Below are 72,089 nucleotides of genomic sequence, written 5' to 3'. Positions count from 1 at the left end.
ACCTAAGCCCTGGCGCCTCCCTCTCCCTCCCGTGACACATCTCCCTCCTCCCGCAGCGCTTGGCGAAGCCCTGTTGGAATCCCGCTACTTCCACCACCACGCCGTCGTGCTGCTGGATCTCCATCAACCTCTCCTCCCCCCTTGCTGGATCAAGAAGGAGGAGACGTCGCTGCTCCGTACGTGTGTTGAACGCGGAGGTGCCGTCCGTTCGGCGCTAGGATCATCGGTGATTTGGATCACGACAAGTACGACTCCATCAACCCCGTTCTCTTGAACGCTTCCGCTCGCGATCTACAAGGGTATGTAGATGCACTCCTTCCCTCTCGTTGCTAGTAAACTCCATAGATTGATCTTGGTGATGCGTAGAAAATTTTGAATTTCTGCTACGTTACCCGACAGTGGCATCATGAGCTAGGTCTATGCGTAGTTTCTATGCACGAGTAGAACACAAAGTAGTTGTGGGCGTCGATTTTGTCAATTTACTTGCCGTTACTAGTCTTATCTTGATTCGGCGGCATCGTGGGATGAAGCGGCCCGGACCGACCTTACACGTACTCTTACGTGAGACAGGCTCCACCGACTGACATGCACTAGTTGCATAAGGTGGCTAGCGGGTGTCTCTCTCTCCCACTTTAGTCGGATCGGATTCGATGAAAAGGGTCCTTATGAAGGGTAAATAGAAATTGGCATATCACGTTGTGGCTTTTGCGTAGGTAAGAAACGTTCTTGCTAGAATCCCATAGTAGCCACGTAAAACATGCAACAACAATTAGAGGACGTCTAACTTGTTTTTGCAGGGTATGCTATGTGATGTGATATGGCCAAAAGGATGTGATGAATGATATATGTGATGTATGAGATTGATCATATTCTTGTAATAGGAATCACGACTTGCATGTCGATGAGTATGACAACCGGCAGGAGCCATAGGAGTTGTCTTAATTTTTTGTATGACCTGCGTGTCAATGAAAAACGCCGTGTAATTACTTTACTTTATTGCTAACCGTTAGCCATAGTAGTAGAAGTAATGGTTGGCGAGACAACTTCATGAAGACACGATGATGGAGATCATGGTGTCATGCCGGTGACGAAGGTGATCATGCCGCGCCTCGAAGATGGAGATCAAAAGGCGCAAGATGATATTGGCCATATCACGTCACTTTATGATTTGCATGTGATGTTTATCATGTTTACATCTTATTTGCTTAAAACGACGGTAGCATAAATAAGATGATCCCTCACTAAAATTTCAAGAGACGTGTTCCCCCTAACTGTGCACCGTTGCGAAGGTTCGTTGTTTCGAAGCACCACGTGATGATCGGGTGTGATAGATTCTAACGTTCGAATACAACGGGTGTTGACGAGCCTAGCATGTACATACATGGCCTCGGAACACATGCGAAACACTTAGGTTGACTTGACGAGCCTAGCATGTACAAACATGGCCTCGGAACACAAGAGATCGAAAGGTCGAACATGAGTCGTATAGTAGATGCGATCAACATGGAGATGTTCACCGATGATGACTAGTCCGTCTCACGTGATGATCGGACACGGCCTAGTTTGACTCGGATCATGTATCACTTAGATGACTAGAGGGATGTCTATCTGAGTGGGAGTTCATTAATAAGATTAACTTCATTATCATGAACATAGTCAAAAGGTCTTTGCAAATTATGTCATAGCTTGCGCTTTAGTTCTACTGTTTAAGATATGTTCCTAGAGAAAATTTAGTTGAAAGTTGATAGTAGCAATTATGCGGACTAGGTCCATAAACTGAGGATTGTCCTCATTGCTGCACAGAAGGCTTATGTCCTTAATGCACCGCTCGGTGTGCTGAACCTCAGCGTCGTCTGTAGATGTTGCGAAACATCTGACATACACGTTTTGATGACTACGTGATAGTTCAGTGCGTAATGTTGAACGGTTTAGAATTGAGGCACCGAAGACTTTTTTGAAACGTCGCAGAACATATGAGATGTTCCGAAGACTGAAATTGGGATTTCAGACTAGTGCCCACGTCAAGAGGTATGAGACCTCTGACAAGTTTCTTAAGCCTGCAGACTAAGGGAGAAAAGCTCAATCGTTGAGCATGTGCTCAGATTGTCTGAGTGCCACAATCGCTTGAATCGAGTGGGAGTTAATCTTCCAGATGAGATAGTAATGGTTCTCCATAGTCACTGCCACCAAGCTATTAGAGCTTCGTGATGAACTATAACATATCAGGGATAGATATGATGATCCTTGAGCTATTCGCGATGTTTGACACCGCGAAAGTAGAAATCAAATAGGAGCATCAATTGTTGATGGTTAGTAAAACCACTAGTTTCAAGAAGGGCAAGGCCAAGAAGGGATACTTCATGAAACGGCAAATCAGTTGCTGCTCTAGTGAAGAAACCCAAGGTAGAACCCAAACCCGAGACTAAGTGCTTCTGTAATGAGGGGAACGGTCACTGAAGCAAAACTACCCTAGATACGTGGTAGATGATGAGAAGGCAGGCAAGGTCGACAGAAGTATATTGGATATACATTATATGAATGTGTACTTTACTAGTACTCCTAGCAGCACCAGGGTATTAGATAACGGTTCGGTTGCTAAGTGTTAGTAACTCGAAATAAAAGCTGCGGAATAAACGGAGACTAGCTAAAGGTGAGATGACGATATGTGTTGGAAGTGTTTCCAAGGTTGATGTGATCAAGAATCGCATGCTCCCTCTACCATCGAGAATGGTGTTTGCGTTGAGCATAAACATGATTGGATTATGCTTATCGCAATACGGTTATTCATTTAAGGAGAATAATGGTTACTCTGTTTATTTGAATAATACCTTCAATGGTCTTGCACCTAAAATGAATCTCGATTGCAGTGATACACATGTTCGTGCCAAAAGATATAAAATAGTAATGATAGTACCACATACTTGTGGCACTGCCACTTGAGTCATATTGGTATAGAACGCATGAAGAAGCTCCATGTAGATGGATCTTTGGACTCACTCATTTTTGAAAAGAGTGAGACATGCGAACCATGTCTATTGGTATATATGCATGAAGAAACTCCATGCAGATGGATCGTTTGGACTCACTTGATTTTGAATCACTTGAGACATGCAAATCATACCACATGGGCAAGATGACTGAAAGGCCTCGTTTCAGTAAGATGGAACAAGAGAGCAACTTGTTGGAAGTAATACATTTTGATGTGTGCAGTCCAATGAGTGCTGAGGCAAGCAGTGGATATCGATATGTTCTTACTTCACGGATGATTTGAGTAGATGCTGAGAATATTTACTTGATGAAACACAAGTCTGAATTATTGAAAGGTTCAAGTAATTTCAGAGTGAAGTTGAAGATCGTCGTGACAAGAGGATAAAATGTCTATGATATGATCATAGAGATATCTGAGTTACGAGTTTGGCACGCAATTAAGAAATTGTGGAAATTGTTTCACGACTAATACCGCCTAGAACACCATAGTGTGATGGTGTGTCCGGACATCATAGCTGCACCCTATTGGATATGGTGCATACCATGATGTCTCTTATCGAATTACAACTATCGTTTATGGGTTAGGCATTAGAGACAACCGCATTCACTTTAAATAGGGCACCACGCAATTCCGTTGAGACAACACCGTATGAACTATGGTTTAGAGAAACCTAAGCTGTCGTTTCTTAAAAGTTTGGGGCTGCGACGCTTATGTGAAAAAGTTTCAGGCTGATAAGCTCGAACCAAAAGCGGATAAATGCATCTTCATAGAATACCCAAAACAGTTGGGTATACCTCCTATTTCAGATCTGGAAGCAAAAGTAATTGCTTCTAGAAACGGGTCCTTTCTCGAGAAAAAGTTTCTCTCGAAAGAATTGAGTGGGAGGATGGTGGAGACTTGATGAGGTTATTGAACCATGACTTCAACTAGTGTGTAGCAGGGCACAGGAAGTTGTTCCTGTGGCACCTACACCAATTGAAGTGGAAGCTTATGATAGTGATCATGAAACTTCGGATCAAGTCACTACCAAACCTCGTAGGTCGACAAGGATGCGTACTACTTCAGAATGGTACGTGATCCTGTCTTGGAAGTCATGTTGCTAGACAACAATGAACCTACGAGCTATGGAGAAGCGATGGTGGGCCCGGATTTCGACGAATGGCTTGAGGTCATGAAATCCGAGATAGAATCCATGTATCAGAACAAAGCATGGACTTTGGTGAACTTGCCCGATGATCGGCAAGCCATTGAGATAAATGGATCTTTAAGAAGAAGACGGACATGGACGGTAATGTTACCGTCTATGAAGCTCGACTTGTGGCAAAGAGTATTTTCACAAGTTCAAGGAGTTGACTACGATGAGATTTTCTCATCCGTAGCGATGCTTAAGTCCGTCGGAATCATGTTAGCATTAGCTGCATTTATGAAATCTGGCAGATGGATGTCAAAACAAGTTTCCTTACCAGTTTTCGTAAGGAAAGGTTGTATGTGATACAATCAGAAAGGTTTTGTCGATCCTAAGGATGCTAAAAGGTATGCTAGCTCCAGCGATCCTTCCATGGACTAGAGCAAGCATCTCGGAGTCAGAATATACGCTTTGATGGAGTGATCAAAGTTTTTGGGTTTATACAAAGTTTGTTAGAAACTTGTATTTACAATAAAGTGAGTGGGAGCGCTACAACATTTCTGATAAGTATATGTGAATGACATATTGTTGATCCGAAATGATGTAGAATTTCTGGAAAGCATAAAGGGTTGTTTGAAAGGAGTTTTTCAAAGGAAGACCTGGATAAAGTTGCTTACGTATTGGGCATCAAGATCTATAGAGATAGATCAAGACGCCTGATGATACTTTCAAAGAACGCACACCTTGACATGATTTTGAAAGAGTTCAAAATAGATCAGCAAAGGAGTTCTTGGCTGTGTTACAAGGTGTGAGTATTGAGTAAGACTCAAGACCTGACCACAGCAGAAGAGAGAGAAAGGACGAAGGTCGTCCCCTATGCTTTAGACGTAAGCCCTACAGTATTCTATGCTGTGTACCGCACATGAAGTGTGCCTTGCCATGAGTTGGTCAAGGGGTACAATAGTGATCCGGGAATGGATCACATGACAGCGGTCGAACTTATCCTTAGTATCTAGTGGACTAAGGAATTTTCTCGATTATGGAGGTGAAAAGGAGTTCATCGTAAAGGGTTACGTCGATGCGAACTTTGACACTAATCCGGATGACTCTGAGTAGTAAACCGGATTCGTATAGTAGAGCAGTTATTTGAAATGGCTCCAAATAGCGCGTGGTAGCATCCACAAGATGACATAGATGTTCGTAAAGCACACACGGATCTGAAAGGTTCACACCTGTTGACTAATAACCCCTCTCACAAGCATATCATGATCAAACCAAGGAGGGTCACATGGTGATGTGACCTGTGAGTGTTAATCACATGGTGATGTGAACTAGATTATTGACTCTAGTGCAAGTGGGAGACTGTTGGAAATATGCCCTAGAGGCAATAATAAATTGGTTATTATTATACTTCCTTGTTCGTGATAATCGTTTATTATCCATGCTAGAATTGTGTTGATAGGAAACTCAGATACATGTGTGGATACATAGACAACACCATGTCCCTAGTAAGCCTCTAGTTGACTAGCTCGTTGATCAATAGATGGTTACGGTTTCCTGACCATGGACATTGGATGTCGTTGATAACGGGATCACATCACTAGGAGAATGATGTGATGGACAAGACCCAATCCTAAGCCTAGCACAAGATCGTGTAGTTCGTTTGCTAAGAGCTTTTCTAATGTCAAGTATCATTTCCTTAGACCATGAGATTGTGCAACTCCCGGATACCGTAGGAATGCTTTGGGTGTACCAAACGTCACAACGTAACTGGGTGGCTAAAAAGGTGCACTACAGGTATCTCCGAAAGTGTCTGTTGGGTTGGCACGAATCGAGACTGGGATTTGTCACTCCGTGTAAACGGAGAGGTATCTCTGGGCCCACTCGGTAGGACATCATCATAATGTGCACAATGTGACCAAGGAGTTGATCACGGGATGATGTGTTACGGAACGAGTAAAGAGACTTGCCGGTAACGAGATTGAACAAGGTATCGGGATACCGATGATCGAAACTCGGGCAAGTAACATACCGATTGACAAAGGGAATTGTATACGGGATTGATTGAATCCTCGACATCGTGGTTCATCCGATGAGATCATCGAGGAGCATGTGGGAGCCAACATGGGTATCCAGATCCCGCTGTTGGTTATTGACCGGAGAGTCGTCTCGGTCATGTCTGCGTGTCTCCCGAACCCGTAGGGTCTACAAACTTAAGGTTCGGTGACGCTAGGGTTGTAGAGATATTAGTAGGCGGTAACCCGAAAGTTGTTCGGAGTCCCGGATGAGATCCCGGACGTCACGAGGAGTTCCGGAATGGTCCGGAGGTAAAGATTTATATATGGGAAGTCTTATTTTGGTCGCCGGAAAAGTTTCGCGCATTATCGGTATTGTACCGGGAGTGCCGAAAGGGGTCCGGGGGTCCACCAGACCCGGGGGGCCACATGGGCTGTAGGGGTGTGTGCCTTGGCCTATATGGGCCAAGGGCACCAGCCCCAAGAGGCCCATGCGCCAAGAGATAAGGGAAAGGGAGAGTCCTAAAGGGGGAACGCACCTCCAAGGTGCCTTGGGGAGGATGGACTCCTCCCTGGCCGCACCCTTCCTTGGAGGAAGGGCCAAGGCTGCGCCCCCCTCTCCCTTGGCCCTATATATAGTGGGGCGGGAGGGAGGGCAGCAATACCTAAGCCCTGGCGCCTCCCTCTCCCTCCCGTGACACATCTCCCTCCTCCCGCAGCGCTTGGCGAACCCTGTTGGAATCCCGCTACTTCCACCACCACGCCGTCGTGCTGCTGGATCTCCATCAACCTCTCCTCCCCCCTTGCTGGATCAAGAAGGAGGAGACGTCGCTGCTCCGTACGTGTGTTGAACGCGGAGGTGCCGTCCGTTCGGCGCTAGGATCATCGGTGATTTGGATCACGACGACTACGACTCCATCAACCCCGTTCTCTTGAACGCTTCCGCTCGCGATCTACAAGGGTATGTAGATGCACTCCTTCCCTCTCGTTGCTAGTAAACTCCATAGATTGATCTTGGTGATGCGTAGAAAATTTTGAATTTCTGCTACGCTACCCGACACCAAGAGGGGAAACACACCAGCCACAAAGGGGCTGGTGCACCCCCCCCCCCATATGGGGTGGCCAAATTGGAGAAGGAAAGGGGAAGAAGGAAAGGAAAAAGGGAATAGGATTCCCCTTCCCCCTCTTCCCTTCCTACTCCGAATAGGAATAGGAAGGGGGGAGGCCGAATTGGGAGGAACCCAAGTAGGCTTCCTCCTACTTGGGGCGCCCCCTTGGCTGCCGCTCCTCCCCTCCAACCTATATATATAAGGGGGCACCGCTAGAACACACACAAAACATTGTTAGCCGTGTGCGGCGCCCCCTCCACAGTTTACGCCTCCGGTCATATTCACGTAGTGCTTAGGCGAAGCCCTGTGCGGATCACTTCACCAACATCGTGCTGATGGAACTCTTCCTTGACACTTTGCTATATCAAGAGTTCGAAGGACGTCATCGAGCTGAACGTGTGTAGAACTCGGAGGTGCCGTATGTTCGGTGCTTGATCGGTCGAAAAAGAGAAGTAGTTCGTCTACATCAACTGCGTTGTCAAACGTTTCCGCTTTCAGTCTACGAGGGTACGTGGACACACTCTCCCCCTCTCGTTGCTATGCATCTCCTAGATAGATCTTGCGTGAGCGTAGGAAATTTTTGAAATTGCATGCTACGTTCCCCAAACAGATTTCTGGATCGATTACCTTTTGAGAGATTGCATTGAGGAATACACATAGCTTCACAATGGCTAATCGAACGTTTTCCGATAGAAGCCCCCTCAATGCAACCGGAAGCAATTACGTCATAATCACGTGGTAGTCTTGAGACTTTAGGTTCTGGAACTTTTTCTCTGGGATATTTATTATTCCCTTTATATTGGACGAGAAGCTAGACGGGACCTTCATACTGAGCAGGCATTCAAAGAAGATTTCCTTCTCTTATTTGGTAAGAGCATAGCTGGCAGGACTTTGATACTACTTTGGATACATGTCGTCTTTTTCGTGCACACGTTGCTGGTCCTCCCGTGCCTCCAATATATCTTTTGTCTTCCCATAGACACCCAAGAAGCCTAGTAGGTTCAGGCAAAGATTCTTCGTCACGTGCATCACGTTGATTGCAGAGCGGACCTCTTGGTCTTTCCAATAGGGTAGGTCCCAAAATATAGGTTTCTTCTTCCACATGGGTGCGCGTCCCTCAGCATAATTCGGAACAGATTATCCGCCAGGACCCTTTCCATAGATCACTTGTAAATCGTTGACCATATCAAGTATGCCATCACCAGTACGGAGGACGGGCTTCTTCCAGTGATCTGCCTCACCTTTGAAATGCTTGCCTTTCTTTATTAAGAGATGGTTGGTCAGGAGAAATCGACGATGTCCCAGGTACACATTCTTCCTGCATTTGTCCAAATATATACTATTGGTATTATCTAAACAGTGCGTGCATGCATGGTATCCCTTGTTTGTCTGTCTTGAAAGGTTACTAAGAGCAGGCCAATCATTGATGGTTACAAACAGCAAGGCATGTAGGTCAAATCCCTCCTGTTTGGGCTCATCCCACACACATACACCTTTTCCATTCCACAACTGTAAAAGTTCTTCAAATAATGGCCTTAGGTACACATCAATGTCGTTGCCGGATTGCTTAGGGCCTTGGATGAGCACTGGCATCATAATGAACTTCCGCTTCATGGACAACCAAGGAGGAAGGTTATAGATACACAGAGTCACGGGCCAGGTGCTATGATTACTGCTCTGCACCTCTCCCCAAAAGGATTAATGCCATCTGCACTTAAATCAAACCATACATTCCTTGCGTCACCTGCAAAGTCGCCCCACCTTCTCTCAATTTTTCTCCACTACGACCCGTCGGCGGGTGCTCTCAACTTTCCGTCTTTCTTATGGTCTTCCTTGTGCCATCGCAACAACTTGACATGCTCTTTGTTTCTGAACAGATGTTTCAACCGTGGTATTATAGGAGCATACCACATCACCTTGGCAGGAACCCTCTTCCTGGGGCGCTCACCCTCAACATCACCAGGATCATCTCGTCTGATCTTATACCGCAATGCACCACATACCGGGCATGCGTTCCTCGTACTCACCGCGATAGAGAATGCAGTCATTAGGGCATGCATGTATCTTCTGCACCTCCAATCCTAGAGGGCAGACAACCTTCTTTGCTTCGTACGTACTGCGGGAAATTCGTTATCCTTTGGAAGCTTATTCTTCATTATTTTCAGTAGCTTCCCAAATCCCTTGTCAGTTACACAATTTTCTGCCTTCCATTGCAGCAATTCCAGTGCGGTACCGAGCTTTGTGTTGCCATCTTCGCAATTTGGGTACAACCCTTTTTTGTGATCCTCTAACATGCGATCGAACTTTAACTTATCCCTTCCACTCTCGCATTCTTTCTATGCATCAACAATGACCCGGCGAAGATCATCATCAGGCACATCGTCTGGTGCCTCTTGATCTTCAGCTTCCCCCATTGCAGTATCACTGTATTCAGGGAACATAGGATAGCTGTCATCATCCTCTTCTTCTTCGTTGTCTTCCATCATAACCCCTCTTTCTCCGTACTTGGTCCAAGCCTTATAGTGTGGCATAAAACCCTTCTCAAGCAGGTGCAAGTGAAAGGTTTTCAAGTTAGAGTAATCCTTCGTATTCTCATAGACAGGGCATGGACAATACATAAAACCATTCTGCTTGTTTGCCTCAGCCACTTCGAGAAATTTATGCAGGCCCTAAATGTACTTAGTCACCGTACATTCATTGTCGGTTCATCTGCGTGCATTATATAATTAAGTGTATCAAAAACCATTATAGAAAATCATGAATACAAAAGTGACCAAATTAATACAAGTTCATCATCACATTAAAACCAAAGTACATTAATTAGTGATCAAATGTAATTACTGCAAAAATACATACATAAAGTTCATACATAGTTCTCATAGAACAACATATAGCTCTCTAGAGCATCCAATTAAAACAGACATTAAAACTAACATACAAGTATGTACAACATTTAAATGCAACAACAAATGTGATCATCATCGCGACTAAGGTAACAATTGATCCAACAACATAATGATACCAAGCCTTATTTTAATCTTTCTAATATTCAAGCACATTGCATCCATCTAGATCTTCAAGCGCACATGCAACTCCAATTCCATCTTCTCCTCCTCAATTCTTTTCAATTTTTTCTTCAAGTAATTGTTTTCTTTTTCAACTAAATTTAACCTCTCGACAAGAGGGTCCATTGGAATTTTCGGTTCACATACCTCCTAGAAAAAACATCTATGTCACATTGGTTGGCATAATTGTCATAAACACTAAATGAAACAAATAGTAATAAAAGATAATATATCACATCCAAATCATAGACAGGACGAGGGCCGACGGGGCGGATACCAAAACTATGGCACTATATTATAACAAACAATAATAAAAGTAAGAAAATTATACAAGTATCTATCTAAATCATACAAGTAAGATTTTTTTTCTTTTAAAAAGAAGATAATAACAAGAGGCTAACCACGGTGGTGCTGGCGGCGAGATCGGCGTGGGCAATCGACGCGGTGAGGACGGGGACGGGGACGGCACCCTACACATGCATGGCGGACTCTAAGAAGTTAATTTCAGCTCAAATTGTTCATCTAAATCAAAAGAACTCCCACATACACTCCTCCACTAAAACACAAAAACTAGCAGTGAAAGATGAAACGATGTAGTTGCTAACCTTTTACAACACTTGTGTAGTTGGTGCACCGCCAAATCTAGACAAATCTTGGGGAAAATATAGCTTGGAGGTCGATCTTGGAGAGGAGAAAGCTTAAGTGTGGCTTGGGCATTTCATCAAACACCTCATGTGCATAGGAGGTGAGAACAGAGTAGCACAAACCTCCCACCCTTCCACGGCCAAAAAACAGAGGAGACGGGGGGAAGGGGGTGTGGATATATATAGGCAAAACTTTAGTCCCCGTTTGTGTCTAAAACCGGGACTAAAGACCAACCTTTGGTCCCGGTTCCAGCCACCAACTAGGACTAAAGGGGCTGCGCCAGGAGCGAGACCCTTTAGTCCCGGTTTGTGTCTGAAACCGGGACCAAAGGGGTCAGACGAACCGGGACTGGTTCCTGTCGAGGCCCGGCCGGCGCCCTGGCCGCTCGAACCGGGACCATGCACCAATTGGTCCTGGTTCGTAAAAGAACCGGGACTAATGCTCTGATCTGGCCTGGACCAAAAGCCCTGTTTTCTACTAGTTTGCTCGGCGATCACTTCCATAGCTGCTTGTGTACATGGCTTAGTGCATCGTTGTAACATGGTGCTGTAAAATCTTCCTTCTATCAATGAAAAGTGTTGAGTAAACATAGGTTAGACTAGAAATTATTCCGGCTTGCCTTGTACTTCAAGTAGATCATGTACTCCTATATTTATGCCGACGAAGCTCAAGCAATAAAACAACAATTCCACCAAATCCCTTTCTCCCTTCTAACATGGTATCAGCCTAATCGATCCTAGACCCTACCCGCCGCCGCTTCCGCACCCGTGCGCCCCCGGTACTGTCGGCCTCCATAACCGCCGCCGGGGGCCGCCCCGCCCGTACCTAGGGTTCGTCCGCCGGTCGTGTTGACCAGCTGCCCTAGAGAGTCTTTTTCTCAATCTCTTGATCCGGGTTTTCTCTCTCCCGCCGGTCACCTTGATCAATGTTTTCTTTTTGGTTTTTATCTATACTTGATCGGTTTGCGTCGCCCATCGCCGCCGTCGACCCTCGTGCGTCTCTACTCCGACTTTGGCGTCGACTCTGTCGGCCTGTTCAACGACACAACGGGCCTCGTGCGACCCGCGGCGGCGGCGGACGGTAAAGCGTCCGCGCATCCGCGCGTCGGTCTGCCAGTCGTTCTTAACCGTACGTCGTCACCTCGTTCCTATCAGGAAACCTACGTCGACTCCACTGGATCTTGCAGCGCATGACAGTACATGATGTGCTGGTCTGGCGGCCACTTGAGTAGTTGTACGCTCGTGGTTCTACGGCCGCCGTCCGTGCAACAGGACTACCGTCCGTGCACCAGAAAGCTTCACGTGACACCTTATTAGCATGTCTACATCATGCACGTACATGTGCAGAATCAATCAATCAGAAGCTCGTTTTTCATCTGCGGCCGGCGCGCCATCTTCGTCTGAGTGCACTTCCCTACCGCCATTCTGTCCTCGCGCCTGACGATCCACTCCATCTTCGTCGCATATCCGGTCTGATCACTGTATATGTACCTTCATCCGCATCGCGCGACCGACCTGATCAATCGTTGCGCGGGCCTTCGTCGGTTCTTGTGAAGATCCTACCTGAGTATGCGCGCCTCTTCACCAATTGAGCGTTGCCGCTGTGCCGTCTCGTCGGGCCGTACCGCAGCCGCTCCGTGGTTTTTCTTCCGGCTGCATCGACCCATGTCACCGCTGCGTCGCCCCTTCGGGTCATAGTGTCGCGGCCCGCGGTCCACCGCCGCCACGAGGCCGTCCACTTTAGGTCGTCCAGTGGCTCACCGACCCTCGCGCCGTCGCTGCGTCGCCCCGTCGGGCCGTAGCGAGTGTGGCACGCGGTCCACGCCGCCGTCCTGAGTCGTTCCCGCGCTAGCACCGACCCGGATTCCGTTGTTGCGCCGCCTCTTCGGGCCGTCACGCCTCGGCCCGCTGTCACCCCGAGGTCTTCCCACCATCGCCCCGACCCACATGCCGCCGCTGCGTTGCCCCTTTGGGCCGTAGCGCCGCAGCCCGCGGTCCACTTCGCCGTCCCGCGCGTCGACTTCCCGTGGTATGCGCCGCGTCGTCTTCCTTGGCGCGGGAACGCTACCGTTCGCGCCGGTCTTGGTCACGCTGTCGGGTTCTTTGTCTCCTTCGAGCATCGCCGCCGCGCTCCTAACCTAGCCGTCGCCGCCGCCATCAGGCCGCCGCCGCCGCTCTTCTTCGGCCGCTGCCGTCGCTACCCCCATAGCCGCCGCCCGTCCACCCCCTTCGTCTTCGTCCAGCACCAGCCAGTCGCTAGCATCGCCGTCATCTACCCCGACCACTTCGTCTACTCCGACCACCGTTGGTGACATCAGCCCCACGCCGATTGGTGCCGCAACCGTCGTCGAGTCCTTCTATGCTGGCCTCTCCGACTTCTCCGACATGGCGTACAGCTCGTGCAGGTCCAAGTCTACGCATGTCCGGTGCTGTCAACACCGATGCGTGCCTTCGTCCACGACGTGTCCCCGGGCCTGGCAAGCCTGGTGCGACGCTTCGTCAACTTCGTGTTCGTCCGTCTACGCATGCCTGGTGCTGGCAACACCGATGCGTGCCTTCGTCCACGATGTGTCCCCGGGCTTGGCAAACCTGGGGCGACGCGTCGTCAACACCGTCTTCTTCCCGGCACACCACTACTTCGACACCACTGCGCCCATGACTGACTCGGCGCCTCCTTGCGCCCGCGGCCCCACGGCGACTTCCTCGACACCACCCAACCCGACTCGACATCGACCACGGCATTCATCGCACGACTACCTCAACCACCACTACACCACCTCCGCTCTCGGCTACCTCGACAAACGGCACAAAGGGCTATCACCTTGCTTGAGCAACCTTGTCGGTTGTCACTCCAGCCACGCCTTCCGCGATGCATCGACCGTTACGACTGGGGGGCGGGGGGGGGGGGGGGGGGGGGGGTCCGTTGGCTTGCCTTCGGATTCTTCTTCAGTCTCACCGTTTGCGTCACTACCATTGTGACTGCGGGGGATGTTGAGTATATTGATTAGATTGGAAACATAGGTTAGACTAGAAATTATTCTGGCTTGCCTTGTACTCCAAGTAGATTATGTACTTTTATATATATATGCCCACGAGGCTCAAGCAATAAAATAACAATTTCACCAAATCCCTCTCTCCCTTCCAACAAAAAGATACGCACCCTTTGCGTATTCGCGAAAAAAGAAATATATTAGACGATGAGTCTATATTTATTTGGTAATGTAGATGTAGATAATTTTCTCTATAAACTGGTTCAATGTTTTTGAAGCTTGAGTTTTGCGAGAACCAATGCACAATATACTATGGAACGCAGTGAGTTTCATTATGCAGTGGATCGAACTCGATTGAGATAAGGAAACTGTTGCGGCTAACGCCCGGCTTGCTTGCTATGCTTCATCTTGCTCCCTCCTCTCTGCTCTGTTTGGAGGGGCCAACTATCACAGGCGGCGAGAAGCCAAGAACAGAGGCATAAGCTCATCGCGCAGGTTGTGGCCAGAATGGAGGTAGAAGCCCGTGGCGAAGGGAAGAAGGCACTTATTTACTTGGAGCGTACGCGTTAGCAATCGTACGTATGAGCAAGTGTAATTGAATTTAGTGCCTTTTCTCTGGCTCAATACGCCATGCTGTCAACATCATTTGATCTAAAATTTATTCGTACTAATTATTCACAAGTGCATTATTGGAGCAGATTTTGAATCAGTAGCCTCTTATTAGTTTTGTATCTCTAAAAAACAAAGTTGTCACTATCATTTCATCAGCTATATGTTATCTGCGGGTGTCAATGAAATACAAGAATGACATATATACTCAGAAGAATAGAAGACTAAATGCTAGTTGCAGCTTCATCCATGTCAACTAACAGAAGTTGTTGAGGATGCTGGTGCGCTGGAAAGATGTTGTGGCCGGTCTCCAAGTTGCAGTAATGTGCAGCTCCATCTAATTTTCAATTGGAGGTCAATGAGATGGTGGTGGGGAGACTTGCCTGGCGCTGGACAAACTAATAGATGTTGTGGATTTCTGTGTGATCGACGTACATTTGGTCGGCAAGATGCTTGGTTTGACTGCTAACCTGAGAATTCAGAAGTTGGTTCATTATGCATGCCAGATGTATAATAATACCAATACATTTTAATTCAGACGTGCCCATCCTAGAAGTTATGTGGGGGCTCTAATATTTATCCGAAAAAAGTAGAACAGAATCTATACATAGATGTAGACGAGAGAGAAACAAGCAAGGGAGATCGATCACTATGTTGCACTACTCGTCTTTGATCGCCATCCTATGATCAGGAAACTCGCTGGAGTAGAGCAATCCAAACACAAAGACCGGCACAAGAAAATCACCATCCAAGTTGCAGCCAGAGGAGCCTTGTACTATGCATGATGGACCCACTGCCAACGCGTAAATTGTCTGGTGAACATAGTGTCACTGGGTATCCTTCCAGTGAAGCTAATTTTTTTTAAATAATACATTTTTTATTAAATTGCACAAATATTACGCTGAAAAATTATTTTTCAAAAATAATACACCGTCGGCCCGCAGCGGGCCGACTGGGCCTAGTCAGCCCTCAGCCAGCCGAGTGGGCGCAGTCGGCCAGTAGCCGTCCGACAGCTAGCCCGCCTGGCACGTGTTGGCCTCGGATTGGGCTGGCCACGTTGCGAGGGGGAGGGAGGGAGCTGTCGGTGCGGGCGCGCCCCTGTCAGCCTACCGCGGGCCGATCGGCTGGCTGCTGGCCGACAGGGTGCAGCCCCACCTCGCGCGCGGCTGGCCCGGCTCCCTGCGGCCTTATCCTCCCTTTCCTCCACGCTCCACGCCCAAGCTTCTGTTCTTCTTCTGTTCTTACTTTCTCATCTCTATACAAAAATGCCACCAATTTGTACACCTAAATGAGCCATTTTTTGCGATTTTGGCACCGTGAATGGATTCAACTTAGTTAGGGCAGCCAAAAGAGGTCTCGATCTACTGATGGGGTAGCTCGTGGTGGTCGTGGTGAGCATTTTGGTGGAGGTGGTGGTGGTGAAGTTGGGGCAGTGTGGTGGAGGTGGTGGAGGTGAAGCTCGTCGTTCGTCGTTCTTCGTTGGAGGCGGAGCACCGGCAGTTTGGTGGCCGCCGTTCGTCGTTCTTCGTTCGCACGCACGCTTCAAGGGTATATTTCAGCAAACATTTTATTTTTTGTAGGTGCTCCGGTAGTATTTGTTAATATGTTTCGATGTGAAATAAATTAGGTGTGTGATTATTGTTATTTGCCCCGGTAGTATACGTAAATATAGATGTCAACTAATTAGTTGTGTAAAAATGTGTAGTTGCTCCGGTAATATTCCGTACTATATGTGGATGTCAAGTATTTAGGAGTGTCAGTATTTGTAGTAGCTCCGAAAAAAAGGTCCGTAATATAGGCAGTCCAGTCAAATATATTAATCTGTCAATATTTGTAGTTGCTACGGCAAATATTCGTAATATACTTGTAGGTGTGTGAATTGTATTAGTTGCTCCGTTAATATTCTGTAATATATAGCTAGCTAATATATAGACATGTCTAATATTTGTTAGTGCGAGTATATTAAGTTGTTGCTTAATACTTGTATTTCGTTGTTGAAAAAAAATAGATGAGCCGAGATGTCCGATGTAGTGAAGTTCAGATTTTACTACGGTCCTGGTACTGTCCAAACAACTGAGATGGGAGCAGATCTGAGTGAATTTACTCACATAGAGGTGCCAATGAGCGCACCTCAAACATGGTCTGTCAGCCAGTTGAAAGAATTGATTGCGGCAAGTTTAGGTCTTGATACTGAAACACACACCGTCGGTGTTCATGCATTGTGGACACGGTCAAGTTCAATAATTTACTTTTATTTGAGGCCAATAGAGGGAGACTCCGATTGGGTGCGGTGGTTACAAGGTTGTGAACGAAGGGGATGCAATCCTGTTGCTTTAGTGCTTCCCGTCGTGAAGGAGGTCACTGCACATGAAGGCGAGGGTGGCTACGAAGGACAGAGCAGTCAGGTAGAAGGAGGAAATGCTTATGGTTACGAACAAGGACAGAGCAGTCAGGTAGAAGGAGGAAATGCTTATGGTTATGAACCAGGGCAGAGTAGTCAGGTAGAAGGAGGAAATGCCGATGGTGATTACAATGGCGAGGTGGACGCTGACGAGGTAGATGGGCACATGCAGGACCAGATGGAAGAAGAAGACACCGATGTTGAAAGGGGTCATGCCGATGATTCTGACGAGTCAGATGAAGAAGAAAATGCAGAGGAGGTCCCGAATCCTGCATCGTGGAATCATGACTTCTCATCTGCAATGACCGTGAATGATGGACATCATTCAGCCTGGCAATATCACCAGAACAATATTGCGACGGGTGCCATGTATCCGAACAAGCAAGCCCTGAAGGATGCAATAATTAATTGGGCAATGTCCACGCAAAGGGTTTTCACAGCTCAGGTGTCCAGTCAGAAATTCCTGACAATGGTATGCAAGAACGCAGATTGTCCCGCCAGGGTGCACGGCTTTCTCCCTAAGTATGGCACAAGTTGGGTGATAAGTGACTTAGTTAATCACACTTGTCTTATTCCCTGCATCCCTCAAGATCATGCCAACCTTTCATCCACGCTTATTGCTCGGTTGTTTTACGATGAGATAGTGCATGGCAAAGCTATGGAAGTGAAGGCAGTCCAGACAAAAGTCTTCGCCAGGTTCAAGTACAGAAATTCTTATGGCAAGGCTTGGAGGGCTAAGCATGCGGCGCTTGAAAGGAGATTTGGTTCTTATTTTGATGCATATGACTCTGTTGTCCAGCTCCTCCACACCCTGCAGCAGCGGAATCCAGGCACCTATATCGATATCCAAGACATGTTCATGCCAGAGTTCCCAACTGTGAGGGTGCTGCATCGTCTCTTCTTCTCTTTCGGTGTATGCATCGAAGCTTTCAAGCATTGCCGACCGGTGATATGTGTTGACGGTACTTTTCTCACAGGCAAGTACAAGGGTCAGATCCTGACAGCCATAGGTCAAGACGGCCAAAATCAAGTTGTCCCACTCGCATTTGCTTTTGTGGAGAGTGAGAACATTGAAAGTTGGACATGGTTCTTCAGGCAGTTGAAAATATCAGTTGTGAAGGAGAAGCCCAATGTGTGCATCCTTCATGACAGGCATGCAGGTACTCAATGCGATAAGGACACTGACAAACCCAGGCCCTGAGGAACAAGTTCCATGGCAGGACTTGCAGAGCCGTTGGTGCATGCACCATCTGGGGGCTAATTTCTTCTCGCAGTTTAGAAATAAGAACCTGATGAATTTGTTCAAAAAAATCTGCAAGCAGAACCAGTTATGGAAGTACAATTTGATACGCGCCAGACTTAATGTGTGCACGCAGAGACACGTGAGGGACAGGAAAGCTGCAAGAGATGCAGCGGTGAGGGCACGTGTTGAAGCAGTAGCTGCACAGTTGGCAACAGGAACAGCGGCCGTGGAGGAGGAGCCTGTTGGCCTATGTGACCTGCCAGGTTTTGACCCACCTGGTACTAGGAGAAGGCTCGGGAGGTCGATTAAAACCTTCGAGCAGTGGATAGAGCATGAGCCTCTGGAGAGGTGGTCTTTGCTACCTGACACACATGGAGCAAGGTACGGTGTCATGACAACGAACCTCGCGGAAACATACAACTTTTTCCTCAGAGGAAACCGGGCATTGCCACTTACAGCCATCGTTGGGGGTATTTTCTATGGCACCGTCAAGTACAAAAAGCAGAGCAACATATCTTCAACAACCCAAATACACGGAAGGCATACACAGCATTGAACGAGCAGTTTGATGCGTACACTGGGGTCATCTGGCAGTCCTGCACGGAAGCAGCCATACAAGCGAGATACCCTGGTGGTATTTCTGTGCTATGCACAAGGGACCGAGATTACTGGATGACAAAATCAAAGATCATCTTCGATGTCTTCGTCGAGGAGATGCCACAACAGAGGGTTATGAGGCAATTTGGTCTTCTGCAGTTGGAGCTGCCTCCCCCTATAGAGAACCCGGTGCCAGCACACATCCACAGGTATTAACCAGTTTTTCAATGTTGCATTATCTTTCATAGTACTCCATTCGAAGCTTTAGGTAATTTTTGAACACACACCACAATTTTAGGACGACAAGGAAGGGCATGACCAGGACAACTGCTGACTGGCTAGTTAGACTAGAGCCATATGTTATAGAATGGGAGACAGCAAACACACATCTATGGCACGAGAATCACAATTTTGATCTCAATGAATTCAATCTCTATTTGCGGCGCTACATGACCGGAACACGGTTACGCATCGTTGAGCATTCCCACCCAGAGGAGATACCGGATCCTACTCCGTGGGATATGTACCCGAGCTATGACACTTCGGGCTCTAGGCAGTACGTGGTAAGATATATTTTCTTTAAGTAATGTTGTCACATACTTTGATGTGCAAGAGACAGACATTATTAATCGTCATGGAAATTTGCAGGCTACCTTGACAAACGAACTCTACGACGACGTGACCACCTTTGGACGATCACTGTCGTCTGGACCTCTTCTTCAGCACCGTCCAGTGCTACAACCCTTCTTGGAACGAATTCAGAACAAGATACGGACCGTGTACGAGGCTATCACGTGCACCCGGAGAACCGACGTTGTTCAGCACCAGCAGCAGCAGCCGCGTCACTCCATGCACCGACATCAACCACGTCCACGTCTAGCACATCAGCCGACAACCAGGCCACCCCGTCCTGACCAACCTGGCAGTTCAACGTGGCAGCACCCGCAACACTATGGTCTCACGTCGAGCTTCGTGTTTTCTCCACAGCCACAGCAACACGGTCCCTCGTCGAGCTTCGTGTTATCTCCACAACCACAGCAGCACGGTCCCTTGTCCAGTTTCGTGTTTGAACCAGAGCAGCCGTCACAGCCAGCAGGTATGTGTCTTCATATTTATTGTTTTCAATATTAATTGACGCGACCTCATTCTTCATGATGAAACGTTCCATCGCGCAGGAGCCTACGGATATCAGGCGTCTATGTCGGCATCACATGATACGTGGGGGAGTGATCAACATCCCGAGGAGAACATACAGGCTCAGATGTCGCAGCACACCCAGTGGATGAACATGTTTTCAACTCCTCCGCCAGGCCCCACACAGGATACACAGCATGACCAGGGAGAGTCTGAGATTCCTCCTTGTCACATTAGGGCACCCGACAGGTGGGGATGGTCGCCGCTTCCAGATCAGCCTCCCCGCCAGGCCAGACGTCGTCACTGACGCTTCTATCTATTAGTAGAGACATTACCATCTATTTCCGTGTGAGACTTATGTCTATTATATGTATGAGACAAATGACTATGTACTTATGTATGAGACATATGCCTACTCTATTTTAGTATTCTGTTATCCGAACTACAAGATCATATTTAGATAGAACATAATGCTCATACAACAAGACATTACAAACAACTAGATAGAACTACATCTAAATTAAATGGTACGTACGACTGAACTCACAACATACAGCATAAAAACTACATGAAGTCATCATCGTCATCCTCGATCGATGCAGAACTCTTTCCCTTCGACGATGAAGAACTCTCGCCCTTCGACGATGCAGAAACCTTGCCCTTCGACGATGAAGAACTCTTGCCCTTCGACGATGCAGAACACGGAAGCGGCGGCATGAAGATATCATCTTCGTCCTCGCTCTCCTCGGTCCATAAACATGGATTATTTGTTGCAGTCCTTCTGAAAGTTTCACTCTTCGGCACCACTACCTTCTTCTACCTTTCATGCAACCTAAGAAGTTCTTTACGTACCTCCTCATAGGTCCTTTCAGGCCACCCAGACCTAAGTAATTCGTGAGCCAACTTATGGTGTCACTACCGGTGAGTTCGTCCCATGGAACTATCCTATTGTCCATCCTGAAATCGTAAGCTAGCCTCAGAAGAGTCGTGCTCATCCCAGGGTGAAAACTATGATCGAAAGGATAATGGGACATCTTAACTACACTACACTGAAATGCTTATCCACCTCCGTCTGAAGGGGGTTTTATAGGTAGAGAGGAGAAAATGGCGGGAAAGAACGACTGCGGTATGGCGGGAAAGGGTTGGCGGGAAATGGGTGGCGGGAAACGGGTGGCGGGAAAGAGTTGGCGCGAACATATGGCGGGAAAGGGGTGGCGGGAAAGAGTTGGCGGGAACATATGGCGGGAAAATATTGCGGGGAAAGGGTTGCGCGGAATACGTCATAGTTTTAAAAAAATCCGGGGGTCATTCGGGAAAAAAATGGTGGCATGCACCAGTCGGCCCACAGAAGGCCAATTAGTCCCTGTCGGCCCACTGCAGGCCAATTAGTCCCTGTCGGCCCACTGCTGGCCGACTGGACCTAAACTGGTGGCCAACAGGCCAATCGGCCAGCAGCAAGCCGATAGGATCTCAGTCGGCTTGCTGTGGGCCGACTAGGTCCAGTCGGCCGGCGGCAGGCCGACGGTATATTATTTTTGGAAATTATTGCTTGAGCGTAATATTTGTGTAATTTAATTAAAAAATGTATTATTTAAAATAGCTGCAGCTTACTAATACTTAAGAATTCCAGTTGGACGCGGACATGCAGTCCAATAGTACGTACAATCCAGCTGGGGCCGCTTGCTGATTAGTCATTCCTTGTACAGTATTCCACTACGGTAGGTCCCTCCCAGCTAAAATATACGGCGGCTGAGCACTCTCGGCCGGCCATATAAAACGCCGGGATGCTTCGCCGCCTCTCCATCGCTGAGATATATATAGCACGGCAACTGAAGCTAGCAAAACCTACACCAGCACCAACAGAGGTTTGTTGCTGGCTTGCTAGCTAGCTCTGATATTCAACAGACGCTCAATGGCATCGACGCGTGCGTGCTTGGTCGCCCTCGTCGTGGCTCTCACGTTTTTCTTCTTGGAGGGCCTGGCGGCAGCGGTGCCGGTGACTCCGGAGAGTACAGCGCAGAGGCGGCGGGAGGTGCGAAGCCTCCTCAGGCGGCTCAATAAACCTCCTGTCGCAAGCATTCAGGTATATAAGTGTCGCAAGCTACCTTCAGGTTTATATCCTTTCACACATACGTGCTCTGATTTATTTTGTGTTAAACTTTGTACTGGCCAAATTTAAAAAGGTTATCGACTTATTTCTGTATGATGTAAATTTAGTATCATTCATCTTTATATATATTTCTCCGTATAATAACTGGTCTTAGAACAAATCAAATATGCACTATCAAGCCAAAGATTCCGCTTTCTTTTGTTTGTGGGAGTAAATCCACATCCAAACCAAGACGAGAAAACTTGGTATATGCTGGTCTGATCTCCTTCTTCCCTCTGCACCGTACCTTAATTACCTCGTAGTCAAAACGTACGCTTCGATTCCTGTGTTAATTTGATTGTACCATACATGCATGATTTGTACCGACTAGTTTATAGGACTAGATGATGTTAGAATTAATCCGAGGTACCTGGTCGATCATCCAAGGAGCAAGCAATCACACGATGCACAACATCGAAATTTGGTAACGAGGTTAACGAACTTGGCTACATCCCTAAGGCATGACTATGAGCACTCCTTCCCGTGACACCATCACAACACCGCACAACCGTCACCCGGGCGCCGGCACACGCCACCGGCTCTCCTTACATGCATGTGCTATTATATTGGCGTCAGAGTTTTGAATTTCGTTTGGAAAAAATGAATTTCGTCCAAAATTCGTCCATACTGTTTGGGCCGGGTGTTAGTATAACCCGGTCAAAAAATTCAGGTCCGACGTCCAGCCTACTGCTCCAGCGCTCCACCTGCGCCCAGCCTCCTCCTCTAGCGATCCAACTCCACCCAACCTCCTCCTCCTCCTCAAGCACTTCTCCACTTTCTTCTCTCTCCCATTGGGGGGTGAACGTTGTGGCAGCGATAACGCCCGTGCACGCAGGCGACCCTGTAGACGGCGGCAACACCGTGGAGGGCCACAACATGAGGTCGTGAATGACATGGTGCATAGATTCTAGGAGAGTGTTAATCTAGGGTTCATGTTGAGTGTATAATGTTCAATTATTGGTCTATAATGTTTTGATACATGGATTCTGTTAATTGATTTCTACATATGTATTTTGATAAAGACTCTGTTCGATATATTTGTTCTGGTTTATTTCAAAGAAATTGCCAAATTGTAGTCGAATTTGTTCTAAATTTCAAATTTTGGTTTGCCACTTTCGTCTGAAACCAAATTTCATCCATTTCACCCAGGCCCGGTAATTTGGCAAAACGAAATCCAAAACCTTGGTTGGCATAGATCACATCGTGTGTCTACCCCTCATTATATAAGAGGTTTAGGATACAAGTGTCCTATTAGGACATGATTCCATATCCTGTCTAAACACAATACAACTCAGAGTCCAACTCTAACCTACCTTCTATGCTATATTCGACACAATTTCAACAAACTCCAGCTTGTACATTGGAGTTGACTTTATACCATGAGTACCGCTGCTACTCCAATACTCCACGTGACTGCACCTACAACTTATAGTCTGTTCTTTTCTTGATCACAGTCAACACCCGAGAAATTAAGTTTCTCTTTACACTAGTTTGTGCTCCCAACTTCCGAAGTATCCGTTCAATGTCATCACACACCAATCACTGATCTGTGTGAAAGTAAAAGATTCACTTATTAGGTGTTACAGATAAGAGTTAACTGAACTCAACATCACCGCGACCGTCTGTTTGAAACTTGAAGGAATTTCACCGTTGTTTGTCGTCATCCCGAATAAAATCACAGTTGTCTCACCACATGTATGACCACCAGAGCCCTAACACGTCTCCATGTCCCATGCATACTGCATGCTTCGCCGCTATTACTGTGTCGTGCCTCTGCTGTCCCGGTTGAGTCTCAAGGGTCGCGAACCCACACCACTCAAACCCCACTGCAAAGTACCACCACCAATCATCGCCGACCGATGACAATTATCACGTTTCAATCAGACCACGGGGCTCCAGTCCGAACTACGTGTCAATCATTATTTTCCTGCTGAAATACGCTTCGAATCTCTGTCGACTTAGAGCATCTCCAGCCGTTGGCCTCCCCAGGAGGCATTTTTCTCGCCGCCTGGGGGCTGCCGACGAGAATTTTACTCCGGGGCTCAAATCTCTTCCAGTCGTTGCCCCCCCCCCACCCCGCCCCCCAGACAGACCGCGGAGTCACCACAGGAGCCCGTGGCCGCGCCCTCCCGTGGCCGCGCCCGCGCCCGCCCGTGGCCTGGCCGCTACTGCTCGGGCCTGCTGCTCGCACTTGGGGAGCAGCCGGAGGAGCTCCCCGTCCAGGAACTCGCCGAGGCAGACGGAGCAGCCAGCGGCGCCGCCCCGCGTCCGGCTCCTGGCCCGCCCGTCCAGGAACTACGCCTCAGGCCCCAGCCACGATCGTACGGCTGCCCGTGCTTCTTTTTGAAGCCACCCGCGTCGGCATGCCCCACCTCCGGCCGCTCCGCGCCGCTCCACCTCTGCCCCGGCCACGCCCGCTCTTCCTTCGCCCCGGCCTTGCCTGCTCCGGCCTCGCCAGCCCCAGCCTCGCCCGTCCCGGCCTTGCCTGCTCCGGCCACGGCCGCACCTCGCCAGCTCCGGCCAGCGCCCGCCCCGGCCTCGCCAGCCCCGGTCATGCACGGCGAGCTCCGGCCTCGCCCGCCCGTAGTACATGGAGAGTAGAAGTCGCTGGGAAGAGAGGGAGTGTGGGCGTGGAGAGGAGAGAGGGAGTGTGCTGCACGTGGGTGGGCCTGGAGAAGAGAAAGGGGGGAGAGAGGCTGGAAAGTGGGGCAGCGCCTTCAAAAAGCTAATGTCGGTGTCCCCAGCTGCCCCCCGGCGGGCTGGGTGCGGGGTGGGTGTGCTGGCGCTAACTTTTGCAAAATCCGGCACAAAACGACGTCTTGGGGGCCTGGCTGGGACTTTTTTACCCGCCGGTGCTAAAAAAAAGGTGCCTGGGGGCGTCCTGGGGGCCCTAGTGGAGATGCTCTACGATGTAGCCCCTCAATCAGCACCTAGTGAAGTCTTCCAGAAATCAGCTTCACCTTCAACATGACTCCATGTTAGATAATCATCCCACACTCACCCCTCGTTGCCTGCAAGCTCCTGTGTGCACCGTCTTATGTAGCAACTTACTTGCATCGATCCGTGAGACTATCTAGTCCGACCCAACCGTACTTGTCCGGCTACATGGAACGCTCGAGCTCCAAATTCTTCCTTGAGTTTTAATCCAACACGTAATAATTTCATCTTAGCTGACATGACTTCCAGCAATGCCTTAAAGCATCCCTGTTGTGTCAACAAATATTTCACCTTATCTGCCATAAATCAAAGTTTCTAGTTTCATCGAATTTCTCCACCTCAAACTTAGTTTTCGTTGGCACCATGGTTCTTGGTACTGCCGACCTTGTGAAAAATAATACCTGAGCCGTCTCCTCGTGATTCATCACGTGTATTAGTTCTTGCTCAACCTCCAATGCTAGCTATTGCTTTGCCATGCCCCTAGTTTCAATGGATGCGATTGCCTTGTCCCACCAAGACCTTATCCAGCCGGGTGCCCTAGCTACTGCCGAAGACCACCCACGTACATGCCACTCGCTGAGTTCCACGCTAACGCCGCGTGATACGCTCCTTCTCGATCTCTTCTGATTAGCAATCCGACGACTTCCACAAAAGAATTCCCAATCGATTATGATACTGATTTCTTCACACACTATCTTCGCATGAACTGACGACGACTCATCAACTAGATCAACAATCCACAACCTCCAAACAACCTAGCTCATGATACCACTTGTTAGAATTAATCCAAGGTACGTAGTCGATCATCCAAGGACAAGGCAATCACACGAGACACGATATCGAAATTTGTTAACGAGGTTCACCGAACTTGGCTACATCCCCGAAGCATGATTACGGGCGCTACTCCCCGTGACGCTGACATAATACCGCACACCCGCCACTCAGGCGTTGGCACACGTCGCCGACTCTCCCAGTGTGCATGTGCTATTACGTTGGCATAGGTTACATTGTGTGTCTACCCTTCATTATATGAGAGGTTTAGGATACAAGTGTCCTATTAGGACACGACCCATATCCTGTCTAAATACAATACAACTCAGCATCCAAATGTAACCTACCTTGTACACTATATTCGACACAATTCGAACAGATGACACCCCGAGGCTTGCCATGGGAATTGGTTGCAATATGTTTTAGTGAAAATTCGGTTGTAAGGAACATATATATTTGGATTAATAGTATGAGAACAGAAATGTAACTACATATGAATTTGATTTTTTATATAGTTATAAATATGTGTTGTCTTGGTTGCCATATAATCCAATGAGATTTGATTCCATGAAACATAAATGTGTGGATTAATAATATGAGAACTAAAAATAAAAATATATATGAATTCCACTACTGGTAGTAGGAAAAAATATTTATTGAATATAAATAACATAATAGAGTAAAAACTCTCATGCATAATTACATGCTGAAGTGGGTCTTCCTTATACATGGTTGCATATCGAGGTAGCATGTTGAGAAAAATATGTTAGTAGGGATAAGCCAGTTAGTTATATAATATAGGATGCTAAATATCTATCCTACGAGAGACATATTATTTGTTTTGTGTGTGTGTAAATATATATTGAGCATCATATATATAGGGATTGACTATTCGTCACCCTGGGTCAGGAATAGTTATTCTTCACCCACCTCTATTTTAACATCTATGCACCGTAATTTTACGTTTCGTAAATTATGTCTTATTTTAGACATAAAAAGGGAACCTAAGAAAACCTATAATCATCGTAAAAAATATTTTATGTTACGTAAAATTACAAATGTAAAAACATAGTGTAAGATGTACATAAAATACAATTATTGACCTATATTTTTTTGTTACGCCAAATTTTATGCAGTAAATCAATATGAATGTAACTATTTGTATTTCAAATGTAATTTATTTATGAAATGATTGTAAGATTACCTCGGGTAAAGAATAACTTATTCTGCACCCTGGGTGATGAATAGTAACACACTATATATATAGTAACTCATTCTGCACTTATTGGGGATCACTTTGCATGTTTATTAATAAGAATCACGTACTGCAGCAGTAGTGAAACTTTTTCCTTGAGTATATATGATCCCCAATATTTTGCTGGCATCATCGTTAGTATTCTTACTATGATGAAAAAAATATTTGACTAGATAAAATATTACAAGCTATCCAATATTTGTCATGGCAAAAATAGTTCCAGATCAATGCTCATGAGACCACTAGGCACATTTATGAAGATATTTTCCGTATAGTCCATTATAATATGGTTCCATAAAATGAATGTTCACATCATGCTAATGCCAGTTATGGAGATATATAAATTATCATCCGTTGATAAGGAGGTCGAGAAAATTAGAACAGTTGTGACGATCTATGGGATGTCGAGTCTTCCCACTATCTAGTATTTTTCTTTTGTTTTCTGATTTTCTATCATGCTTTTTTCTAGTTAATTATATCTAATTTCATATAAAATAAATATGGTTTATTATGAAAATGGGTATTATATTTTTTTGGAGAAAGTACATCAAGGTTTAATATACACACACTATAGATGATCTTTTGAGTGGACTTTCAAAAATAAATAACACAACGATATTCTATATATGGAAAATCTCTAAGAAAAGTTTTGTCATTATTTTATGCATGATTATATTGCTAAAATAAGGAATATTTCTTTTGGGCAAATAATTTATATTAGCTCCATTTATACAGTTTTGGTAACCAACTTATATGTGCAAAGTAGGAGAAATTCGACAGCAAAATTTCCATAATGTATTATGAAAACATAAGAAGTATTATTGACATCAACTTTTAGTTCCCATAGAACTAAATTTCATCAAACCTTAATTCATTTTAACAGGTAAATGCCAGAGATAGGATCTCTTAACAATAAATAAGTTTGTTGGCATGATATCTATAGTATCGCTATTGTTCTCATTTGTGTGAACTTATGCTAATTATGAACCTATGGAGCATCGCACCCATGGCATGTCCTGGCTTTGATCCCTCTTTATCAAACACATCAAATATTCACAGTTAGAACATTTCTATAGAAATTAATGTTCTATCAAATTATTTCTAAATTCCTTTAACTCATAAAGTCCTAAGATATAGGCTCTCAGAAAGAATTGTTAGGCAAACACTTGCATAATTGTCGATCTAGGAGGCTTCACTCCCATTTACATCTTCCCACGGACCTATCGGTTTTGCTGGCATAAGAATGTGAACATGCTAAGGATTATTGTGACGTCAACCTCATATACAACTACAAGAAATCCAACTGAGTTCACTTCATATTTCTAGGTCTAACGTGTAGTGTTAATGTTATAGAGAGAAAGCATCATTCATGTCGTCTAATCTTATTTGTAAAATATGGCTGCTCTAACATTTTTCTTGCACAGATGTATAATGTGATAGATTTTTAGCGCACATTACTAGGATATTTTATGATAACATCTATTTCATGATGTTATCTAAGTACATATAAGAAGATTCATAGGTACTTAGTTATTGTTCTTAGTTGAACCCTTAGATTTTCACTAATTCTACTCATTTTAGTCCAAAATGTTATTACATTTAGTGTCTTTAACTATGTCTATACCCACATATATTTAACCATACCATGACACAATTAAGATCATTTTTTATTTAAGAAGGGTTTACCGAGTTAATGAGCATAATTTTCTCTAGTTCTTCTAGCCATTTTTTGTTAAGTTGACATATGAGTAAGAAGTTTGTGCAAGTTAAATGCCATGCTATTCCAGGAAGTTTTGTGAGAAACGTCAATAGTTATATGCAAGTACATGAAAGTAAATTTGTTCAAAGAGTTAAAATTTGGATTCAGGAATGACCTAACTGTTTATTTTGGAACTATTATTGCCATGTAAATCAAAGTTTAATTGTTCAAATACCTACTAACTATAAGGGCCATTATTGCTTTTGAGAATATAAGGGTCATCTATATCCCATATACCTAAGTATGTAATCCCAACTAGTTTTGTAATCTCAAAATGCACATATGCCATCTCAACGCACATGCCACCTCATGAACTATTTTCCTTTTTGCTGTTTTTTGAATTTCATACTCCACCCAATTAGGATCTTTAATGCAAAATGTGATCTCAACATGCAAGCATGAAAAAAAAATCTTACCTCCATATACAACCATGCATGGGAAAATGTTTATTATGATACTTATATTTGATAAACATTTTACACTACACCAGAGTAGCCTGATATTACTAATCCAAATATTTATGCTAAATACGACAACCTCATCAAAATATATTGCAACCAATTCATACAAGAATGCATGTTCTTCCAAAGATCTGGATTAATCAAAGGGAAAAGGCTCGCCGTGAAAGAAAAGTATGCATTACATGCTCCTTATTGGTCCAATATGGTCCTAATTAGGATTTTATGTTTCCATGCAAGCTATGGCTTATGAGTGATGTGTAATCACAACCGATAAAAGTTAGTTAATTATGGAGGTCAATGCAAATCAATGGCATCATGTTTTGCTTTCTTGGTGAGAATTTGTAGCAAATCTGTTTATTTAATCTTATATTATTATTTCAGTATATAATAGATATATCCTACACATGGCATGCGTGACATGGCCTGAAGTGCTTATTTCTACACTGTGCATTTCCAATTTCATCATATAAAAGTGTACATAATTGCATCATAGATTTTTGAGTAGCCTATTTTTCATACTATCAATTCAAGATAGCACAGTGTAGAAATAAGCACATTTTGGATTAAATGTAAATGAAAAAAGTGGAACCATGCAATGAGTAGGTAATGTAGTTCTTATATTCTTTTATTTTCTTTACCATTGCTGGTAGCTAATTTAGTGATAGTGGTGAATTTACAAACATCCTAGCGAATAGGTCGTTATGGTGATTTGTCAATTTCATACATAATTTATACTACAATTTGTTCTCAAGTGAATTTATCGAAGCTACTTTGTGCTATGAATATGAAGTACAACCATATTTTATTGAAAATTACAAATTAAATTAGTTCACATAATTACTTAGATGTGACTACCTAAACATATCTTTTGTACTGAAGATACAAAGTTTATTAGTTGACTATGTGTGCCATAGAACGGAGAGTTGTTTGCTTTATTCTCACTCTTTGGTCTACTTATAATAGATCAAACATAGACTGTGAAAGTAAGTAAACCGTGTTGGAACAAAGTAGTAGAGCTGAAATTTTTTAGTAATAGTCAAAAAATTATTGAACCATGTACTAGAGCTAAGAAAATAAATAGGATCAAGTTCAGTTGTATCAGAGCCATGCCTTCTATGGTGAAAGCAACCACCTCATTTCCACCACAGTGCCACACCCAGCCCTGATTACCACCTATCCATCCTATGTCAGGCAAGAACGATGCATATTTTTCCATCATTTTTTACAATTGCATTATGTGTACGATTACCAAGGAGCACAAGCTCTAAATGTGTTTTGTTTCATGTTCTTCTTTTTTTTTATCTTGAAGAGCTGAAGCAGGAAAGTGTGCCAAACATAATCACAAAAAAATAAACCTAACAACAGGGAGGGATTGTAAAAACATTTTTAATTGAACTGCATGTATGCATGTAAACTCCTTTTAAATAGTGTGGTTATTAGAATTTGCACATCTTTTTATGAATGTGATAATTGTTTTCCTTTTTTTAGGACACACACTAAAAACATACTTTACATGTGCCTTTTCCTTCTATGTATACTACAGATTCACCTGTCGACCTTGTTTTATATTACTCTTCTATTTTTATGCTTGAATTAAATCTTAGCCCTTATAATTTGGTCCCAAAATATAGATGATTAGATTTTCTTGGGAATATCTAATTAGTATAGTAATAAAGTAATATAATAGATAAACTTCAATTCGAAACGAGATCCTTTTGTTTCCATTTAATTAATTGTCCCATCAAACTTCCTCCTAGCTGGATGTGCATTAAATTTCAATGACTAAGACATAAGCCAAGCTCAAGCATAAAATAAACCATATCAAGACAGTCATGTGTACTAACATTAACATGGATATGTAACCCAACTTTTGTTATAAAATCCAAATATTATATTGTTTAGAAAGATAAGTGGTTCGTATGTGGATCCAATCAGATCAATATGATGTCTAGAAATTAATGTATCGAGCAAGTGTTGTCTTTTGGATACTCGGAGATAAAGTACGTACATGATCCATCAGATATACAAAGGGAAGCTTTGCTCAGCTTTGGATTAAGAGATGGAATCCTATTTTCTTAACAAAATTAAAAGCCCAAGGTTGATTGAGTTTGCATATAGTTGTCAAAAATAATTTTATTTATTTTATTCCACATTATGCATTGTCTATGTTAAGATTGTAGTGAAGATCTAATGTTTTCTAGTTTGCTCGAACTATTCTGTTTTTTCTCTGCATGGTTGCAACCACTGATTCCTATAAGTTAACAGAGCCTAGACGGAGATATCATAGACTGTGTGCACATCTCCAAACAACCTGGATTCGACCATCCTCTCCTCAAGAACCATACTATACAGGTAAAACATTGCAACACCATTTCCCCTTTCATTTCGCAATTGGTTGTTGACAAGTTTCTATGCTCTCCAATATCCCACACTGGTTTCATGATGTCACCTAATCATCATAATTCAGATGCAGCCTTCTTACCATCCAGGAGGCATGTATCATGAATCCAACATCGCACCCCATCACATCACCCAAACATGGCATCAAAATGGTAAGTGCCCTAAGAACACAATACCAATCCGACGGACCAAGGAGGAGGATGTCTTGAGGGCCAATTCCATCAAGACGTATGGCAAAAAGATGCCCCAGAGCATCGCAAACCTCGATTCAATCAATAAACCAGTAATACCCAATATATCGACGGGGCACCAGGTATAAAAATCCATTTAAGAATCACATTAAAATGAGAAATAATCTCCCTCTTGGATTGTTACTATTGTTATTTGATTCTGAAAGTGCTCATTCAAATTTGTTTTCTCTCATGTTAAGCAGCATGCCATAGCATCTGCACAGGTTGATAACTGCCATGGAACCAGAGCCAGCTTCAATTTGTGGAAACCAACAATTGCCAGGGCTAATGACTTTAGCTTGACACAACTCTGGATCACTGGGGGTTCCTATAGTGGCAACGACCTCAATACCATTGAAGCTGGATGGCAGGTCGGACCTCAAAGGGAAACATTAAAGCCACTTTCATAGATGATATATTAATCCACCTCTGAAATATAATAAAGTAACATCTATGTAGTCATCTCCCCTACCTACATTGTCGTTATTGCAAAGAACCTGAAGCAACCTCTGAGATATATCATGCAAAATAATATCAAATAAACCTCTAAATGCATATCTAAATTGTGCACGTATGATATTATACAACATAATCTTTAGTTACCCTCTAATTTACATCTTCATTATCCCACCAAAAAATTATTAAAAATAATCTAACCCTCTAAATCTACATATAAAGTACCCACATCCCTCCTTATTGATATTAATACTACAGAACAAAACCCCATAAATAAGAGACTAAATTAGCTAGCCCGCCCACTATATATATATATAGTGTTACTATTCATCACCTAGGGTGCAGAATAAGTTATTATTCACCTGAGGTAATCTTACGATCGCTTTCTAAATAAATTATGTTTAGAATATAAATAGTTACATGCATATTGATTCAATATGTAAAATTTGGTATAAAAAACAAAAATATAGGTTATAAGACCAAAAAATTCACACTTTATGTATGTTTTACACTATGTTTTTACATTCGTAATTTTACGTAACATAAAATGTTTTTTACGGCGAGTACATATTTTCTTACGTTCTCTTTTCATGTATGAAATAAGAGAAAATTTACGAAACGTAAAAATACGATGCATTGATGTCAAAATAGAGAGGGGTGAAGAATAACTATTCCTCACCCAGGGTGACGAATAGCGCGACCTTATATATATACATCTCCTTCCTAACTCAAAGTATACTCGCATGAAGCGTGTCACACTAGAACATCCAGAATTGGGCTAGGCCCTGGCCAAACTCGTTCCATAGTTCCAAAATGAGTCAAAAAGTGGTACACTCATCAAAGAAATCTAATGGCATGACCAGGGTCGTGACCCAAGCAGCTCAGGACCGATCGTTGCCTCAATGTGCCACCATGTAAACCATGCATGTATGCATGTAGCGTGGACTAATATGCATATCACTTTCTATGGTTTTACAACCATTGAAGATTTTTTATTCATGAAACACATGACAATGATAATAACAAGATGGTGGATAATCAATTTTGAACAAATGTGGGCCTCATTTCATCCAAAACAATTAATTTATTCAGTATCATATAAAATACCTATATCTCTTATGTCCATGTGGGTGCTTGTGTTCATGGACTAGTGAGGTACATTAGGCATGTGAAACTAGTCCCGACAACATTATGTACAATACTAAAACTATATCAATAACTTAAGAAGACATCCTAGATATTTAAGCATGGATAGGGTAAATGTTTAAAGGGACTCGACTGAATAAGCAAGCAACATTCAATTTTGTGAGTCAGCAATTGTGCAAAGGGTATAAGACACCACTATACTCAATCAACAAAACCAAGATGCTGGAAAAAGGATTGAAAAGTTGGATTCCATGGGAAATTATCATATGAGCAAACTTGTTGGCAAGTCTCATTGTGTCTGTATAATTTCAATGGAAGCAAGGGAGAAACATGTTGTGTGCAAAGACTTAGATTGTCTTGCTTTTTCATGTGTTGCGTTAGAAGGACAACCTCAAAATCTCACTCTTCCTCCCCCACTCTCTCTTAGTCTATCTATCTGTTCCCTAATCATTCAATATATAATGGTGTAGTAAGTTGTGCAATCAGTTTCAATGTGACTGATGGCTTTGTCCTCATACAAACATTGCAGGTATACCCAGGTCTATATAGGGATAGAAACACTAGACTCTTCATCTACTGGACCGTAAGATAAACATCATATTTAACTGTATCTTAATTTTGGGAAATGTTGAGCCCTCCTTTTATTAATGTTGGTAATAACATCAAGATGCTACATTTTTACTTTGTGGAATATTGTAGCGCGATGCGTATCAAACAACAGGATGTTACAACCTACATTGCTCAGGGTTCATCCAGACAGACAATCAGATCACCCTTGGTGGCAGCATCTCCCCAACCTCCACCTATGGAGGCGCACAATATGACATCGACATTTTAGTTTGGAAGGTAATACAACACTTAAATCCTAAGTTTTGAGTTGCTTGCACCGAACATTTCAATCAAAAAGGGTAAGCTAATGGGGAAATGTGGGAGAATTCACTTACTTCAACATTTCCTCCTCATGTGCATGCTCCCTTAGACCCAGAAGTGGAAATAGGAATCGGCCACAATTATTTACTTTATAGCACTCGCTAGGATTAAAACTCAAGAAATCTAGCTTTGAGCTACATGAGTTCAAACCAAAAGCCTATGCTAATGGGAAAGAGTGAGAAATTCACGTATACTTCAACATAGGCATACAAAATCAAATTCTATCAATTGTGGTTCTTAGCCTATTTGTTGGCACACAAATAGAGTAGCAGTTGTATCCATGCGTATTTCATATTTGTCCCTGGGTGCAACACTATTAATTTAGCTATTGAACAAGGGATCTTTGAAGTTACCCCTCCTTATCTGGTTAGAGTTGAAACAACTAAATATTAGCCATTGACATTAAGTAAGCTAAACTAAGTAAGATATTTAAATAGTTGCACATGAACTCGCTAATGTGTTGTGATACACTAGCCCATTAGTTTGATGTATTGTCTTTAACTTGGGAACTTAAGTCATCTAAATTGTGTTAATCATTATGTATTTCGTAGTGAACTATTTGTAGCTTGCAGGACAAGGTGGGGGGCAATTGGTGGCTGCAAGTGGGGGGCTATTATGTGGGGTATTGGCCATCATTCATCTTCACATACTTGGCGAATAGTGCCTCCTCTGTCCAGTGGGGTGGTGAGGTATTTTCACCTGATGTCGGCCAAACTTCCACACAAATGGGCAGTGGACACTTCCCCAATGAAGGGTTCCGTCAGGCTAGTTACATTAGGAACATCCAAGTGGTAGATTCCTCCAACTCTCTCATACTGCCAAGTGATGTGGGCTTAATAGCTCCTCAGAACAACAGTTATGATGTGCAAGGTGGTGTCTATGAAAGCAACTGGGGCACTTACATCTACTATGGAGGGCCTGGGAATTAATAACATTAATAGCCCATGAGAAGTACCCCTTTTGTAATATAATGCTCTATGTGTTACTTGTGGCCCCAATACAACTGTATGTGTTATGTTGCAATGCCCAATTATTGTGTACTACTGCATTCCTAAGAGGTGTAAAAAAGCATTAGAAGCTTGCAACATATGCACTCATGTTTCACCGCATGTTTGGGAATATGTAATAAGTGGCTTTCATCATTTGTTGTTCTGTATAGGCACTACAACTAAACATCATGTACTTTCGGTAAGGATAAGCCTATTTACATCCAACTTTCAGATCTCAAAATAATTGTCCATTAAATATTGTGCTTATCACTATATTTTAAAAAGAAACATTTAGCAAATCTTAGTGACCAAACAATTTTTCTTTCTCAATGCATTTTTTGTTGGGGAACGTAGTATTTCAAAAAAATGCATACAATCACGCAAGATCTATCTAGGAGAAGCATAACAACGAGCGGGGAGAGTGTGTCCACATACCCTCGTAGACCAAAAGCAGAAGCGTTTAGTAACACGGTTGATGTAGTCGAACGTCTTCACGATCCAGCCGATCCAAGTACAGAACGCACGGCACCTCCGCGATCTGCACACGTTCAGCTCGGTGACATCCCTCGAACTCTTGATCCAGTTGAGGCCGAGGGAGAGTTTCGTCAGCACGATGGCGTGGTGACGGTGATGATGAAGTTACCGGCGCAGGGCTTCACCTAAGCACTACGACGATATGACCGAGGTGTGTTTCTGTGGAGGGGGGCACCGCACACGGCTAAAAGATCAACTTGTGTGTTCTAGGGTGCCCCCCTCCCCACGTATATAAAGGTGGGAGGGAGGAGGAGGCCGGCCAAGGGTGGCGCGTCCAAGGGGGGGAGTCCTACTCCAAGTAGGATTCCGCCCCCCTTTCCTATTCCAACAAGGAGAAGGGGGAAGGAGGAGGAGAGAAGGAAAGGGGCCCCCCAACCCTAGTTCAATTCGGTTTGGGCTAGGGGGGCACGTGCCACTCCTTGCCCTGCCTCCTCTCTTCCACCACTAGGCCCATGAGGCCCAATAACTTCCCGGGGGGGGGGGGGTCCGGTAACCCCCAGTACTCTGAAACTTATCCGAAACGACCCGAACCATTCCGGTGTCCGAATATAACATTCCAATATATGATATTTATGTCTCGGCCATTTCGAGACTCCTCGTCACGTCCGTGATCTCATCCGGGACTCCGAACAAACTTCGGTACATCAAATCACATAACTCATATAACAAATTGTCATCGAACTTTAAGCGTGCGAACCCTACGGGTTCGAGAACTATGTAGACATGACCGAGACACATCCCCGTTCAATAACCAATAGCGGAACCTGGATGCTCATATTGGCTCCTACATATTCTACGAAGATCTTTATCGGTCAAACCGCATAACAACATACGTTGTTCCCTTTGTCATCGGTATGTTACTTGCCCGAGATTCGATCGTCGGTATCACCATTCCTAGTTCAATCTCGTTACCGACAAGTCTCTTTACTCGTTCTGTAATGCATCATCCCGCAACTAACTCATTAGTCACATTGCTTGCAAGGCTTATAGTGATGTGCATTACCGAGAGGGCCTAGAGATACCTCTTCGACAATCGGAGTGACAAATCCTAATCTCGATCTATGCCAACTCAACAAACACCATCGGAGACACCCGTAGAGCATCTTTATAATCACCCAGTTACGTTGTGACGTTTGATAGCACACTAAGTGTTCCTATGGTATTCGGGAGTTGCATAATCTCATAGTCATAGGAACATGTATAAGTCATGAAGAAAGCAATATCATTAAACTAAACGATCATAGTGCTAAGCTAACGGATGGGTTGATAACCCACAAGTATAGGGGATCGCAACAGTTTTCGAGGGTAGAGTATTCAACCCAAATTTATTGATTCGACACAAGGGGAGCCAAAGAATATTCTCAAGTATTAGCAACCGAGTTGTCAATTCAGCCACACCTAGATAACTTAGTATCTGCAGCAAAGTATTTAGTAGCAAAGTAGTATGGAAGTAACGGTAACGGTAGCAAAAGTAATATTTTTGGGTTTTGTAGTGATTGTAACAGTAGCAACGGAAAAGTAAATAAGCGGAGAACAATATGTGAAAAGCTCGTAGGCATTGGATCGGTGATGGAGAATTATGCCGGCTGCGGTTCATCATGTAACAATCATAACATAGGGTGACACAGAACTAGCTCCAATTCATCAATGTAATGTAGGCATGTATTCCGAATATAGTCATACGTGCTTATGGAAAAGAACTTGCATGACATCTTTTGTCCTACCCTCCCGTGGCAGTGGGGTCCTAATGGAAACTAAGGGATATTAAGGCCTCCTTTTAATAGAGTACCGGACCAAAGCCTTAACACATAGTGAATACATGAACTCCTCAAACTACGGTCATCACCGGGAGTGGTCCCGATTATTGTCACTTCGGGGTTGCCGGATCATAACACATAGTAGGTGACTATAGACTTGCAAGATAGGATCAAGAACTCACATATATTCATGAAAACATAATAGGTTCAGATCTGAAATCATGGCACTCGGGCCCTAGTGACAAGCATTGAGCATAGCAAAGTCATAGCAACATCAATCTCAGAACATAGTGGATACTACGGATCAAACCCTAACAAATCTAACTCGATTACATGATAAATCTCATCAAACCCATCACCGTCCAGCAAGCCTACGATGGAATTACTCACGCACGGCGGTGAGCATCATGAAATTGGTGATGGAGGATGGTTGATGATGACGATGGCGACGGATTCCCCTCTCCGGAGCCCCGAACGGACTCCAGATCAGCCCTCCAGAGAGAGTTTAGGGCTTGGCGGTGGCTCCGTATCGTAAAACGTGATGAATCTTTCTCTCCGATTTTTTTCTCCCCGAACACGAATATATGGAGTTTGAGTTGAGGTCGGTGGAGCTACAGGGGGCGCGCCCAGGGGGGCAGGCACGGCCCCCATCCTCGTGGAAAGGGTGTGGGCTCCCTGACCTTGATTCTTTCGCCAGTATTTTTTATATTTTCCAAAAATAATCTCCGTGAAGTTTCAAGTCATGCCGAGAACTTTTGTTTCTACACAAAAATAACACCATGGAAATTCTGCTGAAAACAGCGTCAGTCCGGGTTAGTTCCATTCAAATCATGCAAGTTAGAGTCCAAAACAAGGGCAAAAGTGTTTGGAAAAGTAGATACGATGGAGACGTATCATGGGTCTTCTCCATCACATCATTCTCTAATGATGTGATCCCGTTCATCAAATGACAACACATGTCTATGGCTAGGAAACATAACCATCTTTGATAAACGAGCTAGTCAAGTAAAGGCATACTAGGGACTCTCTGCTTGTCCTATGTATTCACACATGTACTAAGTTTCCGGGTAATACAATTCTAGCATGAATAATAAACATTTATCATGATATAATGAAATATAAATAACAACTTTATTATTGCCTCTAGGGCATATTTCCTTAAGTCTTCCACTTGCACTATAGTCAATTATCTAGATTACATAGTAATGATTCTAACACCCATGGAGTCGTGGTGCTGATCATGTTTTGCTCGTGAGAAAGGCTTAGTCAACGGGTCTGCAACATTCAGATCCGTATGTATCTTGCAAATCTCTATGTCCCCTTCCGACACTTGATGACGGATGGAATCGAAGCGTCTCTTGATGTTCTTGGTTTTCTTGTGAATCGAAGCGTCTCTTGATTGTCTTTGCCAAGGCAATTGCACCAGTATTGTCACAAAAGATTTTCATTGGACCCGATGCACTAGGTATGACACCTAGATCGGATATGAACTCCTTCATCCAGACTCCTTCATTCGCTGCTTCCGAAGCAGCTATGTACTCCGCTTCACACGTAGATCCCGCCATGATGCTCTGTTTGGGACTGCACCAACTGACAGCTCCACCATTCAATATAAATACGTATCCGGTTTGTGATTTAGAGTCATCCGGATCAGTGTCAAAGCTTGCATCGATGTAACCATTTACGACGAGCTCTTTGTCACCTCCATAAATGAGAAACATATCCTTAGTCCTTTTCAGGTAATTCAGGATGTTCTTGACCATTGTCCAGTGATCCACTCATGCATTACTTTGGTACTGATACGTCTCCATCGTATCTATAATTTTTGATTCTTCATGCTATATTATATTCTGTTTTGGATGTTAATGGGCTTTATTTTACGCTTTTATATTATTTTTGGGACTAACCTATTAACCGGAGGCCTAGCCCAGAATTGCTGTTTTTTGCCTATTTCAGTGTTTCGCAGAAAAAGGATATCAAATGGAGTCTAAACGGAATGAAACTTTCGGGAACGTGATTTTTGGAAGAAACGTGATCCAGAGGACTTGGACCCTACGTCAAGAAAGCAACCAGGAGAGCACGAGGTAGAGGGGCGCGCCTACCCCCCTGGGCGCGCCCTCCACCCTCGTGGGGCCCATGTTGCTCCACCGATGTACTTCTTCCTCCTATATACACCTACGTACCCCCAAACCAATAGAAGCATCCACGAAAACCAAATTCCACCACCGCAACCTTCTGTAGTCGTGAGATCCCATCTTGAGGCCTTTTCTGGCGTCCTTGCGGAGGGGACATTGATCATGGAGGGCTTCTACATCAATACCATAGCTTCTCCGAAGATGTGTGAGTAGTTTACCTCAGACCTTCGGGTCCATAGTTATTAGCTAGATGGCTTCTTCTCTCTCTTTGGATCTCAATACAAAGTTCTCCACGATTCTCGTGGAGATCTATTCGATGTAATCTTCTTTTGCGGTGTGTTTGTTGAGACCGATGAATTGTGGGTTTATGATCAAGTTTATCTATGAACAATATTTGAATCTTCTCTGAATTCTTTTATGTATGATTGGTTATCTTTGCAAGTCTCTTCGAATTATCAGTTTGGTTTGGCCTACTAGATTGATCTTTCTTGCAATGGGAGAAGTGCTTAGCTTTGGGTTCAATATTGCGGTGTCCTTTCCCAGTGACAGTAGGGGCAGCAAGGCACGTATTGTATTGTTGCCATCGAGGATAACAAGATGGGGTTTATTTCATATTGCATGAGTTTATCCCTCTACATCATGTCATCTTGCTTAACGCGTTACTCTGTTCTTATGAACTTAATACTCTAGATGCATGCTTGATAGCGGTCGATGTGTGGAGTAATAGTAGTAGATGCAGGCAGGAGTCGGTCTACTTGTCTCGGACGTGATGCCTATATACATGATCATACCTAGATATTCTCATAACTATGCTCAATTCTATCAATTGCTCAACAGTAATTTGTTCATCCACCGCAATACTTATGCTCTCGAGAGAAGCCACTAGTGAAACCTATGGCCTCCGGGTCTATTTTCCATCATATTAATCTCCCGTCAACTAGTTATTTCTGGAGCCGTTTATTTTGCTTTCTTTACTTTTAGTCTTTATCATAAAAATACCAAAAATATTATCTTATCATATCTATCAGATCTCACTTTCGTATGTGACCGTGAAGGGATTGACAACCCCTTTATTGCGTTGGTTGCGAGGTTTTTATTTGTTTGTGTAGGTGCGAGGGACTCGTGCGTGGCCTCCTACTGGATTGATACCTTGGTTCTCAAAAACTGAGGGAAATACTTACGCTGCATTACTGCATCACCCTTTCCTCTTCAAGGGAAAACCAACGCAGTGCTCAAGAGGTAGCAAGAAGGATTTCTGGCGCCGTTGCCGGGGAGTCTACGCAAAAGTCAACATACCAAGTACCCATCACAAACCCTTATCCCTCGCATTACATTATTTGCCATTTGCCTCTCGTTTTCCTCTCCCCCACTTCACCTTTGCCGTTTTATTCGCCCTTCTTCCGTTCGATCTTTTTTTTGCTTGTGTTACCATGTACCTTGTTTTTGCTTGCATCTTCGCTTGCTAAAAGTTTATGGATCCTCATCCACTTGCTAATCTCTTTAAGAGATCCAATTATGATGAACCTATTGCTAGTGAATTGAGTGCACTAGATTATCTTTATGAGGTTTTGCTTGAAATTCGTGGATCTAAAAATTGTGATAAAGTAATTTATGAAGCGATTCACGATAGATCTTTGAATAAAAAGCATGATTGCAATGATTTTACTATAAATTCTATTGATGTCAATTGTGCTAAAAATATGCAAAACCCTAAGCTTGGGATGCTAGTTTTGCTATGTCCTCTACTTGTTGCAATGATCATGATTGGGGTGATAGTTCTTCTTATGATCTTGAAAATTTATTTAAGCCCCATGATGAATATGCGATTGATAATAGTGTTTGCAATATTATTGAAAGTGGATTTGGAAGAGTGTCAAATTTAGATCCCACATATTTGGAGAATGTTCAATCTTATGAAATTGTTGATAAAAGTGGGTTTGGAGAGGTCATGACTTTAGTTAATGTTAATCCCACTATTTTGGAAGAGTGTCAACTTTGCATGCATGTGGATCGTGTTCAAATTTTTTTATGTGATAGTTATTTTGTTGAATTTTCTTATGATCGCACCTATAATTATTATGGATGTAGAAATTTTCATGTTACTAAATTACCTCTCGTTATGTTGAGATTGCTATTGTTTCTTCCCTCTTCCTTGCATATGCTAGTTTTTGCTTGCTATGATAATTTGTTTGCCTATAAGATGCCTATGCATAGGAAGTATGTTAGACTTAGATGTGTTTTTCATATGCTTTATGATGCTCTATTTGTGCTTCAATTCTTGTCTTTCATGTGAGCATCATCGAAATTATCAATGCCTAGCTAGGGGCATTAAACGATAGCGCTTGTTGGGAGGCAACCCAATTTTATTTTTAGTTTTTTTTGCTTTTTTCTTCTGTAGGAATAAATATTTGATCTAGCCTCTGGTTAGGTTTGTTTTTATGTTTTAATTAGTGTTGGTGCCAAGTTAAACCTATAGGAACTTCTTTGATGATAGTTATTTGATCTTGCTGAAAATTCCAGAAACTTTCTGTTCACGAAAACAATTGTTAAAAATTATGAGAACGTGATATAATGTTGATTCCAATTTCAGCAGATCAATAAACAAATTTCTTAGGTCTTCCTATTTTTGATGAATTTTTAGAGTTCCAGAAGTTTGCGTTAGTTACAGATTACTACAGACTGTTCTGTTTTTGACAGATTCTGTTTTTCGTGTGTTGTTTGCTTATTTTGATGAATCTATGGCTAGTAAAATAGTTTATAAACCATAGAGAAGTTGGAATACAGTAGGTTTAACACCAATTTATATAAATAATGAGTTCATTATAGTACCTTGAAGTGGTGTTTTCTTTTCTTTTGCTAACGGAGCTCACGAGATTTTCTGCTAAGTTTTGTGTTGTGAAGTTTTCAAGTTTTGGGTAAAAGATTTGATGGATTATGGAACAAGGAGTGGCAAGAGCCTAAGCTTGGGTATGCCCATGGCACCCCAAGATAATCTAAGGACACCAAAAATCCAAAGCTTGGGGATGCCCCGGAAGGCATCCCCTCTTTCGTCTACTTCCATCGGTAACTTACTTGGAGCTATATTTTTATTCACCGCATGATATGTGTTTTGCTTGGAGCGTCTTGTATTATTTGAGTCTTTATTTGTTAGTTTACCACAATCATCCTTGCTGTACACACCTTTTGAGAGAGACACACTTGATTCGGAATTTATTAGAATACTCTATATGCTTCACTTATATCTTTTGAGCTATATAGTTTTTGCTCTAGTGCTTCACTTATATCTTTTAGAGCACGGTGGTGGATTTGTTTTATGGAAACTATTGTTCTCTCATGCTTCACTTAGATCATTTTGAGAGTCCTACAAAACAGCGTGGTAATTTGCTTTAATTATGATAGGCATTCAAGATTAGTAAAGAAAAAAAAATATGAGTGTGTTGAATACTATGAGAAGTTGGATGCTTGATAATTGTTTTGAGATATAAAGATAGTGATATTAGAGTCATGCTAGTTGAGTAGTTGTGGATTTGAGGAATGCTTGTGTTAAAGGTTGTGATTCCCGTAGCATGCACGTATGGTGAACCGTTATGTGATGAAGTCGGAGCATGATTTATTTATTGATTGTCTTCCTTATGATTGGCGGTCGGGGACGAGCGATGGTATTTTCCTACCAATCTATCCCCCTAGGAGCATGCGCGTAATACTTTGCTTTGATAACTTGTACATTTTTGCAACAAGTATGTGAGTTCTTTTTGACTAATGTTGAGTCCATGGATTATACGCACTCTCTTCCTTCCACCATTGCTAGCCTCTCTAATACTGCGCACTTTTCGCCGGTATCATATACCCACCATATACCTTCCTCAAAACAGCCACCATACCTACCTATCATGGCATTTCCATAGCCATTCCGAGATATATTGCCATGCAACTTACCACCTTTCCGTTTATTATGACACGCTTCATCACTGTCATATTGCTTCGCATGATCATGTAGTTGACATCGTATTTGTGGCAAAGCCACCGTTCATAATTTTTTCATACATGTCACTCTTGATTCATTGCATATCCCGGTACACCGCCGGAGGCATTCACTTAGAGTCATATTTTGTTCTAAGTATTGAGTTGTAATTATTGAGTTGTAAGTAAATAAAAGTGTGATGATCATCATTTTTAGAGCATTGTCCCAAGTGAGGAAAGGATGATGGAGACTATGATTCCCCCACAAGTCGGGATGAGACTCCGGACGAAAAAAATATATAAAAAAAGAGGCCATAAAAAAGAGAAAAGGCCCAAATAAAAAAATATGAGAGAAAAAGAGAGAAGGGACAATGTTACTATCCTTTTACCACACTTGTGCTTCAAAGTAGCACTATGATCTTCATGATAGAGAGTCTCCTATTATATCACTTTCATATACTAGTGGGAATTTTTCATTATAGAACTTGGCTTGTATATTCCAATGATGGGCTTCCTCAAAATGCCCTAGGTCTTCGTGAGCAAGCGAGTTGGATGCACACCCACTTAGTTTCTTTTGTTGAGCTTGCATATACTTATAGCTCTAGTGCATCCGTTGCATGGCAATCCCTACTCACTCACATTGATATCTATTAATGGGCATCTCCATAGCCCGTTGATGCGCCTAGTTGATGTGAGACTATCTTCTCCCTTTTTGTCTTCTCCACAACCACCATTCTATCCCACATATAGTGCTATATCCATGGCTCACGCTCATGTATTGCGTGAAGATTGAAAAAGTTTGAGAACACCAAAAGAATGAAACAATTGCTTGGCTTGTCATCGGGGTTGTGCATGATTTAAATATTTTGTGTGGGGAAGATAGAGCATAGCCAGACCATATGATTTTGTAGGGATAACTTTCTTTGGACATGTTATTTTGAGAAGACATGATTGCTTAGTTAGTATGCTTGAAGTATTATTATTCTTATGTCAATATTAAACTTTTGTCTTGAATGTTTCGGATCTGAACATTAATACCACTATTAAGAGATTTACATTAAAAATTATGCCAAGTAGCATTCCGCATCAAAAATTCTGTTTTTATCATTTACCTACTCGAGGACGAGCAGGAATTAAGCTTGGGGATGCTTGATACGTCTCCAACGTATCTATAATTTTTGATTGCTTCATGCTATATTATATTCTGTTTTGGATGTTAATGGGCTTTATTTTACACTTTTATATTATTTTTGGGACTAACCTATTAACCGGAGGCCCAGCCCAGAATTGCTATTTTTTGCCTATTTCAGTGTTTCGCAGAAAAAGGATATCAAACGGAGTCCAAACGGAATGAAACTTTCGGGAATGTGATTTTTGGAACAAACTTGATCCAGAGGACTTGGACCCTACGTCAAGAAAGCAACCAGGAGGGCACGAGGTAGGGGGGCGTGCCTACCCCCCTGGACGCGCCCTCCACCCTCGTGGGGCCCACGTTGCTCCACCGACATACTTCTTCCTCCTATATATACCTACGTACCCCCAAACCAACATAAGCATCCACGAAAACCTAATTCCACCGCCGCAACCTTCTGTACCCGTGTGATCCCATCTTGGGGCCTTTTCCGGCATCCTGCCGGAGGGGGCATTGATCACGGAGGGCTTCTACATCAACACCATAGCCTCTCCGATGATGTGTGAGTAGTTTACCTCAGACCTTCGGGTCCATAGTTATTAGCTAGATGGCTTCTTCTCTCTCTTTGGATCTCAATACAAAGTTCTCCATGATTCTCGTGGAGATCTATTCGATGTAATCTTCTTTTGCGGTGTGTTTGTTGAGACCGATGAATTGTGGGTTTATGATCAAGTGTATCTGAACAATATTTGAATCTTCTCTGAATTCTTTTATGTATGATTGGTTATCTTTGCAAGTCTCTTCGAATTATCAGTTTGGTTTGGCCTGCTAGATTGATCTTTCTTGCAATGGGAGAAGTGCTTAGCTTTGGGTTCAATCTTGCGGTGTCCTTTCCCAGTGACAGTAGGGGCAGCAAGGCACGTATTGTATTGTTGCCATCAAGGATAACAAGATGGGGTTTATTTCATATTGCATGAGTTTATCCCTCTACATCATGTCATCTTGCTTAAAGCGTTACTCTGTTCTTATGAACTTAATACTCTAGATGCATGCTGGATAGCGGTCGATGTGTGGAGTAATAGTAGTAGTTGCAGGCAGGAGTCGGTCTACTTGTCTCGGACGTGATGCCTATATACATGATCATACCTAGATATTCTCATAACTATGCTCAATTCTATCAATTGCTCAACAGTAATTTGTTCACCCACCGTAATACTTATGCTCTCAAGAGAAGCAACTAGTGAAACCTATGGCCCCCGGGTCTATTTTCCATCATATTAATCTCCTGTCAACTAGTTATTTCTGGCGCCCTTTATTTTGCTTTCTTTACTTTTAGTCTTTATCATAAAAATACCAAAGATATTATCTTATCATATCTATCAGATCTCACTTTCGTAAGTGACCGTGAAGGGATTGACAACCCCTTTATTGCGTTGGTTGCGAGGGTTTTATTTGTTTGTGTAGGTGCGAGGGACTCGTGCGTGGCCTCCTACTGGATTGATACCTTGGTTCTCAAAAACTGAGGGAAATACTTACGCTGCTTTACTACATCACCCATTCCTCTTCAAGGGAAAACCAACGCAGTGCTCAAGAGGTAGCAGGTACCTACGTACTATACTTATAGCAAGGCACACATCAGGTCTGCTACACAGCATTGCATACATGATAGAACCTATGACTGAGGCATAGGGAATGACTTTCATTTTCTCTCTATCTTCTGCAGTGGTCGGGCATTGAGTCTCACTCAACTTCACACCTTGTAACACAGGCATGAACCCTTTCTTTGACTCATCCATTTTGAACTTCTTCAAAATCTTATCAAGGTATGTGCTTTGTGAAAGTCCAATTAAGCGTCTTGATCTATCTCTATAGATCTTGATGCCCAATATGTAAGAAGCTTCACCGAGGTCTTTCATAGAAAAACTCTTATTCAAGTATCCTTTTATGCTATCCAGAAATTCTATATCATTTCCAATCAACAATATGTCATCCAAATATAATATCAGAAATGCTACAAAGCCCCACTCACTTTCTTGTAAATACAGCTTCTCCAAAAGTTCGTATAAAACCATATGCTTTGATCACACTATCAAAACGTTTATTCCAACTCCGAGAGGCTTGCACCTGTCCATAAATGGATCGCTGGAGCTTGCACACTTTGTTAGCACCCTTTGGATCGACAAAACCTTCTGGTTGCATGATATACAACTCTTCTTCTAGAAATCCATTCAGGAATGCAGTACGTCCATTTGCCAAATTTCATAATCATAAAATGCGGCAATTGCTAACATGATTCGGACAGACTTAAGCATCGCTACGGGTGAGAAAGTCTCATCGTAGTCAACTCCTTGAACTTGTCGAAAACCTTTTGCAAGAAGTCGAGCTTTGTAGACAGTAACATTACCGTCAGCGTCACTCTTCTTCTTGAAGATCCATTTATTTTCTATGGCTTGCCGATCATCGGGCAAGTCAACCAAAGTCCACACTTTGTTCTCATATATGGATCCCATCTCAGATTTCATGGCCTCAAGCCATTTCGCGGAATCTGGGCTAATCATCGCTTCCTCATAGTTCGTAGGTTTGTCATGGTCAAGTAACATAACGTCTAGGACAGGATTACCGTACCACTCTAGTGCGGATCTTACTCTGGTTGACCTACGAGGTTTGGTAGTAACTTGATCAGAAGCTTCATGATCATCATCATTAGCTTCCTCACTAATTGGTGTAGGAATCACTGGAACTTATTTCTGTGATGAACTACTTTCCAATAAGGGAGCAGGTACAGTTACCTCATCAATTTCTACTTTCCTCCCACTCACTTCTTTCGAGAGAAACTCCTTCTCTAAAAAGGATCCATTCTTAGCAACAAATATTTTGCCTTCGGACTTGTGATAGAAGGTGTACCCAACAGTCTCCTTTGGGTATCCTATGAAGACACATTTCTCCGATTTGGGTTCGAGCTTATCAGGTTGAAGCTTTTTCACATAAGCATCGCAGCCCCAAACTTTAAGAAATGACAACTTGGGTTTCTTGCCAAATGCTACCTCTTGAGCACTGCGTTGGTTTTCCCTTGAAGAGAAAGGGTGATGCAGTAAAGTAGCGTGAGTATTTCCCTCAGTTTTTGAGAACCAAGGTATCAATCCAGTAGGAGACCACGCTCAAGTCCCGCGCACCTACACAAACAAATAAGAACCTCGCAACCACCGCAATAAAGGGGTTGTCAATCCCTTCACGGTCCTTACGAGAGTGAGATCTGATAGATATGATAAGATAATATTTTTGGAATTTTTATGATAAAGACTAAAATTAAAGAAAGCAAAATAAACGGCGCCAGAAATAGCTTGTTGATGGGAGATTAATATGATGGAAAATAGACCCGGGGGCCATAGGTTTCACTAGTGGCTTCTCTCAAGAGCATAAGTATTACGATGGGTGAACAAATTACTGTCGAGCAATTGATAGAATTGAGCATAGTTATGAGAATATCTAGGTATGATCATGTATATGGGCATCACGTCCGTGACAAGTAGACCAACTCCTGCCTGCATCTACTACTATTACTCCACACATCGACCGCTATCCAGCATGCATCTAGAGTATTAAGTTCATAAGAACAGAGTAACACTTTAAGCAAGATGACAAGATGTAGAGGGATAAACTCATGCAATATGATATAAACCACATCTTGTTGTCCTCGATGGCAACAATACAAAATGTGCCTTGCTGCCCCTGCTGTCACTGGGAAAGGACACCGCAAGATGGAACCCAAAGCTAAGCACTTCTCCCATTGCAAGAAAGATCAACCTAGTAGGCCAAACCAAACTGATAATTCGAAGACACTTGCAAAGATAACCAATCATACATAAAAGAATTCAGAGAAGATTCAAATATTGTTCATAGATAAACTTGATCATAAACCCACAATTCATCTGTCCCGACAAACACACCGCAAAATAAGATTACATCGAATAGATCTCCACGAGAATCGTGGAGAACTTTGTATTGAGATCCAAAGAGAGAGAAGAAGCCATCTAGCTAATAACTATGGACCCGAAGGTCTGAGGTAATCTACTCACCCATCATCGAAGAGGCTATGGTGTTGATGTAGAAGCCCTCCATGATCAATGCCCCCTCCGGCAGGATGCCGAAAAGGCCCCAAGATGGGATCTCACGGGTACAGAAGGTTGCGGCAGTGGAATTAGGTTTTCGTGGATGCCTCTGTTGGTTTGGGGGTACGTAGGTATATAGAGGAGGAAGATGTGCGTCGGTGGAGCAACGTGGGCCCCACGAGGGTGGAGGACGCGCCTAGGGGGTAGGCGCGCCCCTGCCTCGTGCTCTCCTCGTTGATTTCTTGACGTAGACTCCAAGTCGTCTGGATCACGTTTGTTCCGAAAATCACGTTCCCGAAGGTTTCATTCCGTTTGGACTCCATTTGATATTCTTTTTCTGCGAAACACTGAAATAGGCAAAAAAGAGCAATTTGGGTTGGGCCTCCGGTTAATAGGTTAGTCCCAAAAATAATATAAAAGTGTATAATAAAGACCATTAAACATCCAAAACAGAATATAATATAGCATGGAACAATCAAAAATTATAGATAGGTTGGAGACGTATCAAGCATCCCCAAGCTTAATTCCTGCTCGTCCTCGAGTACGTAAATGATAAAAACAGAATTTTTGATGTGTAATGCTACTTGGCATAATTTTCAATGTAATTCTCTTAATTGTGGTATGAATGTTCAGATCCGATAGATTCAAGACAAAAGTTTAATATTGACATAAAAATAATAATACTTCAAGCATACTAACTAAGCAATTATGTCTTCTCAAAATAACATGGCCAAAGAAAGTTATCCCTACAAAATCATATAATCTGGATATGCTCTATCTTCATCACACAAAATATTTAATCATGCACAACCCCGATGACAAGCCAAGCAATTGTTTCATACTTTTGGTGTTCTCAAACTTTTCAATCTTCACGCAATACATGAGCGTGAGCCATGGACATAGCACTATATGTGGAATAGAATGGTGGTTGTGGAGAAGACAAAAAAGGGATAAGATAGTCTCACATCAACTAGGCGTATCAACGGGCTATGGAGATGCCCATCAATAGATATCAATGTGAGTGAGTAGGGATTGCCATGCAACGGATGCACTAGAGCTATAAGTATATGAAAGCTCAACAAAAGAAACTAAGTGGGTGTGCATCCAACTCGCTTGCTGACGAAGACCTAGGGCAATTTGAGGAGGCCCGTCACTGGAATATACAAGCCAAGTTCTATAATGAAAATTTCCCACTAGTATATGAAAGTGACAACAAAAGAGACTCTCTATCATGAAGATCATGGTGCTACTTTGAAGCACAAGTGTGATAAAAGGATAGTAGCATTCTCCCTTCTCTCATTTTCTCTCATTTTTCTTGTTTGGCCTTTTCTCTTTTTTATGGCCTTTCTCTTTTTTTTAGTCCGGAGTCTCATCCCAACTTATGGGGGAATCATAGTCTCCATCATCCTTTCCTCACTTGGGACAATGCTCTAATAATGATGATCATCACACTTCTATTTACTTACAACTCAAGAATTACAACTCAATACTTAGAACAACAATATGACTCTATGTGAATGCCTCCGGCGGAGTACCGGGATATGCAATGAATCAAGAGTGACATGTATGAAAGAATTATGAACGGTGGCTTTGCCACAAATACGATGTCAACTACATGATCATGCAAAGCAATATGACAATTTTGGAGCGTGTCATAATAAACAGAATGGTGGTAAGTTGCATGCCAATATATCTCGGAATGGCTATGGAAATGCCATGATAGGTAGGTATGGTGGCTGTTTTGAGGAAGGTATATGGTGGGTTTATGATACCGGCAAAAAGTGTGCGGTATTAGAGAGGCTAGCAATGGTGGAAGGATGAGAGTGCGTATGATCCATGGACTCAACATTATTCATAAAGAACTCATATACTTGTCGCAAAAATCTATTAGTTATCGAAAAAAAGTATTACGCGCATGCTCCTAGGGGGATAGATTGGTAGGAAAAGACCATCGCTCGTCCCCGACCGCCACTCATAAGGAAGACAATAAATAAATAAATCATGCTCCGACTTCATCACATAACGTTCACCATACATGCATGCTACGGGAATCACAAACTTTAACACAAGTATTTCTCAAATTCAAAACTACTAAACTAGCATGACTCTAATATTACCATCTTCATATCTCAAAACAATTATCAAGCATCAAACTTCTCATAGTATTCAACACACTCATAAGAATTTTTTTACTAATCTTGAATGCCTATCATAATTAAAGAAAATTACAATGCTGTTTTGTAGGACTCTCAAAATAATCTAAGTGAAGCATGAGAGAACAATAGTTTCTATAAAATAAATCCACCACCGTGCTCTAAAAGATATAAGTGAAGCACTAGAGCAAAAACTATATAGCTCAAGAGATATAAGTGAAGCACATAGTGTATTCTAACAAATTCTGAATCAAGTGTGTCTCTCTCAAAAGGTGTGTACAGCAAGGATGATTGTGGCAAACTAACAAATAAAGACTCAAATCATACAAGACGCTCCAAGCAAAACACATATCATGTGGTGAATAAAAATATAGCTCCAAGTAAATTTACCGATGGATGAGGACAAAAGAGGGGATGCCTTTCGGGGCATCCCCAAGATTGGATTTTTGGTGTCCTTAGATTATCTTGGGGTTCCATGGGAATCCCCAAGCTTAGGCTCTTTCCACTCCTTGTTCCATACTCCATCAAATCTTTACCCAAAAACTTGAAAAACTTCACAACACAAAACTTAACAGAAAATCTCGTGAGCCCCGTTAGCGAAAGAAAAGAAAACACCACTTCAAGGTACTGTAATGAACTCATTCTTTATTTATATTGGTGTTAAACCTACTGTATTCCAACTTCTCTATGGTTTATAAACTATTTTACTAGCCATAGATTCATGAAAATAAGCAAACAACACACGAAAAACAGAATCTGTTAAAAACAGAACAGTCTGTAGTAATCTGTAACTAACGCAAACTTCTGGAACTCTAAAAATTCATCCAAAATAGGAAGACCTAAATAATTTGTTTATTGATCTGCTTCAATTGGAATCAATATTATATCACGTTCTGGTAATGTTGAACAATAGTTTTCGTGAACAGAAATTTTTTGGAATTTTCAGCAAGATCAAATAATTAACATCCAAGAAGATCCTATAGGTTTAACTTGGCACAAACACTAATTAAAACATAAAAACAAATCTAACCAGAGGCTAGATCAAATATTTATTCCTAAACAGAAGCAAAGATAAATAAAAAACTAAAAATAAAATTGGATTGCCTCCCAACAAGCGCTATCGTTTAACGCCCCTAGCTAGGCATAAAAGCAAGGATAGATCTAGGTATTGCCATCTTTGGTAGGCAATTCTTTAATAAGACACCCATAACCCTTAGGAGTTTCTTTCTTTATATTAATTATCAAACTTCTAGGCATGAAACCGAAAAAATAATTTGTAGCAAATGGTTCCTTAATGATAGCAAAAAGATTGGGATGAACACTTATTGATTTGAGATCCGCAGTTTCCTTACTAGAGGATTCACCCCTATTTTTAGGAACATACATAAGCTTGGAAATTTTACTAGGAGGATTTGAAGTGTTCTTTACGGAAGAAAAGGCGGTCCCCAAGTTGGTAATGATACCCTCAAATTTATCAATTCTAGTGGAATCCTGATTTATTCTTTCATTAACTATGGGTTCCTTTTCTTTAAAAAATTTCAAAGTGACTCCTACCTTAGATCCATATTGGGTAATTTGGTTGTGGATATTTTTATACAAATTTTCAATTAACTCGATGGTAGCAACTTTATTTTCAATAATTTCAAGTCTTTGCATCACATGCTCCAAAGTTAACATGGTTCCATTAACCAAAAGAGGTGGTGGGCCAAACAAATCTATCATAGCATTATAAGAATCAAAAGTATGGCTACCCAAGAAATTTCCTCCGGTAATGGTATCAAGAATGTACCTATTCCAAGGAGTGATGCCTACATAAAAATTGCGAAGAAGAACGGAAGTAGATTGCTTCCTAGTAGATCTATTTTGTGCATTGCAAATTCTGTACCAAGCATCTTTTAGATTTTCTCCCTCCCTTTGTTTAAAATTAAGAACTTCATTCTCGGGAGATAAAGGAGTAGATAAAGGACTAGCCATGACGACAAGGAACGCGAAAAAGAGGCAGACGGAAAAGAGAGGGCGAATAAAACGACAAGGGTGAAGTGGGGGAGAGGAAAATGAGAGGCAAATGGCAAATATTGTAATGCGAGGGATAAGGGATTGTGATGGGTACTTGGTATGTTGACTTTTGCGTAGACTCCTCGGCAATGGCGCCAGAAATCCTTCTTGCTACCTCTTGAGCATTGCGTTGATTTTCCCTTGAAGAGGAAAGGGTGATGCGGTAAAGTAGCGTAAGTATTTCCCTCAGTTTTTGAGAACCAAGGTATCAATCCAGTAGGAGACCACGCTCAAGTCCCACGCACCTACACAAACAAATAAGAACCTCGCAACCAACGCGATAAAGGGGTTGTCAATCCCTTCACGGTCACTTACGAGAGTGAGAACTGATAGATATGATAAGATAATATTTTTGGTATTTTTATGATAAAGACTAAAAGTAAAGAAAGCAAAATAAACGGCACCAGAAATAACTAGTTGACAGGAGATTAATATGATGGAAAATAGACCCGGGGGCCATAGGTTTCACTAGTGGCTTCTCTCGAGAGCATAAGTATTACGGTGGGTGAACAAATTACTGTTGAGCAATTGATAGAATTGAGAATAGTTATGAGAATATCTAGGTATGATCATGTATATAGGCATCACGTCCGTGACAAGTAGACCGACTCCTGCCTGCATCTACTACTATTACTCCACACATCGACCGCTATCCAGCATGCATCTAGAGTATTAAGTTCAAAAAAACAGAGTAACGCTTTAAGCAAGATGACATGATGTAGAGGGATAAACTCATGCAATATGATATAAACCCCATCTTGTTATCCTCGATGGCAACAATACAATACATGCCTTGCTGCCCCAGCTGTCACTGGGAAAGGACACCGCAAGATTGAACCCAAAGCTAAGCACTTCTCCTATTGCAAGAAAGATCAATCTAGTAGGCCAAACCAAACTGATAATTTGAAGAGACTTGCAAAGATAACCAATCATACATAAAAGAATTCAGAGAAGATTCAAATATTGTTCATAGATAAACTTGATCATAAACCCACAATTCATCTGTCCCGACAAACACACCGCGAAAGAAGATTACATCGAATAGATCTCCACAAGAATCGTGGAGAACTTTGTATTGAGATCCAAAGAGAGAGATGAAGCCATCTAGCTAATAACTATGGACCTGAAGGACTGAGGTAAACTACTCACACATCATCGGAGAGGCCATGGTGTTGATGTAGAAGCCCTCCGTGATCAATGCCCCCTCCGGCAGGACGCCGGAAAAGGCCCCAAGATGGGATCACACAGGTACAGAAGGTTGCGGTGGTGGAATTAGGTTTTCTTGGATGCCTCTGTTGGTTTGGGGGTACGTAGGTATATATAGGAGGAAGAAGTACGTCGGTGGAGCAACGTGGGCCCACGAGGGTGGAGGGCGTGCCCAGGGGGTAGGCGCGCCCCCTGCCTCGTGCTCTCCTCGTTGATTTCTTGACGTAGACTCCAAGTCCTCTGGATCACGTTTGTTCCGAAAACAACGTTCCCGAAGGTTTCATTCCGTTTGGACTCAGTTTGATATTCTTTTTCTGCGAAACACTGAAATAGGCAAAAAAACAACAATTTGGGCTGGGCCTCCGGTTAATTGGTTAGTCCAAAAAAATAATATAGAAGTGTATAATAAAGCCCATTAAACATCCAAAACAGAATATAATATAGCATGGAACAATCAAAAATTATAGATACGTTGGAGACGTACCACCAAACCACAGTTCATATGGTGTCGTCTCAACGGATTTAGATGGTGCCCTATTTAACGTGAATGCAGCCGTCTCTAAAGCATAACCCCAAAAAGATAGCGGTAAATCAGTAAGAGACATCATAGATCGCACCATATCTAATAAAGTGCGGTTACGACGTTCGGACACACCATTACGCTGTGGTGTTCCGGGTGGCGTGAGTTGCGAAACTATTCCACATTGTTTCAAATGAAGACCAAACTCGTATCTCAAATATTAATCTCCACGATCAGATCGTAGAAACTTTATTTTATTGTTACGATGATTTTCCACTTCACTCTAAAATTCTTTGAACTTTTCAAATGTTTCAGGCTTATGTTTCATCAACTAGATATACCCATATCTGCTCAAATCATCTGCGAAGGTCAGAAAATAACGATACCCGCCGCGATCCTCAACACTCATCGGACCGCATACATCAGTATGTATTATTTCCAACAAGTTTGTTGCTTGCTCCATTGTTCCGGAGAATGGAGTCTTAGTCATCTTGCCCATGAGGCATGGTTCGCAAGCATCAAGTGATTCCAAAAGCCCATCAGCATGGAGTTTCTTCATGCGCTTTACACCAATATGACCTAAATGGTAGTGCCACAAATAAGTTGCACTATCATTATTAAACTTATATCTTTTGGCTTCAATACTATGAATATGTGTATCACTACTATCGAGATTCAATAAAAATAGACCACTCATCAAGGGTGCATGACCATGAAAGATATTAATCATATAAATAGAACAACCATTATTCTCTGATTTAAATGAATAACCATCTCGCATCAAACAAGATTCAGATATAATGTTCATGCTTAATGCTGGCACCAAATAACAATTATTCAGGTCTAAAACTAACCCCGAAGGTAGATGTAGAGGTAGCGTGCCAATAGCGATCAGATCGACTTTGGAACCATTTCCCACGCGCACCATCACCTCATGCTTAGCCAATCTTCGCTTAATCCGTAGCCATTGTTTCGAGTTGCAAATATGAGCAACAGAACCAGTATCAAATATCCAGGTGCTACTACAAGCATTAGTAAGGTACACATCAATAACATGTATATCAAATATACCTTTCACTTTGCCATCCTTCTTATCCGCCAAATACTTGGGGTAGTTCTGCTTCCAGTGACCAGTCCCTTTGCAGTAGAAGCACTCAGTCTCAGGCTTAGGTCCAGACATGGGCTTCTTCACTTGAGCAGCAACTTGCTTGCCGTTCTTCTTGAAGTTCCCCTTCTTTCCTTTGCCCTTTTTCTTGAAACTAGTGGTCTTGTTAACCATCAACACTTGATGCTCCTTTTTTATTTCTACCTCCGCAGCCTTTAGCATCACGAAGAGCTCAGGAATTGTCTTATCCATCCCTTGCATATTATAGTTCATCACGAAGCTTTTGTAGCTTGGTGGCAGTGATTGAAGAACTCTGTCTATGACACTATCAACCCAAAGATTAACTCCCAGTTGAGTCAAGTGATTGTGGTACCCAGACATTTTGAGTATATGTTCAGTGACAGAACTATTCTCATCCATTTTGCAGCTGTAGAACTTATTGGAGACTTCATATCTCTCAATCCGGGAATTTGCTTGAAATATTAACTTCAACTCCTGGAACATCTCATATGCTCCATGACGTTCAAAACGTCGTTGAAGTGCAAGTTCTAAGCCGTAAAGCATGGCACACTGAACTATCGAGTAGTCATCAGCTTTGCTCTGCCAGGCGTTCACAACATCCGGCGTTGCCCTGCAGCGGTGCTTCCAGGACGTAATTCTTCTGTGCAGCAATGAGGATAATCCTCAAGTTACTGACCCAGTCTGTGTAGTTGCTACCATCATCTTTCAACTTAGCTTTCTCTAGGAATGCATTAAAATTCAATGGAATAGTAGCACGGACCATTTATCTACAACAACATAGACATGCAAAATACTATCAGGTACTAAGTTCATGATAAATTGAAGTTCAATTAATCATATTACTTAAGAACTCCCACTTAGATAGACATCCCTCTAATCATCTAAGTGATCACGTGATCCATATCAACTAAACCATGTCCGATCATCACGTGAGATGGAGTAGTTTTCAATGGTGAACATCACTATGTTGATCATATCTGCTATATGATTCACGCTCGACCTTTCGGTCTCAGTGTTCTGAGCCCATATCTGCATATGCTAGGCTCGTCAAGTTTAATCCGAGTATTCTGCGTGTGCAAAACTGGCATGCACCCATTGTATGTGAACGTAGAGCTTATCACACCCAATCATCACGTGGTGTCTCGGTTGATGTAGTCGAACGTCTTCACGATCCAACCGATCCAAGTACTGAACGCACGGCACCTCCACGAGCTGCACACGTTCAGCTCGGTGACGTCCTTCGAACTCTTGATCCAGTTGAGGCCAAGGGAGAGTTTCGTCGGCACAACGGCGTGGTGACGGTGATGATGAAGTTACCGGCGCAGGGCTTCACCTAAGCACTACGACGATATGACCGAGGTGTGTTTCTGTGGAGGGGGGCACCGCACACGGCTAAAAGATCAACTTGTGTGTTCTAGGGTGCCCCCCTCCCCGCGTATATAAAGGAGGGAGGGAGGAGGAGACCGCCAAGGTGGCGTGCCCGAGGGGGGGTCCTACTCCAAGTAGGATTCACCCCCCCCCCTTTCCTATTCCAACAAGGAGAAGGGGGAAGCAAGAGGAGGAGAGAAGGAAAGGGGGGCCGCCCCCAACCCTAGTCCAATTCGGTTTGGGCTAGGGGGCGCGCGCCACTCCTTGGCCTGCCTCCTCTCTTCCACCACTAGGCCCATGAGGCCCAATAACTTCCCGGGGGGGGGGGGGGGGTCCGGTAACCCCCGATACTCCGAAACTTATCCGAAACGAGCCAAACCATTTTGGTGTCCGAATATAACCTTCAAATATATGAATCTTTATGTCTCGACCATTTCGAGACTCCTCGTCACGTCTGTGATCTCATCCGGGACTCCGAACAAACCTCAGTACATCAAATCACATAACTCATATAACAAATCGTCATCGAACGTTAAGCGTGCGGACCCTACGGGTTCGAGAACTATGTATACATGAACGAGGCACATCTCCGGTCAATAACCAATAGCGGAACCTGGATGCTCATATTGGCTCCTACATATTCTACGAAGATCTTTATCGGTCAAACCGCATAACAACATACGTTGTTCCCTTTGTCATCGGTGTGTTACTTGCCCGAGATTCGATCGTCGGTATCACCATATCTAGTTCAATCTCGTTACTGGCAAGTCTCTTTACTCGTTTCGTAATGCATCATCCCGCAAATAACTCATTAGTCACATTGCTTGCAAGGCTTATAGTGATGTGCATTACTGAGAGGGACCAGATATACCTCTCCGAAACATGGAGTGACAAATCCTAATCTCGATATATGCCAACCCAACAAACACCATCGGAGACACCTATAGAGCATGTTTATAATCACCCAGTTACATTGTGACGTTTGATAGCACACTAAGTGTTCCTACGGTATTCGGGAGTTGCATAATCTCATAGTCATAGGATCATGTATAAGTCATGAAGAAAGTAATAGCAATAAACTAAACGATCATAGTGCTAAGCTAATGGATGGGTCTTGTCCATCACATCATTCTATAAAGATGTGATCCCGTTCATCAAATGACAACACATGTCTATGGCTAGGAAACATAACCATCTTTGATAAACGAGCTAGTCAAGTAGAGGCATACTAGGGACACTCTATTTGTCTTATGTATTCGCACATGTACTAAGTTTCCGGTTAATACAATTCTAGCATGAATAATAAAAATTTATCATGATATAAGGAAATATAAATAACAACTTTATTATTGCCTCTAGGGCATATTTCCTTCATTTTTTCCATATGGGACATGATGTTATCAGATTGAGCATTTTCTTTGTCTCCATCGACCAAATTCTCCCGAACAAGAACATATTTTCTATCATTCTCCGTGGAATACTACAACCTTGAAGAAGCTTTCTCCTGCCAATAAAGACGATGTCCTTTCATTTTTCGAATCCCACTAGGCAAGTATTTTATAGAGAAAATAGTGATTTATCTTGAGATAATATAAATTATACTTCATAACTATAAAATTTAGACACGAGAGATTCTAGATTTCTGCTCAAACACTCAAACTGCGATTCTACAGTTATACTTGCAACCCATGTATTTTCTATCCTCGAGTCATATAATACCAAATTCACAATATAAAAGGCTAGTCTTTCCCCACTTAATGAAAGGGTTCCAGCTAGGTGTGCAAAGGTGTCATAGCAAGAAGAAATTTGCATGTACTCCCACTGTTTTTTTACTCTGCATATAAAACTAGTCTGAAGTCAAACTTGATAAAGTTTGAATAACTTAATGCTAAAAAGTATAAGCATTCACATTTGAAAATAAATACCATGCATCCTTAAATTAATTTTTGTATTGTATCACTTAAGTATTGTAGATATTGAAAATTCTAAATACAAAATTGTCAAACTATATGAAGTTTGACTTCAGACAAATCTTATATGTGGAGTAAAAAGAAACGAAGGGAGTACGTTAAAAGTGTGGCGCACCGGACTTCAGAAAAATCTTCCGCTAAGTAATTTTCATTTTCTTTGTGGTGAAGGTAGAAGATACCCTGAACCAAATTGCACTAGAATTTCCACATGATTCTCCCTGGATGGGCATGTATTTCTTCCGAGACATGTCATTTTTAAGTTATCGTTCATGAACTCAGAAGTGGTGGTGTACTTCCCATGGGTAGTCCTTGTTGGTCGTGGCCTTTTGTATGTATATAGGAACATTGGCCCATCGGTAAGCATTTGTGGTACCAAAAAGCTTTAAAACATTTTTATCAAGAAACAGTTTGGGATTATTTAGAGCAATAAAGGAGGATCACATTGTTTTTTCCTCATGGTGCTCATAGGTTTTTATCCTAAGTTTTGGAGTGGTCACCATTCTTCTCATAGTGTCGAACACCTCCTATATTCAGAAAATACATATCTAGTTTTCAATCACCTTCGAGATATTTTGTCCTTTTAGCCATAAACTAACTTAGTAACCTAACTGACACAAAATGTAAAAACCGAGTGTGCACTTTGTCTAAAATAGAACTATTTATCCTTACACTTTCTTGTCGTGTGTAAGAGACATTATTTAATTAGAGTTTGCAAACTTTAATATGTAGATTGAGTAGTAAGATGCTCATGCTACACTACAGAACCACAAAAACAAATAGAAAACATAGTATACTCAAGTTATATTGACTCTGGTGCTTCAGTTTACCCATTACATGATATGCACAAAGGATATAACTTCCTTTTGAGGCAACATAAAGGATATGACTACTACTACATGTGAGCTAAAATGGGACAAGGTTCATAGACTAGATGAACCTTTGGCTGAGATTTGACATGAAAAGGTTGTCAGATTTGAATTTTAAACGAGGCTAGAAAAAGAGTGAATTAATGACCATAACTCACATCTTTACAACTAGGACAAGTCGGGTATTAATAAGCACTAGTTTTATAATTGTGACCATATCATCTCATGTTATGTGGCTTACTATGCATCTTCTTTTGTTTTATTCTTTCCATTTTCTTTGTATGTTCTTTTGCTCTTATTTTCCTTTAGTTTAAATATAACAACAACCTTATCAAGGTTTGGCCAAGAAATGTTTCCTTCAATTGTTTTCTAAAATATCCATTATTTTTTGGTCTAATAGTAGAATTGTACAAATAAATATGCATGAATTGCATGATTGTATTTTAATCGGTTTCATTATCTCACATTGCACTTTTTGATATATTGATGTTGCACTTATTATTATACTCAAGTTACTCTTTTACATTGTATTAGAATTTTATTCCGGATTATGCCCTATACCAGTTTCTTCACATGACATGTGTATATCTTTCTTGCCTAATTTATACATAGATACAGTTTTTAAATATCTTCAACTCGTTTTTCTGAAGTGTTGAACAACATACTTCCATTAACCACAAAATATATTTTAAAATTCTATACCTAATTTTGTCTTCCGAATTATGAACTAGTTCCACTTTCCAGTAAACTCAAATCATACTTTCAGAAATGTGCAACAACACCACTTCTATAAAGTGCTACAATTTTTTTAGATGATATGTGTATTTTTTTTTCTTGAGAGTGCCTAATTACACTTTGTAGTGAATTCATGTTGCACTTCTTCATAAATGTGAAACTGCCCATTATATAAAGCACAACTTTTTGTTTACTTGCTAGCCTAACAGGAAGTACATTCTAGTACCCAACTGCATGGACTTTTGGAACATGCGGGCCAATGTACCTGCATTGGGAAATCAATTTTAGAAAAATAAAAAAAGTCAAAAAAAATTGAATCTTTTTTGTAACTAACAAGTCCAAGCATAATACTTGTGTGAAAAGTTTCGCGGAGGAATGACCCTTGTGGTATTCTGTGATAAAAGAACCACAAGTCCAAAAAATCTGAATAGTAACTTTTTTATAGCATTGATTTTTTTTCTTATGGAATACCATGGTAGTCATTCCCTAGCAAAACATTTCACGCAAGTATTATGCTCAGTCATGATTGATACAAAAAAGTTTCAGGAATGTTTGACTATTTTTGATATTTTTTTAATTTCTTTTTCCAATTCAGGTGCAATGGGACCTGAGACCCATTGTCTATTTCCGCCAACCTCATCCATAGTTTATTTTTTAACAGAAGCTAACCTAACAGCCCAGGTCAACTCAAAATGGACTAATCTCTATCTCCACTACTTAAAACGACATAATGTTCCATTTACTACAAGAAAAATAGTTTGGTATATCCTTACATACACCCCATCTCTCCATTTTGATGTTTTCCTCCTATATCTTTTTTCATCGGCTTTTCTATTTTATTTCAATGGGGGGTGGAGGGGGTACTTCCGATCTATTCATTAAACATCATGGCAGTACAAAGAACACAAGAAAGAATGGAAATTCCATCCATGTTCGTAAACCACCTACCAACGACTGCAACAACAACAGCTCGCCGAATACACGTCCCAGTCATCACTGCTCCTTCACCGGAGCCTGACAAACCATCTTATAGTATACATGTGGGAATTCTTCGTTCTAAGGCCCCCAAAGAACCAGTGCATCAGAACATCAAGTGTCACAGATGAACGAAAACGTAGATATGAAGGATCCAACCTGTAGACAGAAGAACACAAAAGAACGAAGAAGACCGGATCCATGCAGATCCATCAAAGACAAACTCCGACTGAATCTGACAAGATCCGCCGGGGAAGTACCACCACATGTCCTCCAATGATGTTAGATGCACTGCCGAGACGGGGAGTAGGAGCCCTCCCACCGGCAAGGGCCGGGATCCATTGCGCCTCCTTGGCTGTAAGGCTAGAGGAAATCCTAGTCACGAAGGAAGTTTCTTGTGGCGGAACAAAAAAATTCCATCGCCTTTTCTTACAAACCGTCTTAACCATCCCACATTTTATTGAGTTACAAAATAAAATTATGTTTTATGTGGTAAGGCAATAAGTTCTTACCAAATAAAATACTAAAATTAATTTAGGTAGGTAAATCAAGGACATGATTTGATAAACATTTGTTTAGGCAATCATATTAATATGAGCACATAAATCACGGGCTAATGCACTAGAATATTTATACTCCATTGCCATGCATGCAACTATCTAGTACAAAGGAATAACCAAATTGACTGCACATTGATTTTGCATAGCAGCCATCATCGACTTGTACCTTTTTTCGCTAACCGGCGCCTGCAGCAGCTACCTTTTTTCTTAGTCGGGCCGGCCCATATTGCATTTTTTTTCCTGTTTTCTAAACACACAAGATAAACTGCAAATAATGACACGCGGTCTGTGATTCGAACCAGCGTCGCGGGTCATCACATAGAGACGAGTAACCAACTCGACCACCGCAGCAGTTGTGATGACATAAATGTTTTCATCCATTTCTACATTCCTCTATTTCCTTTTTTCCTTTTTTCCCTTTTTCTCTTTCCTTTTCTAAAATCGTAATTGGGGGCAGTGAAGGCTCGCCAAGTAGACAGCAAGCCCCCACCCCGTCAGTCCACCTTTCACGAAAGAAAAGGACAGGCAGCCGCTGCTAAACCAAGATCTCCATCTCTTTTGTTTTCTTGAAATAGATGAACTTATTTTCTAAATCCGTGAACTGCATTTTTCAAAACTCATGAACTTTTTTTTCAAATTTATGAACCTTTTTTAAAATCAAGGAACTTATTTTTCAAATTTTATTAGCTTTTTACAATTTTTTGAACTTTTCCTCAAAATCGATGAATTGTTTTTCAATTTAGATGAACTTTTTTAAAATTCGATGAACTTTTTTCAAATCAATGAACTTTTTTTCAAAATCAATGAAGTTTTTTCAACTCAATGAACTTTTTTCAAAATCGATGAACTTCTTTCAATTTAGATGAACTTTTTCAAAATTCGATGAAGTTTTTTCAAATCAATGAACTTTTTTCAAATTCTCTGAACTTTATTAAAATATCGATGAACTTCTTTTGAATTCGTGAACTTTTTTTTAATACATGAAAATTTTCAATTTGGTGAAAAAAATTCTGCATGCTCATGAGCTTCATCTATAATATGTGAACATGTTTTCAAATAGTTAGAAAATATAAAAGCTACAGTGTAATGCGCAATAAATTGCGTGTCTACATTTCTTTTCTTTAAATACTGCACGTGTGAATATTCGATAGCAGTAAGCTGGTCCAATGGGTAGCCTCTCCGTGTGGAAGCGCGAGGTTGCGAGATTGAATTCCAGTTGCGAGGTATTTTTGGCGGTCTTTTTTCGCGTTTGCGCCTTGCGCGATCGTGGGCCGGCCCATCCAGCGGTTGCTGCGGGCGTCAGTTCCGTTGCGCGGCGCTGAAGGCGCCCAAAAAGTAAAAGCAACCTGACACGACCGGAAAGGACACGACCTCATATCTGTGCATAAAAACAACTTGACTCGATCCAATCCGTCCTATCTGGCGAACAGCGATTTCTCAAAAAAAAACTAAGGAACGTCCTTTCTTGAGAGCCACGCACGTATCCATTTGACTGCTAAGTCACGCGCATGTTTCATGGACTCTCCCAATTGATTTTGAAAGAGAAAAAACAAAAACACATCGCCAGACTCCTTCCCCCTCAACTCATGCCTAATCTCCTATCGTTAGATGCCGATCTCTCCTATCTTCCTCCTCGCCCAGCAGAGGTAATAAGGAAAATTGCGAGCCCCAGCGTCGATTACTAATTTTTGACCTTTTGCTCTCGCACGTACTCAGGCTCTAATCTCCCTCATCGCTATGCCCACGATCTTTTTTTCATGTGCATCTGCTAACGATCTGGCAATATCAATAAATAGTCAATCAAAATCTCTTTCTGCGGCGCGATCGAGCGACAAGTGGTAGATGTTCTCCTCTATCCAAATATACTTTGATGATTTGATCAGTGATGATTCCGGTGGCACAATCCACCAAGCAAAGGCAAGATTCAATTTCTTTCTTTTCCTAATATGCTCTTAAAATGACTTTCGGAGCAGTTCTGCTCGAGCTGCGGGTAATTCATTTTCCAATTCCATGAATGGTGATTCATGCTGTGCGATTAAGCATGGAGCAGTGGGCGTTCTTCCTATTCCCACGGAGGTACTGCACTGATGCTCTTGCAAAGCCTTTTTCCTATCCTTCTTCCGACGGGAGACATACTGCTTGGCTCCTTTCTATCCAATATCTGCTAGGGCATGACACTAATTTTGAGGTTACCTAATTGGCTTTGTATACAGCCGCTGAAACCAATAACTCTTTATCTGAACTCTCCGGATTCCATTACTATCGTTCCAAATTTCCAATCAGTGTTTGGTGGATCCTATTCAATTGAAATAGCCTACCTCAGGTTATTACGTTGTACTGATTTTTTTGTGTCAGGGCGTTAACTTCCTTTCTTGCAGTTATGTTGTTTTCTTGACAAAATATTCCTACTGAAGCAAAGCTTTTGTTCTATCAGGGATGCAGGATGGATTTGTTGGAGAAATTTATGCAACAGTCTTGAATTCCATTACGTTGCACTGATCATATGCTGCAGCCCACTGATTAGAAGTGATGAAATTGTTAGAGGTAGAGATCTTTGTGAGAAGTTACACGATGTGAGCATCAAGTGTGAGAGACGGCAAGGGTATGTGTATCGTGTGCACTATTAAAATGTATTGGCTGCATGCTTAGTTACAAAAATAAGATGCAGATTTCAGGAGGGCCTTAGTATGTATATGTGCTTCAAGATTTCAGAGGTTGTTGTCAATACTCATTTTCTTTCCTGTGTCCAAAATAAAAAGACGAGTCGCTAAAGAAGAACAATGGCTGCACACATGGGCTAAAACTGTGCGTGTTTGCAAGTGGCTAATTGGGCAACATGAGGTTTTCCTCAACGAGAGAAGCAACCTGGAGTGGATCAAGGTCTATGCCAAGTAGCATACGACTCCATTACTGCATACCTCCTAGGACAAGAAGCAAAAAAACTTCTACCAAGATGCCATCAAACTCTGAAGATCTGGAATCTTGGCCGTCAGACCTGGGATTTGCGGCAGATCAGGTGCCAAACTTCCCTTGCGAAAGGGCACAGGCTGCAGAGGAGCATCGCTGATTCGAGAACTTGGTCGCACCGCGCACAGAGATCATCATGGGGCCTGCTGGAATTGATATTTCCATGTGCAGCTAATCTTCTGTTTCAATTCAATTCTTCAGTAGCTCTCTGCTCATTGCATATTCTTTTAGCTACGGCTGCTGTACAGTTGGAAATTTCAGATGCAGGTCAAGGAAACAGGATGTTGATGGAATATCCTGCATTGTTGCTGAGGCAATTAGTCATTTTTGCATTACCTGCTTTTCTGAGATAGGTTAGTCCTCTATGCAGTCGTTTCACAGTGATTTGCTCGATATAAATAATCCGCAAGAATATGCACCTTCTTGGTCAATTGGTAGGCTTTCCCTGAAACACACTATGTTTTTTCCATCTTATAAGCTTTAGAAAAAAAAAGGGATATCATGGGTTGATATTAGGGCATCAAACTGATGGGTTGAGAAGTAGTTTAGGTATAGCAGGTATATAGTATTGAGAATGTGGGCCAACATAGCATTTAGCATGTATAGTCCCAAATAAATTTAGCGTCAAATATAGATTGGTTTTAGACTGTTTGTTATTCTCTTTTCATGGACCCAAAAGATAAGGTGTTTAGTATCAGGTTCCACAGGATCTAGATTTTTTTTTGTAAGATGCCTGTACGTATAATCAATGGGTAATCCTACATGTTTTCTTCTTATTATTTATGTATTTATTGATAGATTTGGAAAATGAAGTTCGCATAGAGAAATATAGGTGGTTTGATTATATTATCAAGTGAAACTTCATTATTTTACTTCCCTACAGGTTATATTTCTGTCCGTGCATTTTGTAACACCTTCAGAACCTACAAATTAAATACGGATTTGCTTTTTCTGCTTTTAACACCTAAAAAATCGCAAACATGTTTGTTTTCATTATTGTCATATAACAGCCCATATGTTGGGTTATTTCAGTCCACCTTCTGGCCCCTGATGGTGTACAGAGAGTGAGGCAGGGGCGTCGAGGGAGGCAGGGGTGGCGAGGAGCGGCCGAGGGTGGCTCCAAGGGTGTGTGGCTCCGGTGGCGGCGATGGCGCGCGGCTCCGGTGACGGTGACGGAGGCAGGGCGACGAGGGAGCAGGGGCGGCGAGGGAGAGGTTGGGAAGATGCGAGAAGAATGGGGAATTGGGGGAAGGAGGGACACCCGCGTAGGGGCAAGTCAAACTTAGTAGTAGCGCTTGTACCCAACAAGCGCTATAGCTACTTAGCTATAGCTCTTTTTGGAAGAACGCGCTGCTGCTATAAATAAGTTAGCTATAACGCTTGTTAGTGAAAACGCACTATAGCTAAAGTAGCTATAGCGCTTTCATCAAAACCTGTTGCTGCTATTGCTTTCATTTTTTTTCTTTTTCTTTAATTTTCCTTTTCTTTTCCTTTTGTTAGTTGCAGCACTGTCGCCTTAAAACGTGCTGCTACTATTTTGTTAGCAGTAGAGCGGATTCTAAAAGGGTGCTACTACTATACCAAGCCTGGCAGCAACGGTTAGAACAGTCATAGTAGCAGCACGGTTTATGAGGGAAGCGCTACTGCTATTTGGGTAGCAGTAGCATGCTGCTTCGTCCCGCGCTACTGTTACGTAGCAGTAGCACTTTGTTTTAACATGCGCTACTGATAAGTATCTGTGTGTTTTTTTTCCTAGTAGTGTGTGCTCCTCTTATCGGACCGAGTCACACCCACCTTGGCTAGTGGTCTTTGGGTTGGGCTTCCGAGGCCACGTCGATTGCCTAAGTGGTGGGCTCCACTTATCAGCCGCCTCCTTTCTGGCTGGTGGGTAGTTGATGTCAACCTCTTGGTGCACGGGGTTGCTGACATTCTGACGTTCTCTCAGGGTCGATGATTTAGTAGTTTCGACCAGGGAGCTCTCGGTGCGTCAGTGGTCATCTCTAACCATGTGTCTCCACAACTTCCGACTACTTCGATTAATTGACCAACCTCGCCATGAGTAACAATGAGGATGCTAGAAAGAGAATTGCCGCTGCCACATTAGCCAACCTTCCCGATGGGATGGTATGAACTGTAGAAGTGCATGCGCTAGCCAATGCAACTAAAAGACCGACCTAATGAAAAAGACTAGGCAATACATTTATACGTCAACACTCCCACTCATGTGTAGCTCCCTCGGGCCTAAACCTGGATCGAAAATGGGCTGCAATTTAATTGCGACGGCTAGGTCTTGAACTCAAGAGTTATTGGCTCTGATACCACGTAAAAAGGGAATAGAGATAAATTGGTGGAATTGATGTTTATTGCTTGAGCTTCGTGGACATATATTTAAGGGTGTACAATGACCAACTTGAAGTAAAAAAAAGGTAGAATATAAAATTCTACGCTATCATATCTTTCCTAATAATCATAATACTCAACATGAACTATTAGTCTTTTTACTGTTCATGCATTCGCAGTACCTGTGAAACACATAGATATGTACGTATGCCCTGTGTCTAGTACACATTCGTATAATTAGTTCGCAACATGAGATTAATACTGCTAGTACGACTGGCATCATAATAATCTTGATTAATTCATTGGAAAATTTGCTACTTATTCCAACACTGGAATCATACGATGATCATAGGGTAAGCGTGCGGTACCCATCGGTACGGAAGCTGCGTCATCATATGATTAGAGAATCAGACTGGCTAACCAAGAAGCAAAACAATCAAAAAAAGCCAATCAAGATCAAACCTTATCAATAACCTGCTGCGTTATGTACAGAACACGTGAGAGGATAACACCACGTTTAACACCCTGAAACTGAATCGGTCAATGGTCAAGATCTGTCCTTATCAAACGGCTCGTTTAATTTGCTATGTTTTGATTTGTGGGGTGCCTTCATGTCTTGGGCCGGCTATAAAGGAAACCCACATACATGTAGCAGAATGCCAAGTTTTGCCAACAACCAATAGACATTTCTCTCATCGGAGCGAGCGGCAGAGAGGGAGAGAGAGATGGCAGTGGCTGGCTGCGGTAGCAGGGAGGAGAGGTGGAGCCTGGCAGGCGCCACGGCGCTCGTCACCGGCGGCAGCAAAGGGATAGGGTATATTTATCCACACAAGCTCTTGCTCTTAGTTCTACGACCGCAGCTAGTAATAACCTAGTATTGTATTTATATGTGTACGCGATCCGTCATCTCAATTTGTCCTCGACTAGACATGCCATCGTGGAGGAGCTTGCTGGGTTTGGGGCGAGGGTGCACACCTGCTCCCGGAACGCGGCGGAGCTGGAGGAGTGCCGCCGGCGATGGGAGGAGAAGAACCTGCGGGTCACCGTCTCTGTCTGTGATGTCTCGGTGCGCGCCCAGAGGGAGAAGCTTATGGAGACGGTCCGACAAACTTTCGACGGCAAGCTCGACATACTAGTAAGTTGTGCTAACACCCAATACTGCGAGCTCTTATTGAGTAGGACCTTTTCTTACCACCACGGCCTAAGCCTCTATATGGGGTGAGCATACAACCAAGTGAAGGATTTTATTAATTGCTAGCTCTGTATATGTAATGCAGGTGAACAATGCAGGGCAATTATTGTTCAAGCCCGCTGCTGAATGTACGGCGGAGGACTTCTCGAATCTGATGACCACCAATTTGGAGGCAAGCTTCCATCTAAGTCAACTTGCACGCCCTCTTCTCATACACGCTTCTATTGCTGGAGGAGGCAGCATCATCAACGTGTCCTCCATTGGAGGCTCAATTGCCTTCGCAGGCTCCACCGTTTATGCTATCACAAAAGGTACCTACATATTTCCCGACGGCGGGAGTACTTAATTGGCAACATATATGTAATATACTATTGTGCATCTAAGCTAGTAAAGTAGTATATATAATGGAATTTAAATTTTTACATGCTACAAGTTACAGTTTCGCTTGAAATGGAGTCTTAACTATGTTTTCTATTACTACTGTATCGTCCAAAAAATCAAAATCAGTCCACCGTTTCTGTTAATGTCGAAAGTTTATTTCATACCTAGCTAAAATTATGTGGGATCCGTCTCTCTCTCCATGGTTATCTTTCTCCTTTATTATGTAGGCGCGTTGAGCCAGCTTACAAGGAATTTGGCCACCGAGTGGGCCCCTAACAAGATTCGTGTGAATGGCGTCGCCCCAGGATTTGTCACAACGGATATGATTAAAGATGTAAGCAATCGCCTAGCGTACTTCCTTCTTGTTTAAATAAAAGCACATGAATTTTAAACCGGATTTGGTAGGTATTTATGAGATAAATAAGTTCACTTCACATGGGGAGGGAAAAAGATTCCAACATTTCAAATCATGTGTAAAATATCTAGATCTTAATTGATTGAAGCAGGCACTAGTGCATTTTTCGCTATGATATGAGATTGAGGGCCTGTTTGGTACGCGTCCTGGCTTCTGTGCCTGATAAAAAGTGGTGCCTGGACATAGCCTGGAAACTGAAAATTGTATGCCTGGTCTGGCATGGGCTGTTTGGTTGCATACCTGGCCTGAAAAAAGTTTACTGCAAAAAGCATTTAGTTCTGAGCTAACCCACGAGAGAAACCCGCTGAATAAAGTACGACTTGTAGCCAGGCTGCCTCCAGGCGACCGGTTCCTTGTGCCTGAGCCAGGCTAATAAAGTAGCCGGGTCATGGGCCAGGCTAATCAAGGTTTTGTGGTCACCAGGCCAGGCTAGCTTCTGCTCGTGTGGACTCCAGCCAAACATTGTTCAGGCAGTTTCTAGGCATGGTAAGGCCAGGCGCGAACGGATGAGGACGCCATCCAAACACTGGCCCTCATCCAAGAAATTATCAACTTTTATTTTCGCATACTACACTGCCAGCAAGTTTTCGTATATTTTTTTCTAACTAAATGTGGATAACAAGTGGTTGTTGTGGATTGATAGGTAGATCCAGAGTACATGAAGCAAGAGAACTCAAAGACCCCGTTGGGACGGAGTGGCAAGCCGGTGGAGATCGCCTCGGCAGTGTCATTTTTGTGTATGCCGGCAGCTTCTTACATCACCGGCCAAGTCATTTGCATCGATGGTGGTCGAACCATTAGTTCTTAGCCATCAACAGCTTCATGGCCGCTAAATAATTTCATCATTACTTGGGTGAATAATTGTATAAGTGAACAAAAGTTAGTCTTGAGGTTTCAGGCTAGTACCATATATGGTATCTGAGTGACATTGGTATGTATCCTTGCACGCAACACCCCACTTGTATAAAAAATATTCATATTGTTGACATCGTGAATATGAAATTTATTCCTATTTGTCAGATTGATGTGCACTGGAGCTGACTTTGAATCAGTACAATACGAAATATGTTCTTATTCGTCAGACTGATGTGCACTGGAGCTGACTTTGAATCAGTACGCACACACGAACTCTCAGTACATAGCTTAGTGGTCCTAAACAAAGTGTTCGGTCGGTATCATTCCATCAGTTGATTTGACATATATGGGTGCTATGGGAAATTGAGACGTGACAAGTGACATGTATGTTTTGGAAATCCAGATAATACAACATGACCCTAAGTTACAGCAAGGATGGGTGGAACATTATTTTTCCAGTGTTGGACTACTAGTGGAGGTCAAGACACTAGCTAACAGCTGTTGTAGATTTCTCAATGATGTACTAGACTAGATTATGTAGATATTGGCTCAAACTTAGCAAGTGCCTCCGGCTTGGTCCATCTTTTTTTATGACAAGGTTTATGTTTTCTGGCATCGTTATTCGAAGGAATGTAATAATAGTTTTGAATTGCTATGAGCTATGCAGTGCTAATAAGATACCCCCTGTCAGTTCTCCTATTCTTAATATGTTGTTCTTAATTCGCATGCACCCAGCACCTGTTGTTAACTATTCACTACTAGTCGTAAATAAGTTTGTTGGGCACTCGGATTAGGTGAGACAATCACTAGTACTTGTCAAACTCCTGATTTTGGTACCCTTTCTTTCGAGAAACTAAATTTGGTACTTAATAAGCTACTTGGGGCGCTTCGACATCACATAGCAATAGGCGAACTCCTCCTCCCCTCGCGAGCCGCTGCCGTCAACAGATCGCGGCCGCCTCTCCCCTCCCCTACTCACCCTCCGTCGCCTCCCGTGCGGGCGACCGAGGGGCGCTAGCCCTAGCCGCCAGTCCTCCCCACCTTCCCCTCCCCCCCTCCGCCGCCGCCGGTGGTCGACGCTGGGCAAAGCCCTGCGTCTGACGGCGGCGGCGGAGGTACTACCTCCCCTCTCGGGTCTACAGGTGGCGCGGGATGCCTCATCTCGAGGGTGTGAAATCGTGGCGGCACCAATCTGGACCATGGCGCCCGGATGGACAACGACGGTGTGGTGGCGGGCGGGCGTCCCAGCGGTGGCCTTGGCGTCAGGACTGGTGCAGCCCTTCCTGATCTAGGACGGAGGGCCCTGGATTAGGAGCGGCGGCCCCTAGGATGGCCTCCCTGTCCAATGGCGCGCCGGGCCGGAGGGCTGCTTG

The 72,089-nt window shown here is 42.7% G+C and overlaps 2 protein-coding genes across 3 annotated transcripts; both read left to right on the top strand.

Annotated features, from left to right (window-relative positions):
* The first annotated feature begins 21,834 nt into the window (after nt 1-21,834).
* On the top strand, nt 21,835-35,459 carry LOC109780819 (protein neprosin-like). The gene is made up of 8 exons (XM_073499553.1): nt 21,835-22,005; nt 24,034-24,657; nt 31,520-31,606; nt 31,722-31,967; nt 32,088-32,255; nt 34,016-34,069; nt 34,186-34,332; nt 34,989-35,459. Exons 1-8 carry the CDS (start codon nt 21,835-21,837, stop codon nt 35,343-35,345), a joined length of 1,854 nt encoding a protein of 617 aa, XP_073355654.1. The 3' UTR covers nt 35,346-35,459.
* Nucleotides 35,460-68,391: 32,932 nt separating this feature from the next.
* Nucleotides 68,392-70,869, top strand: LOC109780820 (noroxomaritidine/norcraugsodine reductase). Of its 2 annotated transcripts, XM_045229391.2 has the most exons (6): nt 68,392-68,687; nt 68,801-69,008; nt 69,151-69,376; nt 69,674-69,780; nt 70,285-70,347; nt 70,505-70,869. In XM_045229391.2, the coding sequence occupies exons 1-6, from the start codon at nt 68,599-68,601 to the stop codon at nt 70,667-70,669; spliced, it is 858 nt and encodes a 285-aa protein (XP_045085326.1). In that variant the 5' UTR covers nt 68,392-68,598; the 3' UTR covers nt 70,670-70,869. The 2 variants fall into 2 exon arrangements, with proteins under 2 accessions (XP_045085326.1, XP_020194993.1); XM_020339404.3 differs by lacking the exon at nt 70,285-70,347 and having other exon boundaries at nt 70,505-70,865.
* Nucleotides 70,870-72,089: the final 1,220 nt, after the last annotated feature.

This window comes from Aegilops tauschii, chromosome 5, assembly GCF_002575655.3.
Source record: "Aegilops tauschii subsp. strangulata cultivar AL8/78 chromosome 5, Aet v6.0, whole genome shotgun sequence".
Taxonomy (NCBI): domain Eukaryota; kingdom Viridiplantae; phylum Streptophyta; class Magnoliopsida; order Poales; family Poaceae; genus Aegilops; species Aegilops tauschii.
The sequence above is the reverse complement of the archived record's forward strand: the minus strand, read 5'-3'. Positions and strand labels throughout refer to the sequence as shown.

Bases quoted from the DNA above. Each gene is read 5' to 3' on its own strand.
- LOC109780819 (XM_073499553.1), top strand. From the start codon at position 21,835: ATGGCATCGACGCGTGCGTGCTTGGTCGCCCTCGTCGTGGCTCTCACG. The intron at 31,607-31,721 runs GTAAAACATTGC...ATCATAATTCAG, and splicing joins TCAAGAACCATACTATACAG to ATGCAGCCTTCTTACCATCC. The intron at 34,070-34,185 runs GTAAGATAAACA...GGAATATTGTAG, and splicing joins GACTCTTCATCTACTGGACC to CGCGATGCGTATCAAACAAC.
- LOC109780820 (XM_045229391.2), top strand. From the start codon at position 68,599: ATGGCAGTGGCTGGCTGCGGTAGCAGGGAGGAGAGGTGGAGCCTGGCA. The intron at 69,377-69,673 runs GTACCTACATAT...TTTATTATGTAG, and splicing joins CGTTTATGCTATCACAAAAG to GCGCGTTGAGCCAGCTTACA. The intron at 69,781-70,284 runs GTAAGCAATCGC...TGTGGTCACCAG, and splicing joins CAACGGATATGATTAAAGAT to GCCAGGCTAGCTTCTGCTCG.